Source organism: Helianthus annuus, chromosome 6 (genome assembly GCF_002127325.2).
Source record: "Helianthus annuus cultivar XRQ/B chromosome 6, HanXRQr2.0-SUNRISE, whole genome shotgun sequence".
Taxonomy (NCBI): Eukaryota; Viridiplantae; Streptophyta; class Magnoliopsida; order Asterales; family Asteraceae; genus Helianthus; species Helianthus annuus.
The window spans coordinates 27,791,161-27,852,108 of NC_035438.2; the positions used below are offsets into that span (position 1 = coordinate 27,791,161).

Here is a 60,948-nt window from a genome sequence, read left to right on the forward strand (position 1 = left end):
ATTAATAAACTCAGGCAAACACATTTCAATTTCCTATTAACAATCATAGCAGTTACGTATATCATACGAATAACCCTAATTCCAATCATATGACGGCAAATAAACAAGATTGTTCAATCGATTGTTAAACCACAACAATTATCACCATGATACCTATCAAGCATGCATCTAATCACCATTGCAATCTCAACTATCTAGGATTAAATCACAGAATATTATATGAGAAGCTAGGGTTTTCCATGAACACAAAAGTCAAGAAATCAATAAACAATCAATCATGAACAATGATTAAACAATTACCTTGAATGATTCTAGAGGAGTAGAGTGATCAAACTCGTGATGATTATCTTGGTGATGATGATGGTGATGAGTGCTAGAGCCAAAGAAGTGAGAGTACGTGCTTTGGTTTTGGTGAAAGTGATTAGTGAAAAGGGGATTAGGGTTAAGTATAATCAAGTTTACTAATGGCTCTCTACACCCCTAACTAATATAATTTACAATAGTACACCATCTCATAACTATTTCATAATTCCACCACCAAGTTTACACATTTGACAAGTTTCACAAATACAATCAAACAATCAAAACATAAATCAAACAATCAAAACATAAATAACTTCATGGCAATCAATACATGATCGTGCAATAAATACAAAATAGAAATCTTGGAAATTCGAGTTGTCACATTATCCCCAACTTAAAAGAAATTTCGTCCCGAAATTTGGTACGCACTCACTGAGGAAGCTAGGTAAGTTACATCGTTCACTGGTTTTCCTGGGGTGTCACATCATCCCCCCGTTGATTTGGAATTTCGTCCCGAAATTCAGTAGTAGTAGCTTCAGCCTCAGTAGTGGATATATTGGTTTCGAATAACTGGGGGTACTTTTCTTTCATTTGATCTTCGCGTTCCCAGGTATACTCCGGGCCACGCTGGGAGTTCCAACGAACTCGAACAAGAGGGATTCTCTTGTGTTTGAGGACCTTAACATCCCGGTCCGTGATTTCAACTGGTTCCTCGACGAACTGCAACCGCTCGTCGATAGTGAGTTCCTTAAAAGGAACTATAAGGGTCTCATCTGACAGGCACTTCTTCAGATTCGACACATGAAATACATTGTGAACTGCACCGAGTTCAGGAGGTAGGTTTAATCTGTAGGCTACTTTGCCAATTTTCTCAATGATCTCGAACGGTCCGACGTACCGCGGATTTAATTTGCCTCGTTTGCCAAAACGAACCACACCCTTCCAGGGTGAGACTTTTAGTAAAACCCGGTCCCCGACCTGAAATTCTAATGGTCTCTTACGCTTATCCGCGTAGGCTTTCTGACGGTCGCGTGCTGCCGCCATGCGTTGCCGTATCTGTGCAATCTTTTCTGTGGCGTCCACTACAATCTCTGGACCCGTAATTTGACTATCCCCCACCTCTGCCCAACAGAGAGGTGACCGGCATTTACGTCCGTACAATGCCTCGAATGGAGCGGCTTGAATGCTGGTGTGATAGCTATTATTGTATGAAAACTCCACCAAAGGGAGGTGCTTTTCCCAGCCGTTGCCGAAATCGATAACACACGCTCGAAGCATGTCTTCTAGAGTTTGGATAGTTCGCTCAGACTGCCCATCCGTCTGAGGATGATATGCTGTGCTCATGTCTAATCGTGAGCCGAAGGATTTGTGCATCGCTTGCCAAAGCTCTGACGTAAATCGTGCATCGCGATCTGAAATGATGGAGATGGGCACTCCGTGCCTTGAAACAACTTCTTTCAAGTAAATGTCTGCTAAAGTAGAAAACTTATCCGTTTCTTTAATAGCCAAGAAGTGAGCAGACTTTGTGAGTCGATCAATGATCACCCAGATAGTGTCATTCCCACGCTGGGATCTAGGTAAGCCCGTAACGAAATCCATGGAAATTTCTTCCCATTTCCACTGTGGTATCTTGGGTTGTTGCAGTAGACCTGCTGGTTTCTGATATTCAACCTTGACTCTCGCACAGGTCAAGCACTTGCCAACATAGGTGGCGATGTGGGCTTTCATACTTGGCCACCAGTATGTTGTTTTGATATCGTGGTACATTTTATCCGCACCTGGATGTACCGAGTAGCGAGACTTGTGCGCTTCGTCCATCACAAGTTCCCGTAGACCGCCATAAAGTGGGACCCAAATACGGCCCGTTACATAGTAGGCGTCGTCTTCCCTTTGTTCTAATCGTTGCCGTGATCCGCGTAAGGCTTCAGCCTTGACGTTTTCGGGCTTCAGTGCTTCTGTCTGAGCAGCTTGTATCTGTGCAGGAAGGCTAGACTGAATCGTAAGCTGTAGCGCTCGCACGCGCCGATGTAAAGTGTCCTTTCGACTGAGGGCATCAGCCACAACATTGGCTTTGCCTGGATGGTACTTGATGGCGCATTCGTAGTCGTTAAGTAACTCGACCCATCGTCGTTGACGCATGTTCAAATCCTTCTGCTTAAGGATATGCTCGAGACTCCTGTGATCGGTGTAAATCGTGCACCTGGTACCGTACAGGTAGTGTCGCCATATCTTAAGCGCGAAAACAACAGCTCCCAGCTCTAGATCGTGCGTCGTGTAGTTTCGTTTGTGACCCTTGAGTTGCCGAGAAGCGTAGGCTATCACTTTATCACGTTGCATCAACACACATCCAAGACCCTGGATGGATGCATCACAATAAACCACGAAGTCATCCGTGCCCTCTGGCAATGAGAGAATAGGTGCGCTGCAAAGCCTATCCTTTAAGTACTGAAAAGCGGTCTCTTGCGTATTACCCCATCTGTAAACGACACCTTTCTGTGTTAGCATAGTAAGTGGTTGCGCGATCTTAGAGAAGTCTTTAATAAATCGCCTGTAGTAACCCGCCAAACCCAAGAATTGGCGTATTTCTGTCGGTGTACGCGGTGCCATCCTGAAGGTTCACGGTAATCAATTTCACATCCTGAAGGTGCCATCCTTCTTTTTCACCGATAATTTGTATCCAATAGTTCTTGTAGCTCCCCAAGGCGAAGAGATAGGTCGGATAAATCCCTTATCCATGATTCCTTGTAGCTGCGTCGGTGGTTCTTCCGATTCTGGTGGAGCTAAGCGATACGGTACTCGAGCCATGGGTGCTGCTCCTGGAGCGAGCTCGATTTGAAATACGACTTGACGATGAGGCGGTAGACCAGGTAAATCTGTAGGAAACACCTGAGGAAAGTCGCGTATAACTGGGATATCCTCCAGCTTCCTTTCCTTTGCTGATGCATCAGTAACGAGAGCCAAAATGGCGGTATGTCCCTTACGTAAACATTTCTGCGCCTTCAAGAAAGATATGATGCCAACCACAGCACCACTCTTGTCGCCTTGAACTTCGAGAGGTTCTTGACTGGAGCGAGGAATACGAATAATCTTTTCTTTGCATAGGATTTCTGCTTGCTGTTGTTGCTGGAGATTCTGGTTTGCAGGACGTGGGGTCCTGTATCCTTAGCTTCATGGCCCATCTTGAGACACCTCTGGCAACGTCCCTCGTTGCACTAACCACCGTGGTGTCTGTTGTATTAGTTTCACATTGGGTGAATTCCCCGATATCCACCCTGCCCCTGACCACCAGAGGTTGGCTGACTCGGCTCTGGTGATCACTATTCATGCGCTGCTGCTGTGCTTGAGACCGAACGGTAGCTGAACCCTTGCTGGAATACCCATCCCATTTCCGCTTGTTGTCACTAGGGGTAGCGGGAGTAGCAGAAGAGGTAGCGGTAGTAATAGCGCTGATACAACTAGGCAGCCTGTTCTGTTCCACTGCTTGATCCGTGAGGCGATAAGCAAGACGCTGAATGTCTTGGATATTGTTGTGGTTAGCCGGTGAAGCATGGCTCTGAATCTCTGAGGCTAGACCTTTGAGGTACAATTCGATACGCTTGTTTGGAGGGTCCACCATGGTTGGACACAAGATGGCCAGTTTCGTTCGACCGTTTCGTATGAGCTTCAATTTCTGACCCCGTCATTTTCAAATGGTAGAGCTCCACTTCCAACTTGTGGATGTCATCACGCGTGTAGTATTCCCTTTTAATGCGTTCTTTGAATTCGTTCCAGGGGGTGGCGTTAGCAGCTGCCAACCCTAGTATCTGTACTTGCGCGTTCCACCTGGTTAGCGCGATCCCTACCAAAGTACCAGTGTCGTACTTGACCCTGCGAGCCTCAGGGCGTTCACACATGAAGTTCTTGAATGTGCCACTGAATGTGCTTGGACGACAGTCCATGATGTTCTGGAATGTGCAGAGAGGTTGATGTGCGTTCTGACCCGTTGCGCGAGAAAGATGGGTCAAGATTAAGCGCGAGAGTTGGGTCACGAGAGTAGGATCTAACGTCCTAGGATAGGTTTGGAATAGCAGGTTATACCTCCTGCTGGTGCGACTGCAAGCGCCGCAGCGACTTGTTCGTTAATGAGAGCCGTCAACTGGGCTTGTGTCATGTCAACACGTCCAGACATGATCGAACAGTAAAGGTAGCATAAGTATGAATGGTTCGCGAGTAATACGATGACAGAAAAGTGTAAGCACATAGGTGTTCTTAAGCAATAACAAGTAGTGAGCAAAGTAACGTAAGCATACTACGAGCAAAGTTCTATGCAATTCTAACAGGTAGGCAATAAACATAAACCTTATTACCTAGGATGTTGAGTCTTGCACGTGGAGCGAAGCGTCGTTGTGGATCGTTGAGAGCACTGTTCTGGTTATAGTCTGGTTTTAATAAAAATGTTTTCCCATATCAAAACCAAGTTCTCTATAACCAATGGCTCTGATACCAATCTGTCACACCCCCAAAATCCACCTGCAGAGTATCACCGCTTGGGAGCGTGACTGACCAGGATCAAGCCACCAATCATATTGAACATGTAATTAATATTAAGTGAAATAAATGTAAACCATCCATTCAATACAATAGGTGTTCAAAACATAACCATAGTTCAAAATGTAGCGGAAGCATAGTAAATAATCCAACAATAGTTAATAGTTTTAACTGTCATAATAGTTCAATGTAGAAACCACGATCCTTGTCCACAACGACCCGCTTCTCCAGTGCAAGCTCCAAGTACCTAACGACCTGCAAGGCATGTAACAGAATGATCAACAAACTAGTTGAGCGAGTTCACAGTAAGTAAGTGCGTAACAGTAAGTAACGGGTGGCTCTACTGGGCCAATAGTAAGTTATACAGGTGGGGGCTTCCCATGTTATGTGACCACTAGACTATTCGTATTATCCCTGTTCTTCGTCCGAGAACAGAAGCGCGTATAGGGTAATTGAAAATATGACCACGTAGGTGTTATCCCAACCTACGGAAGAAGTAAGTAATGCGTACACGTAGGTTTTACGTGCGTATCCTTTGTATCGAGGATAGTAATGGCATATGACCACGTAGGTGTTATCCCAACCTACGGAAGAAGTAAGTAATGCGTACACGTAGGTTTTACGTGCGTATCCTTTGTATCGAGGATAGTAATGGCATATGACCACGTAGGTGTTATCCAACCTACGGAACCACGTAGGTGTTATCCCAACCTACGGAACCGTCCTGACATCCGAGGACTATGATAGGTGATAGTCTAGGAAAAGCTTTTGTACGTTATTAGTCAATTGAAACCTTTAACCCATTCCCACGACCCGGGAATCCCATGCCTTAGTAGGAGTGTGAACTCACCTTGGTTTGCTCGGTATGCTAAGTTAAGTGCTCACAAGAATTCAGTCAAGTCCTATAGCGTGCACATATATTCAATCAGTTTAGACTCGCAACGATTAACATATGTCCTAATGTCACACAGTGCGTTTGGAAATCAAATCATCATGTAGTTCAAGCAACTAATTGCATCAATACAGTTAACAGGGTTAACATGTTAGCAAAACTAATATGGTTAACTGAGTTAATAAGCTTAACTCAGTTAATAGGTTAATCACGGATACGTATTAACAGAGCTATATGCATACATAACAAGGCTGACAACCTAACATGTTAGCCACCGAACAGGCTTATTTATAAAAGTTATGACAATGTATGGCACTATTAAGCATAACATTCGAGTATCAACAGTTAAACGAAGTTAAGACAGTGGACATGGCCTTTATAAATTCAGTCACCATAACACTTAACAAGGTCGGACATGATCCCCTCAAGAAAACTCGGACCATGCTTGTGAGGTCAAGAAACTCGGACCTGGATACCCTCCTAAACTCGGACATAAGTGTATGAATTAAACTCGGACTAAACAACACCTTATTAAATTCGGACCTTATGATTCCTTATACTCGGACTTGGCATCATAACAATAAACTCGGACCCAATCACTTTAAACTCGGACCAAATGTCTTACCATTAAACTCGGACATTTAAGTTAAACTCGGGGGGGGGGGGGAAGGGTCTCCTTCATTAAACTCGGACAAGGGAGTTCCTTGTCCACAAACTCGGACCAATTGGGTCTTTAACAAAGTCGGACATCTAAGGGGGTTTTAAACTCGGACCTTTCACGTGAATTAAGATCGGACCAAATGACATTATAATAAACTCGGGTGGCTTCAATACTAAACTCGGTCCAACTAAAGTCATTATACTCGGACTTAACGTTAAACTCAGACAACATCAAGCACATTAATAAACTCAGGCAAACACATTTCAATTTCCTATTAACAATCATAGCAGTTACGTATATCATACGAATAACCCTAATTCCAATCATATGACGGCAAATAAACAAGATTGTTCAATCGATTGTTAAACCACAACAATTATCACCATGATACCTATCAAGCATGCATCTAATCACCATTGCAATCTCAACTATCTAGGATTAAATCACAGAATATTATATGAGAAGCTAGGGTTTTCCATGAACACAAAAGTCAAGAAATCAATAAACAATCAATCATGAACAATGATTAAACAATTACCTTGAATGATTCTAGAGGAGTAGAGTGATCAAACTCGTGATGATTATCTTGGTGATGATGATGGTGATGAGTGCTAGAGCCAAAGAAGTGAGAGTACGTGCTTTGGTTTTGGTGAAAGTGATTAGTGAAAAGGGGATTAGGGTTAAGTATAATCAAGTTTACTAATGGCTCTCTACACCCCTAACTAATATAATTTACAATAGTACACCATCTCATAACTATTTCATAATTCCACCACCAAGTTTACACATTTGACAAGTTTCACAAATACAATCAAACAATCAAAACATAAATCAAACAATCAAAACATAAATAACTTCATGGCAATCAATACATGATCGTGCAATAAATACAAAATAGAAATCTTGGAAATTCGAGTTGTCACAGACAGGGTATCAGTGATTAGGGGTTAAAACACTTAGAACGGGGCAAGGCTTTGGAGTTTTATAGGGGTGAAATACTTAAAGAAAATAAAAGAAATATTAAAGAGACAAAGAGGGAGATGGCGAGAAGGAGCTGGAGAGGAACAATTGAATTGTGTGAAAGACTGCTATTTATATTCTTCTTTTGAGATTGGCTTCCACGGCAAGGTGTACACGTACTCCCCTAACATTAATTTCTATGTTTTGGCTCTGGCTTCCACGTACATACATGACTTTCAAATTTCAAATAGGAATTGTTTTCATGCACACGTATTGTCTCAAAATTTCAATATGTTAGTTTAATTTTTATTATTATTTTATTATTATAATTAATTTAACTGCTTCACTCATTTGGCGCTTATAACTTATAAAATATGGCGTTTTATAAAATGATGAATATGCCATTGGAACGAGAATATTTTTATCTACATTTTGAATCAAGTTTCATTAAAAACGGAGTAGGTTCAAATATAATGTATTTTTATAAATTAATTATTAAACGGTTCCTACGTTCGTCAAAATACCTCATATTTCTTATCGGTCAATTTACCCATGATGCATCCTTTTAATAACATAAGTTTTTTTATATATTTTATATAAATTAAAATTTTGGGAATGTTACCCAACTCAACCCACCAGACCCATTAACCTGTCAGAAGGTAAGACGATGTACTGATTGTTCCGATCATTATACCCTTATAATAATCAAACTCAAAATCAATAACCATAACATGCTTGTATAATTAACAAATTGGTAGTGGTGTAAATCTTACCTGTATATGCAAACAAAAATCTCTGGTAGTTTTTTTAAGATAGAAGCTTTCTTTGGGTAACTTTCTAACCACCCCTACATAAGCATAGTAATTGATGATGAGACACATATTAAATATATTAAATAGTGATTAAAACAAATTGAGAATTAAGAACAACAACTTACATTTTAGAGTAGGTGTAAAAACAACAGAACTTACATTTTAAAGAGCTTGCTGGGAGCACCGCTGGCAACATTGGCAAAACGGAGAAGTGCAAGCAGCTCAACCTTTAAATACTACAATTAGCATGTTTAGTTTAAATTAAATATCTTTAATTGTTTTGGATGTAATTTTTATGTGTTCGTTTGGTTCGTTTACAACCCTAATTGAACCAACCTAAAACCAAGAACCGAATTCCAAACATTTCAAGAACCATAATTGAACCCTTTAATGCAGGCCAGGTTCAGTTATGTAAATGAATTTAGCGGATCGGAGAACTGAAAATAAGGCCCAGAACCAAATCGAGGTCAGCGGCTAATCTCCTTTTATAGATTATATAGATATAGATTTAAAAAGAAACAAATAGTGACAGATCAAGATTAATAAACCTGTCTTTTTAGAAAAGGTGTAGCCTTTGGAACTGATGTAAGTGCAGGGATTTGGAGTCTGATGATTCCTCATATATTCCTTCTTACCCTGGTATATTATCAAAGGCGATTAAAAAAATTACAATACGTTAATGTGTGCTGATATATTGTGACCAAATGCGAAAAAGAAACATACCTTCTCAATCACACAGACATCTACATTGCTACCACTTCCCAGATCATTAAATATGCCAGAGCATATAGCCTTGGTCACCAAGTTCACTCCTTCTTCCCTATGTTAAAAGATAACACCCGTTAATCATCAAAATGTATGACAGTTAGATCTGTAGCTGTGAAAACTGAAAACTCACAGTAAGCCCTTCACGATACTCTGACTCAAAGATAGCCATTGCAGCAAGAGAACCAGAACCCATTATAGCAAATGGGAGTGTGTCTGTTGATCCATGAGGATAGATCTAAAAACAGTGATTGAGAAGCATTAGCACATTGTCTCAAAAGTTGAAATTTTCCAACATGCACAAAGATGAAATAACTCACAGTTTGTAGATGTGGGCCAGTCACATCAACTCCACCAAGTATCAAAGCAGCAGATACATGACCTTGGTAACTACGTGAACAACATCAAAGTAAGATACGAAACCATCGATATCCCAAAAGAAGTTGAAATTAACACTTGAGCTTACCAGAAAAGATGAGACTTTAATAGGGTAAGTGCGGTTACAACCCTTGATTCACATCCGGTATGATATCTGTAACACCCCGTGTTTTCGAATGTCAAAGTCAAAGTCAAAGTCCAAGTCAACTTTGACTTTATTTGACTGTAGATAGTTGATTTTGTGTTTTAGTTGTATTATGTGGAGTAAGTGTTGTAATCAGCAAGAATCAAAGTAAACGAATGTGTTTTAACGCGAACCGATCTACGACTATGAATAATAGGAAGTAACAATGCGATAAAGTTAACTAATCAGTAATCAAACCGATCTAACAATCATCAAACTCGAGACTCGAATTATGCGAATTATGGTATTGTTATACGTGTGTGTGTGCCTTATGTGTTACTTGTGCGTGTTTACTTTATGTTTGGTGTGGTATTCAAGCAAATCCATCGAAAATCGAATCGAAACTCGAAAAGCAATCAAACTCAATCGAAACCGACATCGAAACGTGACGTATAGAAGATTGTATGTTAGATATAGTAGTTGGGACTGAAAGTAATTTGACTAGGAACTCTATCGTATTCGTATCATCGTCCATCAAAATCGAAACGTCGAAAATCGTCGCAAAATACCCAAAGTGTGTCGCGGATCGAACAGGAAGGCAACCTGATCGAACAGGCCAGCCGATCGGCTCGCATCTTGCCAGCCGATCGAGCAGCCCACTCGATCGGAGCTCCTGGCCGATCGGCTGCCACTTTCCTCTTTTGGAGCCTATAAGTAGGGCTGTCATTGTCATACTTTCCATTTTTGGAAAGCTCTGACCGAACCAGCCATCTTCTTCACCTTTTCTCATATTTCTCTCAATCCCGGTAAGTTTTCACTCTAATTCTTGTACGATCTTGATCATTACTTGATTCTACACCTTTCTATCTTTCAAAACTTGGATTCTAACCGTGAAATCATCAAGATCTAAGTGTTCTTGGGTGATGTCACCATGGTGTTCTTGAAGAACATCATGTTTTGGCCTCATTCCACTATGATTAGCTTAGATCTAACCGATTTCCACATAAACAAGTTAAGATCTATCAAAGATCTAAACATCTACAAGTTGTGAAGGATTGAAAGAAGGAATCCCAACTTTCTTTCAACTCTTTTATACTCAACGCCTTCAAATCAATAGAAATGGAGCTTGAACCGGCCAACTAATTATTCAAACAGTTAAAAGGTTCAAGATTCGGGTTCTATGAACAAGGTTCACCGATTTCGGGTTAAACTCCAAACCAACACTCCGAACCATCCACCGGCCGGACTTGGGTGATTCCTGTTCGAGCCAAGGAGACAAGTATTAACGGAGGTTATCATAGTTCAGCACGTTGTCAAGATACCTTGGAAGAATGACAAATAAACAAACAGCCAAGTGATAGACGAAAGGCCGACCAGGTCAGAAATGCTGGCCGAACAGCTAGGCTGTTCGAACAGCCCAGCCGATCGGACATGCCAGCCGATCGACCGGGCCAGCCGATCGGCTAGCACATGGCCCCACACTTCAAAAATTTCATGAGGTGTAGTATTGACGAAGTAGTGTTCAATCGAACATGGCACTCGATTGGTGAACATTACTGTTCGGATCATGAGATACTATGCCTCAACACTTAATCGTTTTCACAACTCGTTCGTAGCAGGGAATGCCAGCCGATCGAACAGACTGTTCGATCGAGTGACATTCAGTTGGGGACTAACCTTGAAGCTCCTAGCCGATCGAGTGAGCTAGCCGATCGAGTGAGCTAGCCGATCGAACGAACCGTTCGATCGATCGACTTGAAAGGTAGGAACACTTCAGTGTTCTCAAATACTGCAACAAAAACTTCAGAAGTTCAAATCCTCTAACACAAATACACCAGAGGAAGAAACAATCCACTCAAATGGTCCAGCCGATCGAGCCTACCGGCCGATCGAACGGGCCGTTCGACCGAACCTGCCGTTCGATCGACCAGCCCATTCGATCCATCCATACTTGTTTACTTTTCCGCGTTACTTATCGTTATGCTATCGAACTATTCAGGCTAACCTTACTCTCAGCGCTCCCTTCAATCCACAATCAATCACTGTGAGTATACTCGACCCCTTTTTGCTTTTAGCACTTTTGGGTGTTACATACGTTACCTATCAAATCACGATCAAACACAAACTATTTGAACGCTAACCGAATGCATGTGCTATTTGACTAAATGAATGCTGCTTATTATGTTTACACGTGGAGTGCTATCTACCTGCCTTAACAACATAGTACTATAGTTTGGACTCAGCACCCGTTCACACGGGGGTTGTTAAGGACAATTACTTGCATGGATTACGGTGGTAATCATGTATTGCGAACCGTCTCGGACGGTCAACCCGCAGTCGTTGGTATCGATGGTCCCATGTCGATAATTAACATGCATCGTTTTCCTCTGTGTACGTGCCTGGTTATGCGTAAACTATTCGAACTCTATATGCTATTATTAAACTTGTGTGCTCACCTTTACATTTCATGTATTGACTTTATTTTAACGTATGTGACAGGTAATTAGGATGCTTATCTGCTAGGGAAGCGAGGCTAGAATAAAGCTCTAGAGGCCAATGAATAGTTGTAGGTAGTGGTCTACCTAGGGGTCTCTAGAAGCAAGTAAATAATTTCCATGGAGACGTTGGAGTTGTCCGATCCGGGGTCTATGGCATTAGCTGTCTGTAGATCTGGTCCGGATAAGTCTTAATGACTTCAAACAATACTTTCATTCATTTGGTTTGTAATAATTAAATCTGAGTTGTCGGAATGGAATTTATTTGCCTAGTTGCCTTCTATGATAACTTGTTTATTTATTTGGGATACGGTATGGGACGTATCATGTAACTGAATTTGTAATAATAGTTGTTATGGAAACTTCTGGACAATCTGTTTCGCTCAGTGCCGCGCCCCGATGATTCCGCCATCGGTCGGGGTGTGACAGATTGGTATCAGAGCCATAACTATAGGGAATTAGGCAGACACGACCTAGTCCGGGTCGCTGTCTTAGAAACCTAGACTATAGTTAGGGACCATCAGACCAAGTTTATGTGCTTATTCTGCAATTCTTCGCTATCACTGCACTCGAATTCTCAACTAAAGTCAGGCAGTTCAGTCAGGAATAGGTGTGAAAACCGCAACTCCTGACCAAATTGACTGACTTATGCTGAATTCATTTATTTATTCATGCTTATCTGATTATTTTCACCAACAAAGAAAGGAGAATTATACCAAATCAGGTGTGAAACCCCCATTTTGATGAAAATTCTTCTCGATTTTACTAAAAACAAGGAAGAAATTGCTAAGCCAAGGGGTGAAACCCTAACCTTAGCAGTTTGTTCTGGATTTTATTCATCTCACCAAGGCTTCGATGGACTCCAACGACCTGAACTCACAAGTATGACCTAGGAAGACGCGTGTGGAATGCCCAAGAATCGAGGCAGAAACACGACCTCTAGAGTCGAAAGCGATGATAAGTCTACTGCGAATAGTCGAGTTGCCTTGGTTAGTCGATGTCTAGTAGCCGCAGGCAATCTATCTCTCGATTTTATGAGATTCGATTCTGAGAACCGCAACCGCGCACTCTGATGACTCGTTGATTTTATATGTTTATGTGAGCTTTCTCTGTTTTGTGTTAAATTTGCTTTCTCCGTTTTATTTTGGGATGATATTCGATTCTGCTATCATTTTAATCGACACACACAACTCGTACTGTTATTCTATCCCTAATCGATCCCCAGTTATCATAATTCTAGACGGTATTATACTATGTTATGCTATACGACTAAGATGTTCAAACGACACGCGAACTTGGAAGGATAGGTTTCTGTTTTCTGACTACCTCAGTAATTAAGTGCCTAGGTATTTACGTGTTTCTGTGTTTTACGCTCTAGGTGCTTATGTGCTTATGTGCTTCTCTGTTTCTGTGATTCTGTGCTCTCTGTACTTCTATATTCTATGATTATGTGTATCTATGATTATGTGCCTGTATGATGCGAAATATGTGATTCGACATGATTCTAAGCTTTAGTAGTCTAGACGTGTGAGGTGAGAATTCGATTTCGTTGTGTTGAGTCTCGTGATGATGTCTAATGCAGACTATGTCGTCGTCTGGATCCCGACACCGTTTGACTCGCCAAGAGAAGAGAGACCGACGCCTCGCTGCGATCATCTCCAAAACCGTGGCGAAAGCTGTGAGTGAGGTGTATGAAAACGCTAGTAAGTCGTCTGAAGAATCCCGAGCCGAAATCCCTAAGGAATCGAGCAAGGCTGCTTTCAGCTTCAAGCAGTTCAAAGCATGCGGACCAAAAGAGTTCACTGGCGAAGATGGTCCAGCAGCCATGTTTCACTGGTTCGACTCAGTCGAAGTCACTCTGCGCCAGAGCGGATGTCCTAAACATCTCCGCACTCTCAATGCTACATGCGTCTTCCAGTCCCGTGCTCTAGACTGGTGGACGGCCGAACGAAACAAGCGCGGAAATGATGCAGCTTACGGGCTATCATGGAAGGAGTTGAAAGCGATTATGATCGAAGAATTCTGCCCTCCTCATGAGCGCCAAAAGCTGGAGGACGAGTTCTGGGGAATCAAGCAGAAGGATGGAGACAACGCCGCTCTCACTGCTCGCTTCAAGCAGCTTAGCATTATCTGTCCTGATCAAGTCAAGACCTCCGATCAAGCCATCAAGAAGTATATCCGAGCCCTACCCGACTGTGTAGCCGACTTTGTTCACGCCGCCAAGCCAGCAACGATCGAAGAAAATCAATGATAAGCGAGTCAAGTATGGTTTCTGGGATAAGCAAACCAAGTCTCTGCATCAAGCCACTGCAACACCCACCGACTCATCTGCTCAATCCTCCAAGTCTTCAAGAAGAAGGAAGAAGAAGAACAACAACAGCTCCAGCAACAAGAGCTGTGCTGCCGCAACCACTGCTACTCCACTCCAATCTGTACCAGCTCAACAGCAGCAGCACCAGCGCCCAGCTCCAGTGATCAATGCACCGCCAGCGAAGCGTGCATACACAGGCCATCACCCACTCTGCCCGACATGTTCGTATCATCATCCAGTGGGTCTAGCTTGTCGTTTTTGCGCTCACTGCAATCTGTACGGTCACTTCACTACGAACTGTCGCTATGGTCCTCGTCAAGCCCCAGCTCAAGCTACTGTCAACCAAGCTCTACTCCCTGCCCCTCAAGGGCAACAAGCAGCTCAAGCACCAGCAGCTAATGCTCGAGTTTGCTTTGCATGTGGTGACCCTAACCACTTTGCAAACAGGTGCCCGAACAGGGTGGTTAAGCAAGAGCCCCAGCAACGACAACCGCAGCAGCAGCAACAACAGCCTCAGCAACAGCAGCAAGCAGCCCATGCCCGAACCTTCAACATCAATGCCCGCCAGGATCAGGCAGATAACAACGTGGTTAATGGTACGTTCCTTATGAATGGTATTTATGCATCATGTTTGTTTGATACTGGAGCCGATAACTGCTTTGTGTCATTTGAATTCGAGAAGCTCCTTAGTCGTAAGTGCTCTTATCTATCCTCGTCAGTCGAAGTCGAAGTTGCTACAGGAAGAACTATTGCCGTTAATTCAGTACTCCGTCATTGTACTCTCGAACTCAACAATCACATCTTCCCAATCGACCTTATTCCGATGCAACTCGGAAGTTTTGATGTCATAATAGGCATGGACTTTCTTCGTGAAAACCATGCTGAAGTTGTGTGCTTTGAAAAGTTGATTCGATTCTCGCTCGCAAATGGCGATCTCCTATGTGTATACGGTGAAACAACGTCGAAGGGTCTCAAGCTTATGTCGTGTGTTCAAGCTAGCAAATATCTCCGCAAGGAATACCGAGCCTTCTTGGCCAACATTGTAGTAGCGGAGAAGGGAAAGAAAAAGAAAGTTGAAGTCAAAGATGTTCCAGTGGTTCGTGAATTTCCTCAGGTGTTCCCTGACGATCTTCCCGAACTACCACCAAGTCGTGATATCGACTTTCGTATCGACCTCATTCCTGGAGCTAACCCCGTTGCCAAAGCCCCTTATCGACTCGCTCCATCCGAAATGAGGGAACTCTCGAACCAACTCCAGGAATTACTCGAAAAAGTCTTTATTCGCCCAAGCACCTCTCCTTGGGGCGCGCCAGTCCTTTTTGTCAAAAAGAAGGATGGATCGTTCCGGATGTGCATCGACTATCGGGAGTTGAATAAGCTAACCATTAAGAACCGATACCCCTTGCCACGAATTGACGATTTGTTTGATCAGCTACAAGGTGCAGCATGCTTCTCTAAGATGGATCTACGTTCAGGATATCACCAGCTACGGATTCAGGAGGAAGACATACCCAAAACTGCTTTTCGAACCCGTTATAGCCACTACGAATTTGTTGTTATGCCCTTTGGTCTAACCAATGCACCCGCGGTTTTTATGGACCTGATGAATCGCGTGTGTAAGCCTTATCTTGACCGTTTCGTCATCGTGTTCATCGACGATGTCCTGATTTATTCCAAATCGAAAGCCGAACACGCGCAACATCTACGTTTGGTTCTCGAGCTACTTCAGGGAAACCAACTCTATGCCAAGTTCTCCAAGTGCGAATTCTGGTTGGAGGAGGTTCAATTTCTGGGTCACATAGTGAATAGTCGGGGTATCCATGTCGATCCTGCGAAGATTGAAGCTGTCAAAAGCTGGATTACGCCTAAGAACCCGTCTGAAGTTCGTTCTTTTCTCGGACTAGCGGGCTATTATCGACGATTCATCGAAGGATTCTCAAAGATCGCTGTGCCGCTCACTGATCTTACGCATAAGGACAAGCCTTTTGTGTGGGGAAATGCACAAGAGACTGCCTTTCAAACCCTCAAGCATATGCTGTGCAATGCACCGATTCTTACGCTGCCCGACGGAAGCGACAACTTCATTGTCTACTGTGATGCTTCTGACCTTGATCTCGGTTGTGTTCTCATGCAGCGAGACAAGGTTATAGCCTACGCATCTCGTCAGCTCAAAATCCACGAGAAGAACTATACAACCCATGACCTCGAGCTAGGCGCGGTTGTCTTTGCATTGAAGATTTGGTGACACTACCTGTATGGCACTAAGTGTACGATCTACACTGATCACAGGAGTTTACAACACATCTTTAATCAGAGAGAGCTTAATATGCGTCAACGCCGATGGGTAGAACTTCTCAATGATTACGATTGCGAGATTCGTTATCACCCAGGCAAGGCGAATGTGGTTGCTGACGCACTCAGCAGGAAGAGTTACGTGCTCAGTACTCGAAACATCCAAGCCCAGCATAATCTCGAAACCCTTATTCGCGAAGCTCAACATGCTTGCTTTAACGAGCGTACATTGAAGAGAGAACGAATCTATCACGACGGAGCTCAGCTAGTGAGCAAATCAGATGGGATATTCTATTATCTGGACCGAATTTGGGTCCCTAAACGGACCGATTTGCGAAAGATTATCATGAACGAAGCCCACAAGTCCCGATATTCTATTCATCCCGGTGCAGACAAGATGTACCAGGACCTGCGTTATAAGTACTGGTGGCCAGGTATGAAACGGGATATCACTCTATACGTTGGAAGCTGTTTAACTTGTGCAAGAGTCAAGGCTGAACATCAAAGACCTTCTAGCTTACTCGAACAACCGCCGATACCTATATGGAAGTGGGAGAGTATAGCTATGGATTTCATAACGAAGCTCCCGCCCACGCTATCAGGTCACGACAGTATTTGGGTCATAGTTGATCGTCTCACGAAGTCAGCCCACTTTTTGCCGATACGAGAAGACTACAAGGTAGAACGACTAGCCCAAATCTACACCGACGAGATCATTCGTAATCATGGTACGCCTCGTGAGATCATTTCAGATCGTGACGCTCGGTTCACTTCGCGATTGTGGGAAACGTTTCAAGCAGCCCTTGGTACGTCGCTTAATCTGAGTACTACACTCCATCCTCAGACCGACGGACAAACTGAAAGAACGATCCGTACTCTTGAAGACATGCTCCGAGCGTGTGTTATAGATTTTGGTGGTAGTTGGAACAAACACCTGCCATTGGTGCAATTCTCGTACAATAACAGCTATCATGCCAGCATCCAAATGGCACCTTTTGAGGTTTTGTACGGTAGAAGATGTCGATCGCCTATTGTGTGGCACGAGATCGGTCACTCGCAACTAACCGGTCCCGAGATTCTACAAGAAACGACTGACAAAATCCACCAGATAAGAGACAACTTGGTAAAAGCTCGGAACAGACAGAAAAGTTACGCCGATAAAAGACGCAAGCCCCTGGAATTCGCCGTTGGTGACTACGTACTCCTAAAGGTATCACCTTGGAAGGGTGTAGTTCGATTCGGCAAGAAAGGGAAACTGGCGCCTCGATATGTTGGACCTTTTAGGATTCTGGAAAGAATCGGAAAAGTCGCCTACAGACTCGAATTACCGGAGGAACTCAGTAACGTCCACCCGACTTTCCACGTCTCTAACCTCCGAAAATGCCTTGCTGATCATGATATAATCGTACCGCTCGACGATCTTCAGGTCAACGAAACATTACACTTCGTGGAAAAGCCTGTTGAAATCATGGATCGCCAAACCAAGCAACTCAGGCGCTCTCGCATCCCGATCGTGAAGGTCCGATGGGAAGGCAAACGAGGCGCGGAGTTCACTTGGGAACTCGAAAGCGACATGAAGGCCAAGTACCCGCAGTTGTTTAAATAAATAGATCTGAAGCATGAAATTGGTAAATCACGGCGTTGTGTAGCCTTCGAGCCTAATTTCGGGACGAAATTCCCTAAACAAGGGGAGGCTGTAACACCCCGTGTTTTCGAATGACAAAGTCAAAGTCAACTTTGACTTTCTTTGACTGTAGATAGTCGATTTTGTGTTTTAGTTGTATTATGTGGAGTAAGTGTTGTAATCAGCAAGAATCGAAGTAATCGAATGTGTTTTAACGCGAACCGATCTACGACTGTGAATAATAGGAAGTAACAATGCGATAAAGTTAACTAATCAGTAATCAAACCGATCTAACAATCATCGAACTCGAGACTCGAATTATGCGAATTATGGTATTGTTATACGTGTGTTTGTGCCTTATGTGTTACTTGTGTGTGTTTACTTTATGTTTGGTGTGGTATTCAAGCAAATCCATCGAAAATCGAATCGAAACTCGAAAAGCAATCAAACTCAATCGAAACCGACATCGAAACGTGACGTATAGAAGATTGTATGTTAGATATAGTAGTTGGGACTGAAAGTAATTTGACTAGGAACTCTATCGTATTCGTATCATCGTCCATCGAAATCGAAACGTCGAAAATCGTCGCAAAATACCCAAAGTGTGTCGCGGATCGAACAGGAAGGCAACCTGATCGAACAGGCCAGCCGATCGGCTCGCATCTTGCCAGCCGATCGAGCAGCCCACTCGATCGGAGCTCCTGGCCGATCGGCTGCCACTTTCCTCTTTTGGAGCCTATAAGTAGGGCTGTCATTGTCATACTTTCCATTTTTGGAAAGCTCTGACCGAACCAGCCATCTTCTTCACCTTTTCTCAGATTTCTCTCAATCCCGGTAAGTTTTCACTCTAATTCTTGTACGATCTTGATCATTACTTGATTCTACACCTTTCTATCTTTCAAAACTTGGATTCTAACCGTGAAATCATCAAGATCTAAGTGTTCTTGGGTGATGTCACCATGGTGTTCTTGAAGAACATCATGTTTTGGCCTCATTCCACTATGATTAGCTTAGATCTAACCGATTTCCACATAAACAAGTTAAGATCTATCAAAGATCTAAACATCTACAAGTTGTGAAGGATTGAAAGAAGGAATCCCAACTTTCTTTCAACTCTTTTACACTCAACGCCTTCAAATCAATAGAAATGGAGCTTGAACCGGCCAACTAATTATTCAAACAGTTAAAAGGTTCAAGATTCGGGTTCTATGAACAAGGTTCACCGATTTCGGGTTAAACTCCAAACCAACACTCCGAACCATCCACCGGCCGGACTTGGGTGATTCCTGTTCGAGCCAAGGAGACAAGTATTAACGGAGGTTATCATAGTTCAGCACGTTGTCAAGATACCTTGAAAGAATGACAAATAAACAAACATCCAAGTGATAGACGAAAGGCCGACTAGGTCAGAAATGCTGGCCGAACGGCTAGGCTGTTCGAACAGCCCAGCCGATCGGACATGCCAGCCGATCGACCGGGCCAGCCGATTGGCTAGCACATGGCCCCACACTTCAAAAATTTCATGAGGTGTAGTATTGACGAAGTAGTGTTCAATCGAACATGGCACTCGATTGGTGAACATTACTGTTCGGATCATGAGATACTATGCCTCAACACTTAATCGTTTTCACAACTCGTTCGTAGTAGGGAATGCCAGCCGATCGAACAGACTGTTTGATCGAGTGACATTCCGTTGGGGACTAACCTTGAAGCTCCTAGCCGATCGAGTGAGCTAGCCGATCGAGTGAGCTAGCCGATCGAACGAACCGTTCGATCGATCGACTTGAAAGGTAGGAACACTTCAGTGTTCTCAAATACTGCAACAAAAACTTCAGAAGTTCAAATCCTCTAACACAAACACACCAGAGGAAGAAACAATCCACTCAAATGGTCCAGCCGATCGAGCCTACCGGCCGATCGAACGGGACTGTCCGATCGGATATACCAGCCGATCGAACGGGCCGTTCGACCGAACCTGCCGTTCGATCGACCAGCCCATTCGATCCATCCATACTTGTTTACTTTTCCGCGTTACTTATCGTTATGCTATCGAACTATTCAGGCTAACCTTACTCTCAGCGCTCCCTTCAATCCACAATCAATCACTGTGAGTATACTCGACCCCTTTTTGCTTTTAGCACTTTTGGGTGTTGCATATGTTACCTATCAAATCACGATCAAACACAAACTATTTGAACGCTAACCGAATGCATGTGCTATTTGACTAAATGAATGCTGTTTATTATGTTTACACGTGGAGTGCTATCTACCTGCCTTAGCAACATAGTACTATAGTTTGGACTCAGCACCCGTTCACACGGGGGTTGTTAAGGACAATTACTTGCATGGATTACGGTGGTAATCATGTATTGCGAACCGTCTCGGACGGTCAACCCGCAGTCGTTGGTATCGATGGTCCCATGTCGATAATTAACATGCATCGTTTTCCTCTGTGTACGTGCCTGGTTATGCGTAAACTATTCGAACTCTATATGCTATTATTAAACTTGTGTGCTCACCTTTACATTTCATGTATTGACTTTATTTTAACGTATGTGACAGGTAACTAGGATGCTTATCTGCTAGGGAAGCGAGGCTAGAATAAAGCTCTAGAGGCCAATGAATAGTTGTAGGTAGTGGTCTACCTAGGGGTCTCTAGAAGCAAGTAAATAATTTCCATGGAGACGTTGGAGTTGTCCGATCCGGGGTCTATGGCATTAGCTGTCTGTAGATCTGGTCCGGATAAGTCTTAATGACTTCAAACAATACTTTCATTCATTTGGTTTGTAATAATTAAATCTGAGTTGTCGGAATGGAATTTATTTGCCTAGTTGCTTTCTATGATAACTTGTTTATTTATTTGGGATACGGTATGGGACGTATCATGTAACTGAATTTGTAATAATAGTTGTTATGGAAACTTCTGGACAATCTGTTTCGCTCAGTGCCGCGCCCCAATGATTCCGCCATCGGTTGGGGTGTGACAATATCTGTGCAATTTCAGTTGGGAGCTGATGTTGTCTACCAAAAAGAGATATCCGATCATTAAGTTATATTGTACAGGATCCTTAAAAAGGAGTGATAACATGGAAAATATTTGACTTGAAAAGTACCTGTGACGGCTTCTGTATCATCGGCAGTTCCAGCTCCACAGCAGTAGATGTGACACCATTCTGAAGATGAAATGAAGATAATCAGAGATTCAGAGTTCATCTCAATTCTCAAGAGAAGCTATTGTGATCATATCAAGTGTTTTTGTAATCAAATATCATGTAATACATATAATAAGCAACTTGTATTCATCAATCAACTTTTCTGAATTTAGAAGAGATCTTATTACTCAATTTTGAGACACTATACCCATGGAACAGAGAAACCAAATAATGTTAAACTGTGTTCATACTCTACTGTCAAGGCTCACCAGTGTAGCCTTCTCACTTTGCTTCTAAAACAAACCATACCGGTTCGTTCTCCACCACTACGATGTTGATGATGAAGGACTGCCTCTCTTTCTCCTTCTCCTCTCTCTTTCTCTCTAACTTTCATTTTTTTTCTCTGGTTCTCTGTCTACAAATGAAAAGAAGAAGGTGTAAATGGGTTTTTAGGGATGAGCAGCGGGAATGTGGTTACCTTGACAAATGAGGGAGCTCCAGGCACAAGAGCCCGATATAAAGTTCCAGCCCTTGGGGATTTAAGAGATGTCTAAGTTGACGTAGCAATTATAAGCAATTAAAAAATCAGAGTAAAAATTTCTTTGCACTCCCTCAAAATTCCTAAACAACAATCAGGTTGTAATCACAACAAATTAACCAAGTATATTACCAGATTTCGAGAAATGAAAGAGGAAATTGAAAGAAACCTGTTTGAAAATGGCAACAGAGATGAGATTCTTTGATTGGTAGTTCACCTTGAATCGTAAGATAAGAATTAGACATTGAAACCCTAGAAATAGTTAAGATCTATGAAAAACTTCAATTCAATCAAAGTTAAGTACCTTTTGAAGCTGATGTATAAAATTACTTCTACAAACTTCAATTCGATTAGTACCTCGGTCACACAGCCACCACAACTTCCGGTCGTTCCCAGCTCTCCTTTCCGTCTCTCTCTTGCGGAATCAAAACTTAATTAGGCATTTCATCAAACACAACACTTGATGAACACAATTCAAAGAACAATTCTGCCTTGTCCTGTATCTGACCATGATGTGCACATTATACAAGATTAACTACTTACATGACAGTTAATTTATAAGCATGTTCGTTTATTTTTTGTTTCAACTTTCATGATACGGTGATAGCATGAGAAATCGTCATGTTTATGTCCTAATGTTTATGAATAGTTTTGTCCTACGCGCTGCCGCTACCTGTCATCTTCCCCGTCTTTTTTTGTTGTGTCGTTTTCTTCGTTTGCCAAGATTAATGAGTAAGCAACTCTATCCTGCATCAAGGTAAGGCATCATCTGTTATCAATAAGTTGTGGTAGATTGCTTTGAAGTACGTTATTCTGTAATAACAGATCTCTGACCTCTTCATCCATATGTGTCATAGTTTCTTGAACGACTTTAAAAGAAACTTCCAACGTCCCTAGTTCCGAGCGCAAGGCCTGATAATTTTAAGAAAAAAAAATTGTGTGAAACAGAGACTAAACAGTAAACAGGCTTTAGTGCATACCTTGTTCTCTAAAATTAAGGTCTCAATGATCCCTTCTTTCATTAGCATAGCTTCCTGAAGGTAAGGTTGGTTAAGACAAACTGACATTGCTGATTAAGTTTTTTGTAAAATATAAAACAAAACATCTAGATATAAGATGATATGGATATCTCCTCTATTTTTTTACCGACGTTGATCGGTTATTTTTGCTATCTCCAGCTGTGTCTGGAGCTCTACAATCACCCTATCTTTTCTGTACAACTCATTCTCGTTACTTTTGAGTTTAGCTTCAAGGTCATTGTTTTTTTCTGCACAAAACAGACTGTCAATCTCTCCTGTTTGGCTAACCCTCCATCAAGTGGTGTCATCAGTTAAAATCCTAGCATCAAAGCTACACAACAAACACTGCAAAATCAATCAATAATTCATGAATCAAACATCTCCAACAACAGTAAACTACAAAACCCTTAGCAGAGTCCTGTGTTTTTTTAATAGACAGTCGCTACCCCTGGTAATTTTCTCCCAAAAACAGAAACGGTAATCAATTCAGGAATTGTTTTCACTAAAAACCCGAGCATCAAAACTACACAAAAAAAAAACAATCCATAATCAAACAACAATCCATAAAACAAACATTTCTAACAACAGCAGTAAACTACAAAACCCTAATTATCTCCCAAAAACAGAAAAACGACACAATAAACACCACATAATCAATCAACAATCCATGAATCAAGTATCTCTAACAACAGTAAACTATAAAACCCTAATTTTCACCAAACACAGAAAAGGTAACCAATTTCATAAGCAACATTTTCATTCGAAACCCTAGCATCAAAACTCCATAATAAACACTATACAATCAATCAACAACTCATAAATCAAGCATCTCCAACAACAACAAACCACTAAACCCTAATTTGATCCCCAGAACAGAAAAATTCAAAATATAACTCTTGCCTTGACGAGCACGGCCACAAACCGAAACAACACCGATCGGCTCCTTAACAAGCTGAAGAACAGAAACAACTTCCGGATCCATCTGAAACTTGCATCTCTCATCACAATAGACGAGGCGAATAGGTCTAGCAGGGCTGGAAGACACGGCAGTTGACGGAGAGAATAGAGGCGGTGACGCAGACGACGTTGATGGAGGTGGTGTGGCTGGTTCTGCTCAGAGGCGTGAGAGAGAGAGCAGAGATTTAGGTTGGAGAGAGAGCAGAGATTTAGGTTTGAATTTTGAAATAAATGACGCGGTTGGAGAGAGAGCAGAGATTTAGGTTTGAATTTTTAAAATTTTATTTTTGTATTATTAATATTAAATAAATTGTTATTTATGATATCAGCAAAACCTACGTGGCATATCTAGATAATTGACACGTAAGCAAAATGAGGTCAGCCTCCAATCCCCTTTAATAGATAGTATAGATTTTTAACCGAACCAGCTTAAAATATCTATATCTATTATACATATAAAAGAAACCATTGGGGGATAACACAAGGTCCTCAGATGGATTTTCTCACCAAAACCAATCTCTAATCCGGATGACCCGATGGATAACCCAGATGACCCGAACTCGTTTGTTAATCACGTTATATTGAAAAAGGCGGAGGACCCGATACAAAATGGTTAACCCGGATTCAATTATTACCATTCTTAAAACAAGCAATCTTCCTCCGCACTTTTCATTCTCATCTAACCCTAAAATTATCATATCCTCTGAGTCTCCCTCACTGAAAATCATCGGCGACGGATTTCAATCCAAGCTTTCAGTCATCAATTAATGTCACAGCCCCCGATCCCTAGTTCCCGGGAACGGACGGCCGCGAGCCAGTTTCGGTGGTATCACGTTTATTTATCCAATTTGGCAGCGGAAATTTTCATCAGGACCGTAGTTAGGAAATATTTAATCAGAGTAAACCACCATGTTTTATAACATTAAACATATGGGTAAAATCCAAGTTTTCAGTACACATATTTTATAGGAATAAATCCTATTTATTTAATAAAAACATCCATTTTATTCTTAGGTAACTTTATTGCCACTTTTCCAAGCCTTCAGTGCTGTCCAGCTGGCTTCTATTTGGCTTTCACATTGTGTTACCTGAAACGCGTTTTAAAAACATTTTGTCAGTGGAAAATACTGGTGAGTGAATCCCATTTTAATCAGGTTTAAATAAAATAATTTCACAGTGAACAGTATTGAGGGCGCATCCCGCAATTACATTTGTTTCCAAGTTATATCAATTATCACCCGTCGGTACTGTCAGACCTGACTTGTGGAAATGTTACTCCTTAACCAGGTTGTAACAAATTTTGTATACAAAACCCCAACATACCCACGATAATTGTATTCTTACAAATACTCAATAACTGTTATTCGCATGGAAAAGTATGTAAGGTTTTGTAAAAACATTTAACAAAAAGAGGATTACTCACAAAAAGATTTACCCAAAAAGAAGGATCACTCACATTGCTGTCTTAAGTTATTCTTTAGGGTTTCCTGGTGAATATCTATAATTTACACAAATGCACGTGTGTTAGTATAATAACCCATTTTAACATTAGTAATACCCTCCCCGAGACGGCATTCCAACGACTACGTCGGGCAGAACCACGACAGCCGTTACGGAACCCTAGATCAATCGGGCAGAGTATCTAATACGTCTCCAGGGGTTATAATACTTACATCGTAGCAGAACCTCGCTAATTAGGGGGTATAATGCCCGGGTATAATAACGCCACTACAGAAATTGAGATTGAAAGAAAGGAAATGAACGAGCAGACTGAAGGCCCGTTGCCTTCTATTTATAGGGTTGTTATCGGACTTTCTCGCGGCCCGCGTGAGATATGGGCAGGGCTTACGCGGCCCGCATGGCCTAGGGGTCTAGGCGTAGCTGGTCCGGGTCATCACTAGGTTCAACACGCGTTATGACACGTGTCATCACCGGGCTGTGCCACAACTTGGGTCACTCGCGGCCCGCATGAACTTAAACGAACTCGTACGCGGCCCGCATGAACTAAGGATTTCAGCGGAGTCCGGTTACACCCTAATGCGGCCCGCGTTAAGTTGAGGTGAGGTCATACGCGGCCCGCCTCAACTTAAGATTTAGGGTTTTTAATTTATTTTATATGTTATATTGTATTTTGGGCTCGGTTTTCACATACGGGGTGCATATAAAAACATATTGAGACATTTTAAATATATTAGAGTGTCGAAAATTTGTGAGGGTGTCGGTTTACATTTGGGTTGTTATATCCTCCCCACCTTGTTTTAGAGCTCGTCCTCGAGATCTACTGGAACAAGTGTGGATATTTCTTTTGCATTTCTGATTCAAGCTCCCATGTGTACTCAGGTCCTCTTTTGGAGTCCCACTTCACTTTGACCAGAACTAATCTCTTATGCTTGAGATTCTTAATTTTCCTATCTTCAATTTGTAGAGGTCTTTCTACAAACTTGAGTTGTTCATTTACTTCTATATCTTTAAGAGGTACTAAAAGTGATTCATCGGCTAAACACTTTTTGAGATTAGATACATGAAATACATCATGTATTCCTGCCATTTCCTCTGGCAGTTGTAGCTGATAGGCTACAGGTCCTACTCTTCTAAGAATCTTGAAAGGTCCAATATACCTGGGACTTAGCTTTCCTCTTTTGATGAATCTTACCATTCCTTTCCAAGGAGAGACTTTTAACAATACTTTATCTCCTACTTGAAATTCTAATGGTTTGCGTCTGTTATCAGCGTAGCTCTTTTGTCGATCACGTGCTGCTTTCAGTCGTTCCTTGACTTGAATGATTTTGTCAGTTGTTTCTTGTACTATTTCAGGTCCAGATAGTTGCTTTTCCCCAATTTCTGCCCAACAGACTGGGGTTCTGCACTTTCGTCCATAAAGTGCTTCGAATGGTGCAGCATTGATACTTGTGTGATAACTGTTATTATAAGAAAATTCTATTAAAGGTAAGTGCTCGTCCCAATTACCTCCGAAATCAATTACACAAGCTCTAAGCATGTCTTCCATCGTCTGGATTGTCCTTTCGCTTTGCCCGTCTATTTGAGGATGATAAGTTGTGCTTAGATTCAATTTGGTTCCCATTGCCTTTTGGAAACTTGACCAAAAATGAGAAGTAAAACGGCTATCTCTATCAGAAACAATTGATAAAGGAACGCCATGTAAAGAAACAATTTCATTTACATATAATTTGGCTAATTGTTCCATACTAAAGGTTTCCTTCATTGGTAGGAAATGAGCTGACTTGGTTAGTCTATCTACAATCACCCAGATTGTATCATTACTTTTTCTTGTTTTGGGTAATTTGGTAACAAAATCCATTGTTATCAATTCCCATTTCCAAACTGGCATTTCTAATTGTTGTAATAAGCCTGAGGGTTTCTGATGTTCAGCTTTAACTTATGAGCAAGTTAAACATTTAGAAACATAAGCTGCTATATCCTTTTTCATTCCTATCCACCAGAAATTTTTCCTTAAATCCTGGTACATTTTATCATTTCCTGGATGCATCGTATATTTAGATTTATGGGCTTCTTCTAATATACGGTGACGTAAATTTCCTAATTTTGGTACCCACATTCTCTTTTTATGGAACCTCCAAATTCCATCTGTTCCTTGTTCTAACTCCTTAATCATTCCTTTTAATTTTTCAGTATCCTCCTTGATTACTGATTCTTGTGCTTTTCTAATCTGATTATTTAAATCTACTTGTAGATTTAATTTAAGAGAATGTACCCTTTTTGGCTTTTCATGATATTTTCGACTTAAAGCATCAGCCACCACATTGGCTTTTCCTGCATGATACTGGATATCACAATCATAATCACTAAGTAATTCCATCCATCGTCTTTGTCTCATATTCAGTTCTTTTTGCCCAAAAACATACCTTAGGCTCTTATGATCTGTGAATATGGTAAACTTACTACCATAAAGATAATGTCTCCAAATTTTAAGGGCAAAAATTATGGCTCCTAATTCCAAATCATGGGTTGAATAATTTTCTTCATGGCTCTTAAGCTGTCTAGAGGCGTAAGCTATAACCTTTTGACGTTGCATTAATACACATCCATAACCTAACTTCGAAGCGTCACAAAAGACTACAAAGTCTTCAGTTCCTTCTGGTAACGCTAATATGGGTGTATGGGTTAATCTTTGCTTAAGGATTCTAAAAGCTTCTTCTTGTTTTGGTCCCCATTCAAACTTAACAGATTTACAGGTTAACTTAGTTAAAGGAATGGCTATTCTAGAAAAATCTCGAATAAATCTTCTATAATAACCCGCAAATCCTAAGAAACTTCTAACCTCGGTTGGTGACTCAGGGGTTTTCGATTTGGTAATTGCCTCGATCTTTGTTGGATCTACATGAATTCCTTCATGGTTAACTAAATGTCCGAGGAATTGTACCCATGGTTGCAAAAGTCGCTAGGCGCTCCCTAGTCGGTCGACCAGGGAGTTGAGAGTACTCGGCATAGGCGGAGAGTACACGGGGAGTACTCGGACATGTTAAATTATAAAGAAATTAGTTTTCGGAAATTAAATATATGTCTAATATCATAAATTTACTAATATTTAAAACAAAATACGTGAAAATGATATTCATTATTTGATATGATAGTCATATAAATTATGTTTTATTATTTTTTAAGTCAAACTCGGCCCACATTGACCTACTAGATCCGATTTTGGCCGAGTTTGACCGCGTTTGATCGATTCCGAGTAATTAGGCGGAGTTAGAGAAAGTCGCCTCGGCAGCCTACCTTGTAGCGACTACTCGGAGAGTACTCGGCCTTGGAAACCTTGTTTTACAACCATGATTGTACCTGTTCTAACCAAAACTCGCATTTTGAAAACAAAGCATAAAGCTTTTCCTTTCTCAATAAACTTAAAAGTAATTGCAAGTGCTTTGCATGCTCTTCTTTACTTTTAGAGTAAATTAAAATATCATCTATGAAGACAATTATGAATTTATCCAAATATGGCTTACATATTCGATTCATCATGTCCATAAATGCAGCTGGGGCATTGGTTAAACCAAATGCATGACAGTAAATTCATAATGGCCATACCTTGTTCTGAATGCGGTTTTAGGAATATCCTCTTCCTGTACCTTTAATTGATGATATCCCGATCTTAAATCAATTTTAGAGAAAAATCGAGCCCCTTGAAGTTGATCAAACAAATCATCGATCATCGGTAATGGATACCGATTCTTAATCGTGACATTGTTTAATTCGCGGTAGTCAATGCACATACGCATTGATCCGTCCTTCTTTTTGACGAACAATACCGGTGCTCCCCATGGCGATGAGCTCGGCTGTATGAATCCTTTCTCCAATAATTTGTCTAGTTGTTTCTTTAGTTCTTGCATTTCCGCGGGTGCCAAACGGTAAGGTGCTTTGGCAATTGGTGCTATTCCTGGTAGCAGGTGAATTCTGAATTCAACTTCCCTGTCTGGTGGTAGTCCTGGCAATTCTTCTGGAAAGACATCTGAAAACTGGGACACTACTGGAATATCTTTTAATTCTTTTCCTTTAGTGTTAGTGATTATAGAAATCAAATACACTATAGATCCTTTCCTTATATAACTTGCAGTTTTCATTACAGAGATGAATTTAGTGGATCTAGATGGTTTATCTCCTTTGATTGTGATCTTTTCACCTCTTGGTGATTTTACCTGAATTGACTTTTGATCACATAAGATATTGGCTTTATTGGCTATTAACCAATCCATTCCTAGCACGACATCAAATCCTACCAGATTCATTGGGTAAAGGTTTGCAATAAATTTTTGATTAAAAATTTCTATTCTTGCTCCTTGCAAGATTTCAGAAATCTTAACGGTTTCTCCATTTGCTGTCTCTACTAGACATTCTTGTGGTAGTTTAGTTAATGATTGATTTAGGAGTTTGCAAAATGAAGTATTAATAAAACTTTGGTTTGCACCAGAGTCAAATAATACTTTAGCAAAAATATCATTAACTAAAAACGTACCAGCAATAACGTCCGGAATCATCCTAGCTTCGTCTGCAGTTAGAACGAATGCTCTAGCATTTTTAGTATTCTTGTTGTTTGCAGCTGGAGCCAATTTCGGACAGTTTGTCTTAATATGACCTTTTTCTCCACAGTTGTAGCACATTCCATTACTGGTTTTTCTCCTGCAATTTTCTTCCTTGTGTCCTGGCGCCTTACAGTAATTGCAGTGAGTGGAGCATTTTCCAGAATGCTTCTTCTTACAGTTTCTGCAGTATGGTGCTGAGGTAGAACCTACATTTCTACGGTTGGAATTCCCAAAACGGAATTCTTGAGTAAGCCTTTGGGTTAGGTTTCTCATGTGGTCTTCTTCTCTAGTTCTCACTAGTTCATCAGTCAAGGTATTGGCTAGTTCTACAGCTTCCTCTATGGTTTGGGGTCTAGCTGCCTTGACTACATGTCTGATCTCTCCAATTAATCCCCAGATGTAACGGGAGATTAGTACCAGTTCAGGTGATGCAAGGGTTGGTACTATCCTAGCATATTCAAAGAATGTGGTAGTGTAACCCTTACTGTCTACCCCGGCCATTCTAAGATTCAGAAACTTATTTGCTATCTGTTCCTTTTCATTGGGAGGGCAGAATTTCCTTTCTACCATAATTTTGAACTCCTCCCATTCCATGTTATAAATTCTATCACTTCCTCTTGACTGGAGGATAGTGTTCCACCATTCTAAGGCTGCATTTTTTAAATAGATTTGAAGCAAACATTATCTTATCTTCTTCAGCACACTTGCTTATTTTCAGAACAGCCTCAGTTTTCTCTATCCAGCGTAGGGCTGTAATGGGTCCTTCATTGCCTGAGAATTCTATTGGTTTACAGGACCAGAATTCCTTGTAAGAACAACCATATGGCATGGTTCTTCTTCTTTTGGGAATGGGCGCTTGAAGTACGAGTCCATTGTTCACGCTGTGTTCCGGTTCACTTGGTCGCTTACTGCTATGCTTACTTTTATTATTTGCTTCTTGAACCGTTTGAATAATAAATGGCATTGCATCTATAATTCCTTGTGCCACTATATGTTGAACGACACTATTATCCATTTGGTTTCCATTGTTATTGTTGTCCGGATTCTCATTAACCACGTTAATGTTACTCTGGTTATCGTTATTCAGATTATTTTGATTTCCCTCGTCGGCCATCTGAATTTTAAACATTTACCAAATATTAATATCACAAATAATATTTGAATATAGCCAATCACATGACATGCACTTTTAACCAAAAGCGTCGGGCATTGCGACTTATACTCTATTTATATAGTATGCATCTTTACACACCAGTACTGAAATTTAAATTACAATACCGACTGAGATGTAAAGCTATAATACTAATAGTAGGCATCCGTAGTGTTTTTTTTTTCTAACACATACACACATATATTATTATATAATATTATATTATATTATTATTATTATTACTACTACCGTTCCTGCCATCACATTCACTGATATGGATTCATCCAAAAATCCATATTACGCTCGTCGTATTTCCATACGAGGCGTTCTCCCACCTGTCGCATTCTCTCACTGCTTTCTAAAATTTCCTCACCGAAAGTCCTAAGTTCTTGGACATTTTCTGCACTCATTGGGGGTGCAGGTTCTAGGACTGGGTTTGGAATCTGTGGTGCGGGTTCCTGATATGGAGGCATAGGGGCCTGGTACGGGTATGGATTCTCTAAAATTTCCCTAACATATGCATCACTAATGTTGTAGGGATCTTGAGGATCTAACCCTAGGTAAGCTCCTAAGTTGGGTATTGGCACATTTTCCTGTATTGGGTTTTGTTGCACGTAGTCCCTAACATCGTCCCACCAGGGGTCGTAGTTGTTTGGGTCTAGAGGATTTGGTGCAGGTACCCTAGGTATCTCTTCCGGGTTGTAATCAGGCATTTCTATTTGATTTTCTACTTCCATGAGTTGGTCAGGATTTTGTGGTTGGGGTGCTAGCATTTGTTCCAGGTTTGGATCAGCAGCAGTGGTTGCTAAAATATGGATATTAGCGATACCCCTATTAAGCATATCCTGATTATAAGCATCAGTCTCTCTTTTTGATGCGGCTAACACTCGCTGTTCCTGCAACTTTTTCATTCGTTTCCTACGTTCGTGTGCTACCCTACTGAACCATCCCCTCTTTTTCTGAGGAAATGGCTCTTCAGATTGAGCCTTAAACACAAAGATTCCTTCTTCCGTGTCAGCAGAATACCCTGAGAGGGCAGGCTGAGAAGAGGAGGTGCCTTCGCTCCTAGGCGAACCAGACAATTGACGATAGGCGTCAGAGGGTCCTTGGTCGCTCATACTATAAACTAACAAATAGTCAGATAACACATAGCAAGAAAATACAATTATGCACGTATTCCCGTAATTTATTTCCTAACACTTTGAATTTTGATGTCAGCGGAACACTTCTGTGGCTGAATCAGTGGCATAGCTCTGATACCACCTTCTGTCACAGCCCCCGATCCCTAGTTCCCGGGAACGGGCGGCCGCGAGCCAGTTTCGGTGGTATCACGTTTATTTATCCAATTTGGCAGCGGAAATTTTCATCAGGACCGTAGTTAGGAAATATTTAATCAGAGTAAACCACCATGTTTTATAACATTAAACATATGGGTAAAACCCAAGTTTTCAGTACACATATTTTATAGGAATAAATCCTATTTATTTAATAAAAACATCCATTTTGTTCTTAGGTAACTTTATTGCCACTTTTCCAAGTCTTCAGTGCTGTCCAGCTGGCTTCTATTTGGCTTTCACATTGTGTTACCTGAAACGCGTTTTAAAAACATTTTGTCAGTGGAAAATACTGGTGAGTGAATCCCATTTTAATCAGGTTTAAATAAAATAATTTCACAGTGAACAGTATTGAGGGCGCATCCCGCAATTACATTTGTTTCCAAGTTATATCAATTATCACCCGTCGGTACTGTCAGACCTGACTTGTGGAAATGTTACTCCTTACCAGGTTGTAACAAATTTTGTATACAAAACCCCAACATACCCACGATAATTGTATTCTTACAAATACTCAATAACTGTTATTCGCATGGAAAAGTATGTAAGGTTTTGTAAAAACATTTAACAAAAAGAGGATTACTCACAAAAAGATTTACACAAAAAGAAGGATCACTCACATTGCTGTCTTAGGTTATTCTTTAGGGTTTCCTGGTGAATATCTATAATTTACACAAATGCACGTGTGTTAGTATAATAACCCATTTTAACATTAGTAATACCCTCCCCGAGACGGCATTCCAACGACTACGTCGGGCAGAACCACGACAGCCGTTAGGGAACCCTAGATCAATCGGGCAGAGTATCTAATACGTCTCCAGGGGTTATAATACTTACATCGTAGCAGAACCTCGCTAATTAGGGGGTATAATGCCCGGGTATAATAACGCCACTTCAGAAATTGAGATTGAAAGAAAGGAAATGAACGAGCAGACTGAAGGCCCGTTGCCTTCTATTTATAGGGCTGTTATCGGACTTTCTCGCGGCCCGCGTGAGATATGGGCAGGGCTTACGCGGCCCGCATGGCCTAGGGGTCTAGGCGTAGCTGGTCCGGGTCATCACTAGGTTCAACACGCGTTATGACACGTGTCATCACCGGGCTGTGCCACAACTTGGGTCACTCGCGGCCCGCATGAACTTAAACGAACTCGTACGCGGCCCGCATGAACTAAGGATTTCAGCGGAGTCCGGTTACACCCTAATGCGGCCCGCGTTAAGTTGAGGTGAGGTCATACGCGGTCTGCCTCAACTTAAGATTTAGGGTTTTTAATTTATTTTATATGTTATATTGTATTTTGGGCTCGGTTTTCACATACGGGGTGCATATAAAAACATATTGAGACATTTTAAATATATTAGAGTGTCGAAAATTTGTGAGGGTGTCGGTTTACATTTGGGTTGTTATAATTAACGTATATCAAGATTCTAAATCGATGGTAATTTCTACTTTTTGGCTGGATTGCTATCAGTTCTTGATTTCTTGATTTTTGTTCTGGTATACTATATAGTATGTCGCTATAGTGTTACTCGCGGATCAACTGACATAAACCCGACCGTCCTTTATTCCTTTGTTGCTTTTCAGAAACCCTATCCTCTGTTTCCTTTGATGGCAGAATCATCTATGCAACATCATCTCTACCCAAATCCATATCTGCAGTTCTTCACAATCCTCCTCTGCCTATTTGGCTCTCTATCTTGATTCTGAAGTCGTAAGTTTTCTTCTCCCTCTTTACGCCGATTTCTCCCTCTGGCGAACTTCCACAGGAGGCGTTTAAGATCAACCGTCCACCATATTTTTGATGCTTTGGAATTGGGAATTATTGTTGAATGGCCATTCAAATTATTTGAACCGAAAAAAAGGAACGTAATCTGTGTGAATGTTTGTTTGGCTTGGTGTTTGCTGGCATTGTCGGGGTGAATTCGGATCCAGAGAGTGAGATGTGTTTGATCTGATGCTTAATGGTTGTTATATGCTCTGTTTTACGAACTTATTTGCCTTTTTTGTTGGAAGCTTTGTTTTACGGATTCAGATCAGCAGGTCTTGGGTTCGATTCCCACAAGAGGGGTTTTTCCTAATTTATCAGGTTTCCTCCTGAATTAGTGTGTAGGCATTATGCCTAGTGGAGATGGATATGATCGGGTGATTCCGCTGGTAGCACGATGATACTCCAATGGTCCGTCAGTGATCTAAATTTGTCGTTCAAAAAAAAAAAACTACAATAGCCGTAATAGTCTTTGTTTTGTTTTTAATCAACTCATATTTGAGTGGCACTTTTTAGGATAATATAAGACAAAATCATCTTCTTTTTTATTTTATATTTTGACCACAAAAGTTTTAGTTTTTACACATCCCCTCAAATTTTGTTAGTTTTATCTTCTTAGTGTTTTGATCACAGAAAAAATTTCTTTTTTACATTTTAGCCACATAAAACCTGTTTTTTTATTTTATATTTGTAAACCAAATAGGAATTAACTAGTCATCAATTTTACACTCAAATAGCTATGAATTTTACACTTAAATACCTTTTTATTAATTTTGTCAAATATATTCAACAATTTGTGTGTTATATATTTCTATACTTTTTTTAGTTTTAAAATAAGTGCACTTTTATCTGTTTCTTTGTACTTTTATCTGTTTCTATTTATTAGCTTTGTTTATTAATTGTAACGAATTTGAATGTGTCACTGTTTTACGCGAGTTTAATTTTCGATGTAACTTTTTGGTTATTTCCGAATATACCGTCACAAGTGTTTTTATCTACATTTCATCACGAGCCCTTTTCATCTAATAGTTTTACTCGAGTTTAATTTATAACATGTCGTACTGCTGCAACGCGCGGGATATTCTACTAGTTATATTATAATGTATGAAGGAAGAACATTTTAATATATCTAAAAGTTAAGAACTTTTTTAATTAATGTATAAAGTACAACCTTAAAATAAGGGTAAATTTCTTTTAAACACTAATTATACTTTAAGAGTTAATTACATAGTTAGTCCATGTGGTTTACACAAGCTAACAATCTAAGGTACTAATAGTTTAAATTCAGGGGTACTAACTTTCCTTTTTTTAACATGTGGAGGTATTAATTACATAGTTAGTCCCTGTGGTTTATACAAACTAACAATCTAAAGTACTAATAGTTAACCAGTGAATTAACGTTAATACCCCCGCATGTTAAAAAATGGAAAGTTAGTCCCCTAAGAAGTAATTTTAAACTGTTAGTACCTTAGATTGTTAGTTTGTGTAAACCACATGAACTAACTATGTAATTAACTCTTGTCTTAGTTACACTTTAGTTCCCTTAACTTTAACCAAATTATAGATAATTAATTGGTAATTACATTTTATCCCCGTTATAAAAAAACTAAATATTTCACGTTTTTTTAAAAGACCATAACTTTTACGTACGTAAATATTTTCCAAAAATGATTACACCATAAAATTGAGCATTTTATTCTCTTTAATTGGAGTATAGTATTGCTATAGGTTTTTTATTAAAAAAATATATCTTACGTGATTGACAGTGTCTAGAAGTGAGCAAAATAACTGAATTGTTAACCCAAAACAAATGAACTAAACCGAAATCAACCAAAAATTGAATTAACAGAAAACCGATTAGTTGAAAACCGAATTAACCAAAAACTGGTTATGAGTTGAAGCCTTGTTTAACAAAAACTAACCGAACCGATTATTTATATTTTAATATATTTTTAGATTTTATACCTCCAGTTCAAGTATTTCATATTCTATACATCCATTTCATGTATTTATATTTCCATTTCATGTATTTACACCTCAATTTCATGTATTTCTAAGCAAAAGTTTTAGTCCAAGTTTGGTTTTGGCTATTAACTAAAATTAAACGAACAAAATAAAGACCGTCAATCTAACCGAATAAACTGAATTGATTAACCGTAAACCGTATGGTTAATAAAATAGACTAACCGATGACTTCGGTTCAGGATAATAACTAACCGGGCAAACCAGGCACACCACAATGAAATGGACTAACCCATGACTTCGCTTATGACCAAGGGTGCAAACGAGCCAAGTTTCTTTAGATTGGCTCGAGAAAAAGCTTGAAACGAGTCGACCCTTATCGAGTCCGAGTCGAGCTTGAGCCTAAAATAAAACTTGTTTATTTATCGAGCCTAGCATTTGAAGCTCGTTAGGCTCGCCGAGCCTTATCGAGTTTTAGTGTAACATTAGTTTTTATTAATATTTAATAACATTTACTCTTTATTTTAAGTTATCTAATAAACAAGTCAAACCAAGCTTATGTAAACTTTTGTATGAACAGAGCACGAATAAAAAAAGCTTGTTTAGTAAATGATCCCGAGCCCTAGCTTCACTTATCGAACTCGTGAGCCTAAACGAGTCTATTATTTATATTATTTTATTTTAATATATATAATAATTAATAAATTACAAACGAGCCGAGCTCGAGCTCGGGCTCGATAAATAAATAACCAACGTGCCGAGCTCGAGCCTAGTCGAGCTCGGGCTCGGCTCGTTTGCACCCCTATTTGTGACTTATATCCACCACAATAATGCTTCAACAAATATTATACGAATATGAAAACTACCAAAAAAAAGTACCGCAATGTAAGGTGTGGTTCCGGTCGCATCACTCGAACTATGCTAGTTATAAAAATCGATGCAATATTATTTGTTAATATCATTTTAATATTGCGAATAACCTATTTTATTTTATGCTCTTTTAGATATACATAGCCATAAGTGTATGATTCCTCCCAACATAATTGCGAATAACCTATTTACTTTATGCTCTTTAAGGAAAATATACATTGTGATAAAGCATATCATTCCTTCTAACACAGTTCTTAGGTTCGATACAACTCTGGTTTTTTATCACCCTCTCGAATACCACATGCTCGATATAAGTTGTGTTTTACTGACGCACGCATTAGTTAATAGAGTATTGATAGAATCACATATATTTCAAAGTAATAGGTTCTTACGTCCGAAAGACAATGCTCATAATAATATATTGTTGCAATCTATTATGATGATTACTAATTCTAATTTAAGGCCTCGTTTTATCATGTAAAAAGTGAAATGTATTTTTAAAACAGTGAGTGCTATAATTATATAACGAACAAGTTGTATTTGTTTTTGGATGCTGTATAAAATTATATGTGCTACTTAAATAATATTTATATTACTTTTGCAATTAGGTGAGTTCTATAGCCCACTTTTGTGTTTTTAATGTTTTGGGAAAATATACGTGCTTAAACGCTTTCAAACGATGTTAGGCTTATGTGTGTGGTCGAAAACAATTTGACGAATGATTCATATGCCTAGATGTAATTTTAATTTGTTTTGAAGCTTCGTGCGTAGCTAGTTCTTGTGGGTACAACATTTTATGGATGGTGATTGCATGTGGGGAGTAACCGAATGACGCATTTGTTTTTGTTTTGTTTTTTTTTTCGGTAACATAACAGACTAAGTAAAAAATCATATAAAAATAAAACAAACACTTATTTTAATGAATATTTTGAAGTCTTCACTTTATTTATTGAGTTAACTGTCATTTTCGTCTCTGTGATTTGGTAAAAAATGACACTTCAGTCCAAAAAAAGTTTACGCTAGTTCCGTCTTTAACATTTTTTAAACGTGTCATTTCAGTCTAAAAAGATAACGCCTTACGCCAGTTTCGCCTTCAACGTTTTAACGGCGCGTTATCTTTTTGGACTGAATTGACACGTTTAAAAAATGTTGATGATGGAACTAGCATATATTTACTTTTAAACTGAAGTTTCAACAAATCCGAAAATTACAATTAACTCTTATTTATTCCATCACCTTTTTTCTTTAAAAAAAAAAAAAGAAAAACGCAAAGTTTCCATGTGATTTGTTTGATGGAGCAAAGAGTTGGGAGACGTAAGCGAGTGCTGTTGCTTTCGCTTTCAGCTGCGGGGGTGACGGAAGCAGGGGTATTACTTTTGCTGGCGTTTCCACGTTAAGGGGTCTAGATGACGTCACCTACCATTATCACTGGGTCCCACCATTTCCATGTGATTCTGACCCTACCCTCCAACATTAACGGTTTTCACGCGCCCTTCCTTTCAACGCTCTCCTTCTAACCATCATTTTATATCATCATCCTATCATGGCCCTCAGAGAGACCTGTGTTTTAAGACTAGAGGGTATGGGGAGACCCATCTCCATAAGGATGGGCCGACACGTAAGCGTCACATCACTGGCTCATGAAGGATGGGTCTCCTTCACTTTTGAGAGAGTGGAGGATGGGGCCCCACTTAATTTATAAAAACAATTAAAATATATAATTTATTTGATTATTTAGAGAGAGAAAGAGAGAGAGGAGAGAGAAAGAGGAGAGAGAGAGAGAGAGATTAAGGCCCGTCGAGTTCGTTTGTGGGCTGTCGGTCAAGCCGGGACGGGGCGAGGGGGGCGGTGTGGGGGACCGGCGCCGGGCCTCGCCGGGCCTAAGTCGGCCCCCATACCGCGTAGTCTAAGTGACTCAGTTTCAATTCATGCTTTCTCTATCAGTATATGCGGCGCCTTGTGATAATGGGAGACTAGGCGGTGACCGATAGTTCAATCTTTGAACTGAGCGAGTTTTACCTCACTGCACTGTCGTGCCTTCAGACGAGTATTCACGTGCTTCGACCCTAGGTTAGGGTTTTCCGCAGTTCAGGGGCGAATGTATCTCGATACGGTGAATTTAGCTAGTAACCTATTTAGACGATTCGTTAGCCGTTCAAAAAAGAAATTTACAACTATTACTAATGATTATTATTATTCTTATCTTTTTGAACGTCATTTTTTTTAACAATTAACAAAAGCTCAATTATATGGGTAAATCTTGCGGTAAAAGACGCCCACGTCCGCAAACATAGACGGCATTTGTGACCTTGTCAGCTACCATTCCAGATAAAACCTATCGTGGAAGGCCCACCGTGGTAAAACCCATAGCTCAACCCGGAGAAATTTTTGATCCAGACAAACTCGAACACAAGACCTCCGGTTTAAAAGGTCATGATGCTATTGATGCACAATACTACCAAAGTGTCATTATTGGTTGAACGACATTTATTTGTTCTTAATAAACATAAACACATAGTATTTCGTTTGGACCAACTGCTTTGTTAATGTAATGATTAAATTTGATTTGACGCTAAAGTCATAAGAGTTAAATGCCATTTTAGTCTCTGTAGATTGGGTCATTTTGACAGTTTAATCCAAATGTTTTATTTTTTGTCTGTGAGTGCAAAAAGGTTTTACCATTGTCATTTTAGCCCACTGTGTTAACTTCATCAATTTTTTCTGTTAACGGGAAAGGCAATTCGGTCATTGTATATGGCCGAATTGCCTTTTTAGTTAACATAATTACACATAAAATGACAGAATTGTTCTTCTCATTAACAGAAAAAATGGATTAAGTTAGCCAAATAGATTAAAATGGCAATAGTGAAATCTTTTTAGACCTACATGAGAAAAATAAAACCTTTGGACTAAACTGTCAAAATGGCCCAAACCATAGGGATTAAAATGGTATTTAATTATAAAGTTAAATTATAATTATAAATTTATTAAATAGAGAATGCTGAGAACGTTAACATTGTCCACATGTTAGACATTTTTTTCCTTTTCTAGCTTATTCATAGTGTTTAGGGTGAAGGGGGTGCTCACCTAATAGGTGAGTCCCCTCTCTTACGTCAAACCAATCCCCGTGTGCCACGTCAAGTCCCCTCTTAAACTCCCCTAACACCCCAATTTGATGGCGCCACTCCCCTCTTAGGTGAATTGGTTTTTTTTAAAAAAAAAAAAAAAAAAAAAAGAAAGAAAATACCTGATTGGTCACTCCCTCTCTCTCTCCTCCCTCTCTCTTCGGTGAGCCGCTACCGCCCTCTTAACCTCTCTCTAACTCACCGACAGGTCGGCGGCACCCCCCAATTCGGCGAAACCCCTCCCCGCTTGCCCTCCCCGAAGACGCCCCTCTCACCCTTATATAGAACTGAATTTGAATTCATGTTATGTTATTATTAGCTTTGGTAAATTGATCAGGTGTCTGACAGTATACGGGTTAGACGTTGATTCGTATTGTTACTTTAAAAGGTAATGGAAGGGAAAAACAAATTTCTGTTTTATTTTCCATCGATATTTTAGTTTCTATCAAATTTTATATTGTCTCTCCATATATATTGTTTAGGCCAGGTTAAGCCTGCCAAACGAACGAAAACAACGTGTGTAGCACCCTCCATCCTTAAAAGAAATAATAATAAAAAAGAATCAAGTGGTGTTACAATAAAAATAAGAGTTTGAGTTGACGTAAAAGGTTAACAGTGGCGCGTGCAAAACACACACCTCAAATAAAAGTAAGAAAATGATAGTCTCTACGTTTACTTTTAGACCACGGTGTGGGCATGGGTTGAGGTGGGGATGCCAAGCAACGCCGACTAAATCAAACTGGGTCAGTGTTGGCCACGGCGTTGCCCAATTGGCATGGGTTTAAAGCCTAGCAGGGGGAGGTAAGTTGGCTGGTGAGATAGAACCGTTGGGCTAGCCGTTTGGCATAGCCATTGACCAACGGCTATTAAAAAATATTTCTTTTACTTATATTCTATAGAAATCAAACAAGTCTTACTAATTTTTTACTATTCAAAAAGTCAAAAACCACTACCAACCTCCAAAAATGTATATATACAATTGATTTTTCAAGTTCAAGCGATTCGTATAATAGATTTGTTTTGTCATCCTCATCTGACGACGGGACGGAAATATTATTAACAGTGACAATGGTCGTGAAAGCTATTGTTGAAGATTCAAATAAAGGGACTTCACAACCACAACCAAAACAGAAAAAGTATATTGTTCGTGAACGCAAAACCGCAAACGATTTGCTGATAAGCGATTGTTCTCACCCGAACCAACGTATGATGAAAGAATGTTTAGGCGTCACTTTCGTATGAGTAAACTTTTATTTTTAAGAATATCAAAAGATTTAGAGGATAATTATGTTTTTTTCGACAAACACAATTGATTTTTTTTTTCTTTTTTTTTTTTTTTTTTGTGGTGAAGCCCACAACTATTATGTGTGTCGGGCAATGCCCAAAACCCAAACCCCACCACCATTATGTTAGGGTGGGCGGGGCGTAATTCGGGGAGTGCCGCGGGGAGGGTTTTCACCGATTAGGTGGGTGGCGCCGTTAAATCGGTGAGGTAGAGAGAGGGTCGAAACCGGTGGGCTGTCACCGATGGAGGAGAGGGGAAAGGTGGTGGGGCCAGCCCACTTTCAACCAATCAAAGCTTTTCTTTGTTTTTTTTTTTTTTTTTGAATAAAAAAATAAGGGGAGTTAAGAGGGGAGTGGCGCCATCAAATGGGGGTGTTAGGGGAGTTTAAGAGGAGAGTTGACGTGGCACACGGGGATTGGTTTGGCGTAAGAGAGGGGACTCACCTATTAGGTGAGCACCCCCTACACCCTTATGATGTAATATGAATCTCGCCACAATCTTCCATTTATAACCAACCCCCATCCCTCTCTCCAACACCACCCCTTCTCTCTCTCTCTAACCCTCACCGGAGATATGCACGGCGCCCACACCCACCGTCTCCGATCCTCCGGCGGCGTCCGCCTCGAACTCACCCCCACAACCACCTCTCCTCTTTCCATCGACACCTCCGAATCCACCGAAATGAGGATCCAGCGACTCATAACTGAAAATCCGGTAATAATATTCAGCCGGTCGTCTTGCTGCATGTGCCACGTCATGAAACGTCTGCTTTCGTCACTCGGTGTCCACCCCACCGTCATCGAGCTGGAGGAGGACGAGATCCACGCGCTCTCCGTGTCGCTCCCCGACGGCGGAGCAGAGGCGGAGACCGTTGCTCCGGCGGTGTTTATTGGTGGTGCGCGTGTTGGTGGCTTGGAAACCCTCGTCGGACTTCACTTGAGTGGCCACCTTGTTCCAATGCTTGTGGAAGTTGGTGTTTTGGTCTTGTAACTCAAAGGGTAGTTTCGTAATTTTATATATAGTTTTCAATTTTTTTTATAATTTCTTTATGCAATGATCTTATTTTTCTAATTGTAAAAATGCAAGATTAAGATCTATGGTACAATTATGTATGCACAATGTACATGTTATGAAAAATGGATGAAATATTGAAATCTCAACCCTCATTGAGTCAATACGCATGTTATTGTAAAAAAGAATTTTTATAGGATCGCGGATCTTACTCTAAATGTAAATGCGTGTATTTTAAGAAGAATGATATTTGTGTTAATTTAAGTATACTTTGATTTTTTTTATTAATCGAATAAAGTTTGGCGCCGTATTATTCTAACATTAAGGAAATTGTAAAGTTTTAGTAATTGTTGTAAGTGGTTGAGCATACGTTTGTAATAAGATGTGAATTTATGAGGTTACACATAATAGCAAGATTCATATCAAGCTGAAAGCAATAAGATGTGAATTTATGATGTAAATTTAGTCAACAAAGTAGTATAAAGATCTTTTTATACTAGAAAAATTAAATAAGAGCTATATTCTTTTTCTATTTTGATTTAAATGAAATGTTAGGGTTATGATGTAAATTTAGACAACAAAGTAGTTAAATATCTTTAATACTAGAAAAAGTTAACAACAACTATATTTTTTAGATTTAAATGAAACGTTAGTATTACAAGTTTATTCCTCTTTCACATTTTCAACCATATTTAAATTCATATATGTAATACAAAATTTTGGCACCACATAAATCCTAACAATTAATTGAAAAGCAACAAATTGTGAGCTTTTCACATTCTTATAAAGAGTTTTTTATGTGCATGTATTTAGAAAACTATAAATACATCTGTTTTGAAGCCAAAAATCTTGTATGTACATGCCCATGTGCAAGCTTCAAAAACTTATATGGTTGCTTTTAATGTATTTTTTACCCATAATACTAACTAATTTTTTAACTAACAATCTTCTATACCTCAATACCATATAACTTTGTACTTGTCAAAATTGTATTTGTCAAAATTTGTTCGTAGTTCACTTTTGTAGAGAACAAACAATATACCACTTAATCATAGAAATTAATAACTTTAATATTATCTAAAAGTTTGTAATAGAAGTTGTATTGTTTCTTTCAATTATCAAACGCTATTCGTTTTGCAATGTGTATATGTAGATTCAAACACATCTTCAATCTTGCGAAACCACCTAATATTTATACGATCAATTGTTTTCGACTAAATATATGTGTCTGCCTTTCATATGATTTTATTTATTCAAATTAGTTAAGCAACCAGTTAATTTATCCATAATTCTTAGTTCCTTACATCATCTCAATTAATGATTTTATTAGAAATAATTCAACTCTATTTTTATATTTCTTTATATTCATTAATTATGAATTTATGCATTGATACATATGTATAACTATTGACATTTTTTTGGGTGACCATCAATATTCACAAAATTAAAATCACTATAAGGTAATTTATTCAACTTCAATTTATTAGGGCATCCGGGGCGTTTACTAGATGGAACAAGGGTTTGGGTTGGGCGGGTTCAATTAGAACACCTCGCACCCTCAGTCCTCACCCCCATCACGTGTGGTGAGATTTAACCCAGGTTGATAAACCCGTTCAAGATGGTGAAAGAAAGTTTGAGGTATTTCTTAGAAAAAAGTGCGAGTTCAAGAGATAAATTAGAACACTGCCCAAGAGCTTTGACCACCCCACCCCCCCCCCCCTTCCGAGGTCAATTAATCATAGAAGTAAAAAGGGGTTCAAATGAAAGTCCATTTAAATATAAGGGTCTAAGTTGTTAAAACTACAAAATATAGGATACTACTACCACATGTCCAGTGTCCACGTTACTATGAATCAATTTGCACGTTTTTTTTCCAAAGTTAATTACATCAACATTGTTTCTTGTAAAGACACTAGTAGCACCATACTTGAAATCATGATCAGAATTACTATTCTGTTTATATCTCTTATAAAACTTTTATCTCTTCTTATATATAGTATTTATACAATTTCTCACTACTTGAATCATATAATACTGTCCACTGTTTTTTTAAATTTACCAATATTTCATTGTCAAGTTAATGCCTTTGACTCTGTAAACCTAAGGTCAAGCTTCTTGAAATTGTGAGGATCAAGTCGAATAAGTGTTGGACATGAAGTATAGTGGAACTGAATAGTTAATAGTGAGCTCCCATATCGTTTAGGTGAAAAGAGGGAAGACTAATGAAACTAAAGAGTAGAAAAGGCTGAAATCCATAACATATTTATACACATATGGTTATGTGTAAATCCATTAATTTTATCGTTTAGGGTGAGAGGGGCACTGTCCCCTCTCTTACGCACGGCCAATCAGCACGCGCCACGTCAACTCCCCTCACACCCTCAATTTGATGGCGGCACTCCTCTCTTAGGGGACTTGCTTTTTTATTCAAAAAGAAAAAAAAAAGAAAATAATTTGATTGGTTGAAAAGCTTGTGGGCCACCCTCTCCCTCTCTCCCTTCACGCGGTAACCTCCCACCGATCCCATTCACCAAATTGGGTCACCGCAGGGATGGCGGCGGTGTTCCCGCTAGGGGAACTGGGTCACCGAAGGCACTCCCCGCTGGTGCCCCGTATACCCTTATAGACTTGTGTAATAGCGTAATAGCATTGGGTAGTCTAGTCATAGTTGTATATGCGTAAGTCCAACATTGTATGACTAGATATGCTTAACTTATGAAAATTGTAGTGTGGCATTGGTGGTGTGGGTGTTTTATCTACGTTTTCATATTCAAAACTGAGTTGACTAAACTTTACATAGTTCTTTTTACGCATTTAATCACTTGAACGTCAATGTCAATGCCACAACGCGAAAGCCCCATCACCTAGTTACGTATATATTAATTTACAATTCTATTCAATTTTACTACAATTCCCACCCTTATACTTTTCTTCTTTTACAACATTGTCACAAACTATTTTGCAAGTTAATCTCCACACTTTTGCACTTTTAACTTTGGTCATTTATATTTTTCATCTTTTATAAATTTTTCGTTTTCTGTTTCGTTCTAAATTTTTCGAGTTAACACGCTGCAACGTGCATGTGTGGTTTAACATTTTTACGTTTCTTTTCGCGGTTTAACGGTTCCATCGCAATGCGCGGGTTCTATTAGTTATTATTTTCTATATTTTACGTTTTGGTCTACGTTTTGCAAGCTACAGACTACAACGTGTGTGCATGGTTCAAAGTTATTACATCTACTTTCTATTCGGTTTAATGGTCCCGCCGTAAAGCACGGGCCCTAAATATTCGTTAGATGTTAAAATGCTTTCTTAACTTACTTATGGCTGCAGTAACAAAGCGTGACTTGTGCAGCAGCATGATTTGCATTTATTTTTCACTCATCTCCATATTGCCTGCTTAAAATGAATTGACTGTGTATCGCGTAATAAACCTTAACATGTGAACCCGACCCGATATGTACAACAGGTAGAATAACTAATAACAACCAATAATGAAAAACAAACATTACATAAACAGATTCTTTTCACAATTTACTGGTTGGTTGAAACAGTCAACTAAAAAGGAATTAATATTGAAATAATCTCATTTCAAGAAAGCATAATCAACAAGTGAGAGGCTATTAAAGCTTCTTGTAAATACCAAAGATGACTAGCAGAAGATACGCCATGGATCCGATGAAAGACAACCCCATCGCCACTGCCGCCTGGTGGCAAAACTTATCAAACACATTACACACCTCTCGCCATTGTACATGTGAGTTGCCGGTGTAGCCAATAAGGCCAACCGCACCACTAGCACCGATGGCTGAGAAGAGGAGCGCCACCATTACTAGATCTAAAACGGTTACCATCACCGATACGTTCTTCTTTCTACCTCTAGTTGCCAAGGTAAACATCAAAGAGATTGTTGTATAAGAACATGCTATTGCATTTATGATCACAAAGTACCTACAATATCAAATAATAGAATCAAACCGGATAAAGAGAATATAGTTGATCAATAATACACAATACTTTAGTGTTTTTTTATTATTCCATTATTACTATATCACAAGTTGGGGGGGGGGGGGGGGGCATACACAAAAGCGGACATTTGAATCCATTTTGCGGTGATTCGCATGTCGACAGGAGGTATGGAAGGGTTGATCTTCACGAGTATGGTCGTTGTTTGCTTATTTACTCCAAGAACGACGGCTGCTGCCAGAGTTAGCGCCAACGCTAAAAACCTCGTGGCTGCATCCATACGCCTCAGCCTTGATCCTCCGTTCGCCACCATCATCTCCTCCTCCTTGTGCTGCATCTCCATATTTGTAAATTTAGTAATTGAAGAATGAAGAGAAAGTGTGTAAATGGAAGTCCACAGATATACATGTATATATAGGGGATCCAAGGCCTCAAAACAAAAGACAGTTCTAATCTTTTTGAATGTAAACAAAACAAAAAATAAAATCTTAATTTTCAGTTTTTAATTCACATAATTATTTCTTTGGTCAATGGGCCATTTAAAATCTGGAACATTTAAAAAAGTGAACCTCTTGGAAAAAATTCTTGGATCCGTCACTGTCAATGGTAGAATCAGATCGTCTTGATCAGGGGCCATTCGTTTCTCTACCGCCATAATTATGAGGTCCAACTCATTTTTTTCTTCGGAAAACACAGATTTTATAATTCCTTTTGGCGAATTCCGGTTATCCAACATTTATCATCACTTTTCTTATATATCTTCCATAAATGATTATAGTTAGAGAAATTAAATGTGACATATAAATAGTTAGAAAATTTAAATCCATCTTATAATATCTACTTATGAACTGATTAGTCCAAATAGTATACAGTATTCACGTATATTTGTAAGATAATAAAGAGAGTATTTTGTTTTCTATACTTCACTTTCATTGTTTTTGGTAATTATAACATGTTTTGATGTACTTATTAATTTAATTGTTATCAACTTATTTGATGCTTAGAGAGATACCAGATTAAAACTTTAGTGAGAAGATATGATTTCTTGTTTTCAGTTTTGTGCTAACCTTTCACCCCCACCTCCCCTTTTTTTAATTGTGTAGAATATTCTGGAAAGGGAGTTTTCATATTCCACATATTTCTTTGTTTGGCATGTTTGAGTAAATTATGATGATTTCAAATAAAGTTGAAAACTAAATTCATATTTTTATCATTTAACATTTTGAGTAAAAATATGTTTTTCTTAAAAAATTATAATACTAAAAAAGATCCCTCTGACTTTGTGTTAAGCCATGGATATTTTAAGAAGTATTTGTTTGGTTCATAATTTTTTTTAACAATTAAAATTTGAAACGATTAGAATTGACATGTGATGAGAATGTATTATTTTTTTGAACGACAAATTTTAGATCATTGGTTTTTTGAACGACAAATTTTAGATCACTAGAGTATTATCGTGTCATCACCTGAATCACCCGAGCATATCCATCTCAACTAGGCATTTCAGGAAGAAACCCAATACATATGGAAAAAAAACCTCTTGTGGGAATCATGGAATCAAATAGTGTATTTTACTCTGATTGATAAGGGCAATCTCAGTCACGTAATAATCTATAAGCATCAAACAGCCCATATGACTCATTTGTCAATAATAATCTATAAGCATCAATTTAACCAGTGACATTTGTAACTTTTATTCCGATTGCTAGGGGCAATCTCAGTCACGTAATCATTATAGATTTACACATGATTCAGAAAGCAATTGATGGCACATGTTTTAATGGTGAAGGTAGAGTGTTAACTTGGTGGCAACCAAGGGTGATCGAGAGTGCTCTTTGAACTTTTGATGTTATGTGGATTAAAAAAAGACTTCAAACACCGCCTATTAGATATAGTCGAAAGAGGATGGTGAAGCAAGCAATGTTGAGGCCGGTGATGGTGAAGGTTGTGAGAATTTGTGACGATCCTCAAAACCATAGACTTGATTTCATAATTTGCATACTATTTCACTAAACTTACACATTAAACCACTTAATCAAATGGTTTTATTTTTTGTGACATTTATTTGTAAAAAGGATCAAGATGATATGTAGAGATGGATAAAAAACAGTTAGAAAATAACCCGGCCTGATTTGCGCTACAAACCCGTTTGAGCTAAATCAGTTTCAAACCGTCAGTTTGTATACCGGTTCCCCCTCTCACCCCTTAAACCAGTTTCAACCCGAGGCAAAAAATTATTATTATTATTTTAAAATACCGGTTTTGGTATCGATTTATGACCTAAACCAATTTCAACCCGATCCAACCTTATTTGAATAGTGTTCTAATATTTTTCACCCAAACAGGTTCTCTCAAATTGGTTTAACCAGAGTTGACCAAACCGATTCGGTTTAAACCTGAACCGGTTTTGAAACTTCCAAACACAAAATGTTAAGAGTTGGGCCTCAATCCTTTTAATTTGAGGCCCAAACAGCCCAAAAGCAAAGCGAGGCCCATAATCAGAAGAAGCGATGAAGCCAGAGCGACCACCATCAACAACCGTGGTTATAGGTTCAGAAACTGAAACGTAAGGTCAAACTCAGGATCGAATCATGGCGTCAGGGTGGGGGATAACAGGGAACAAGGGAAGATGCTACGACTTCTGGATGGATTTCAGCGAGTGTATGTCTCGTTGTAGAGAACCCAAAGACTGCTCTCTTCTCCGTGAAGACTATCTCGAGTGTCTTCACCACTCTAAAGAGGTAAAATCTCCTTAATTTGAATCCAATCGATATATTTTTCAACTTCATTTGCAAATTGAAGATCGGTATATACATATATATGATTGATGTTGTATTTAGCCTTTTAAACCCTAATTTTGATGATTTGCACATTCCGCTGTTTTCTAAACTGTATTATCAGATTATGTTTGTTTATGTTGATGATGTATATGTATCTGATGAATATATGATGTAGATAATTATTTTAGAAAGGGAATGTGCACTTGTACTTTTGGATTTCAAGTTGATTTTGATATACATTCTGTTTGTTGTAGCTGTCATTTGTTAATTTTACTTTTGAAGCTCATTAGTAACAAATCTAGCTATATAGTTTTCCGGATGTGGCACACTAGGCAAAATTTAGCTATACTTTTGGAGACGTGGTGTAATCCTAGGCAAATCTCACATCAGCCATGGACTCAGAGATTTTGAGTTCTTAAGAAATGTCTAGCCTCGAATACCGGTAATGTGTTTTGGACACATTTATAGGTTTCAATAGCCATCGTGGCGATCACTATAGTGCGCTATATAGCGTATAGGTATGGTGTCACACTGTCACTAATAAGGTTGTAGCGATGGATAGCGAGAATAGCGACACGTTATTTTTATTATTATTTTTTTTAATATAAATAGCAATTAAATATAGCTATAAAATAGCTAGATTTTAGTTTTTTGTTAAATATACATGTAAAATAGCATATATACCATTTATATATACCAGGGTATTTTTATATAGTATACATATAATAAATTTTTTTTTTCTAGTATATCACTATTTATAAAATAGTCGTCCGCTATTTGTCGCTATTCGCTATGTAGCATACAGGTACCTTATCGCTATTTGTCGCTATTCGCTATGTAGCATATAGGTACCTTATCGCTATTTGTCGCTATTCGCCATTAACAACTATGGACGCATTGGCTATGAATGAGAGGAGAAATTCCGCATTTAAGCGTGGTTGGCTGTGGATCCAGCCAGGTATTTGTTTTGTTTGTTTGAGTGAAGGATTCACAGGTGGTCTGCCATTCTGGAATTACCCTCAGTCAAGCATACTTAACTGTGGAGTTTCTCATCCACAACCAATGTGCCGAAAATGCATTAGTGATATTTTGAAGTCGGACGTTCTTAATAAACCAATGAGTCAATGACCTCTCGTCATCTCATGTCTATTCCCCAAACAGGAATTGAATTTCTCATTTGCTTCCTTTTTTTTTTGTTTAATGATATGATACTTAAATGAGTGACCAATCATTGAGTGTGGTTGCACCAATGTTTTTGCTTATGGGGTATCACCTAAATGAGTTTTGCCAAATTTGATGGTTTATTCAATATATAAATAGGGTCACAGGTCACTGCGTAATATCATACTGTTGAATTCTGGTGTTTGTTAATTTTTGTAGGAACAGTTGTGGTTCTGTTTGAGATGATCTCAGTTGAAACTCTATACACAATACTTCAAACCAATCAATTTGTTTTCATATTATACATTTCTTTTCTAGTCACTGGTTTTATTCTAACATACTATTTCATTGATGATGTAAAGTTGATCAAACATCAAATAATTTAGAAATACTAAATTACTAATATGATCTATATGTTATACATATTACATATTCTATGTTATGTACAAAAATAACATAAAGGGTGTGGACATGTAGATGTAGTTACAAAGGTGTTTCTAATAGGAACACGTATAGTCAGTTTTTGAGTTTAGATTGAATAAATGCAAAATAACATGTAAAATTATTGGTATAGTTACAATATGGACTTCTTGAAATATGTATATGATGCTTTTTTATCAACTTAGTTTATAACCATTTTGAGAATTAACATATTAAAATTAAATTTTGGTATTCGAAACAGTTTCAAAGGCGAAATCGGATCTACAAAGAGGAGCAACGCCAGATAAGAGCAGCTGCACAGAAGGCAAAAGGCGGAGATAGTGATGGTGATGGAGTTCCTCATCATTAGTGTAAAATTCTCAATATTTCTGGTTTTTAATAATGATTGAAGTGTGCAATCTATATTTTATTTCTGGAAATTTGGTGCACCCCTTTGTTGTTCCAAATGGTTGAGTACCTGTTTCATCAGCAACATGCTCATGATTTGAATGTTTGAGCACATTTTGTTATAATGTTAATCATAGACCCTTTTTGTTGTATTGCGCGCGCGCATGCATTTCTGTGATCATATATGGGTAGAAATGTATAAACAACCTGCAAATTAAAAGATGGTGGTCACCGGTGATGTGCAAGTCATGTTGATGTTGGCGACAAAAGTCACATGGACGCCATGTGTTCATGTGTACCGCACATTACCAACAATAACCATTTCGGTCACAAAAGATTATCAAGTCGCTAAAAGTTGTAAAAAATATGTCATTTGATGGTTTCGTTTACACCAAATATTAGGCATCGAATGTTCGCATTACCAATGTCTTGAGGGTGAAACCCTTGAATAGCATGCTCATAGAAATAAAATAACTCAAGGCTCATATGTATGAACTCTGTTTCTATACTAAAAATTGTATATGAAACTTTTATATGTAACTGAGTAATATTTCATCAAAGACAGTTATGTAAACAAAGTATTTAATTATGTTTTTTTTTTCTGTTGAAATTGTCAAAAGATAAATAGTTTATTATAAAAATTTGTGTGAGAGATGAGACAACCCAATATCCAAGAAAAAGAAAGAACCAGAAATATAAAGTCGTGCTTATACCCGAATGTCGTGAAAAAGCATTCAAGGATGCTTGCACGTTCATTTTTTTAACTAACGAATACAAGTTATTAGAAAAAAATCAAATTAAATAAAAACTAAATGAGTTAAATGCATATATCATTCAAAGAATAATGGTTAAAACACTTTTAAAAAATATATTTTATAATAAAGTTACTATTCATAATCTATTCACGCGCCTCCACCACATCCCACCACTTTTCGTTTTTTTTTTCTCTCCACACATCACCAAATCCCACATGAGACTTAAATTTCTTCCGAGTTTACCGAAAACCTTTGATCTTCATATCAATTGATTGTAATGGTAGAAAAACCTCAACTGGTTCAAGTTTTATATTGTGGTGTTTGTAGATTACCTACCAAGTACTGTTAATTTGGACCTGGTTTCAAAAGATGCAAATTAGACCCGATTTTGAAAATGCAAACCCTGGCTTATATAAAACACGTTTAAAAAAAGTAAAATGCTCCACCATAAATTCGGTTATGACTTCTTCGTTGTTCCCTACCACTACCACGAGACGCCAACTAGTGGTGTTAATGGGGGTCCTTTGAAGGGGTCGACCATGATTAATCACCAAGTCAACGACAACATGGTATTTGCTCATGAGCTTGCAACAATAGTTGATTCGAATTTGGTGAACCTTAGTACATGATAATTGACACACAAGAAACATAATCCCAACTAACTATGATAATTCGTTTTCGAACCTAAAAGACCAACTTTTAAACCACACAAACACGTTTTTAAAAAATTTAAACTAAGGTTTTCAGTTTAAAACATGTTTGTGTTGGATATCTAATCACTAAAACTCAAGTTTTGAACTTTAACTTATTTGTAAATCTAACAGAATTCGGTTTAGGAACATGTGAATCAAATATAAAAGATACTGAAGCCGCAACTACACCTAGTCCAGAAACCAAACCAAACTTGCAAAAAAAATTGTAGATCCAAAATTTGATAGAACAAAAACCAAACTTAAAAGCTGCAACTACATCAAGTGCCTCAACACTTTGCTGGCTGCGATCACTGGCTCGAGATGATATTTCTCAACACTTCACCTCCTTCAACCCCACACCAAAATACAAAAATGTTGGGTCGCTAGCACCATCCATACAAATTAATAACTATAGTACAAAAATGTTGGGTCGCTAATGAACTATGATCGTTTTTTTTAAGTTGTTTTTTCGTGGCCCACGCATCTTCACCAGATGCCATCATTTTTTTTCTCTCTACATTTAGTCCTACATGAGGCTTAAATCTTCTTCCACAGTCTACCAAAAACTTTATAATGTGGTGTTTGTGGAGTACCCATTAAGTACCGTAAATTTGTACCCGGTTTTGAAAAATGCAAATTCTGGTTTATATGTAGATCATGTTTGAAAAAAAAAAAGTAAAACACTCCACTATAAATTTGGTATGTTGGGTTTACGGAAGCTCAATTGGTTATTCAGCCATTTTGGAAGACAAGTGGCAGGCAAAATCAAATTAAAGACAGGCAGACAAAAAAGCGATAATACAATTATCTTGGTTGCAACTCATAGATGTAGCTTAACCGACCTAACCTCATAAATTCCTTGTATTCTTGATTTATATTTTCTTACAATTTAAGACAAATGAACATAAGCGAGCAAATATAAATAAACCGAACGTTCACAAACATAAAAAAACGAACGCAACCTCTGTTGATGTTCGTTTGTTTAACTTATTGAACAAATTTTTTGTTCGTGTTTATTCATTTAATATCGTGTTTATTCATTTATTAAATGAATAAACATAAACGAACTTCTCACCAAACAGTTTACAAACTCGCTGAATGTTCGATTCATTTGCAGTCTAACCATAATCACCACCCACACCTAGTGATGTTAATGGGGGTCCTTACCACTACGACAATCACCACCTAGTAGATGTTAATGGTGTTTTCTGAAGGGGTCCCACGAAAGGAATTAAAAAAAATTGCAGTTTTAAAAAATACCAGGTCAAGGACAACATGGTATTACTGATGAACATGCAAGAATAATTGATTCAAATATAGTAAACCTTAGTTTTTTTTTTTTTTTTTTTTTTTTTTGAAAGGTGTGAATTATTTGCGAATATCGGGAAGTCTAGCATACATTGTTTTAACCGGGTCCACGTTAGAGAGCCCCTCACACCATAGACCCCCAATTTAAACCTCTCAATGAGAAACTCATATAACACAGACTCGAACTTGAGACTTTGAGAAGAAAACTCATTCAGACCCACCGTCTGTGAAACTTAAATCCCCGTGGCCATCTAATTATATCAACAAATAGTCATGAGTATACGCATTAATGTAGAATTAATTTTTTGGTATGACACGAGAAACATGAGTCCTAATGAAACCATGATTATTCAAAATTTGTTTTGCAACCTATAAGACAACAAAAACACGTTTTTAAAATTTTAATTTCATGTTCTCAGATAAAAATCTGTTTGGGTTTTGATATTTAATCCCTAAAATTCAGGTTTCAGCTTTGAAACTATTTGTAATTTTAACAGAATTCACTCTAGGTATAGGTGAGTCAGTCTCAAAGATAAAAGTTACTTATATCAAATACCAGCTGCAGTCCAAAAATAAAACCAAACATCCAAAAAAATGATCCATATCTTAATAGAACAAAAACCAAACTTAAAGCAACAACTACAGCAAGCGCCTCAACTCTTTGCGGGCTTCGGTCACTGGCTCGAGATAATATTTCTCAACATTTAACCTCCTTCAACCCCACACCAAAATACAAAAATGTCGGGTCAGCTGCACCTTCTTTGTAGTAAGCAAACACTATTGTACTGTCATCATGCATGCTCTCACCGACAAAACTGCAAAACAAGAAGCCATTATCACAAACAAGATCGTCGTTTTCAAAACATAAACAAACATACGAACACGAGACTTACAACTGAAGGTCACTGAGCTTTGAGAGGAGAAACTTCGTTGCAGCCTCGATGTTTTTCTTGAAGAATTCTTGCTTCTCTTCATCAAGCTTGGGAGTAAGAGTTTTGATGTACTTCTTGATGTAAGCGACAAACGTCTTCTTGTCAAAAGGGGGTTGCTCCTACATGTGTGCATCGTTTGATAAATATTTATGAATATTTTAAAACTTGTTTAATATCATATATTCATAATCAGATGAAACTATTTACCTGGAGCCTAAAGGTATCGACAATGTCGACCACCTTCACTGCTTGATCATCAACACCTTCATCGTCATCGGCTCCTTCAGCAGAAGGGTTTGCGCCAATGTCAACAGCCACTGCTCCTTGTACCACCCACTGCAAATTCATATAAATGTGTTATGTTAAAATCAGAGATTATTAAACATAAGCGTATATACAAAATAAAGAACGGTGCAAGATATACCTTTCCTTCAACTTCCCATAGGATCCCATTCAAGAGTTCCTTGTAGGGGAAGGAGTCTGAAAGAAGCTCATCACCTAAAATTACACAACACAAATTGAATTAGATATGCAACTCGAGTACAAAAACAATATTCCAATACTCGAAGCATCCCAAAAATAAACATCAAGATTTCAAAGCATTCAATTAATTAAAGTGATAAATAAACATTGATTTAAGCAACTAATTACAAAACAAAATTTCCGAAATTTTTAATTTTAATTTAAAGTAGTATTACTTTTTTTCTCTGTTTGTGTTCATCATAATCAACTCAAAATCTTTTCTTGACGATATAAAAAACAGTAAATAAAACATAAAAACAGCTAAAAAGATATAAAAAAAAATTACAGATTCTAACAAAAGATTAAAGCTTCAAACATTAGTCACATGACAAATAATAATAAGATTAAAAAAAACAAATCAAGAAAACCTAAAAAAGCTGATAAAAACCATAAAACAAAAAAAAAACAAAAAAACCTAACAAACCAATCTTCAGATCTAAAAAACTTCACATCAAACAATAACCTAATGGATTATGTAACACATAGATCTAGACGATTACAGCCAAATTAAACCTAATGAATAACCAAAAACGCTAAGATTCGCAATCAAAGAGCTAAGAACCCTAAATTCATAATAAACTATATATATGTGAGAACGAAAGGAAAAGATTACCAGTAATCAAATCTTGATAGACCAACATGATGATGCTGCTTCTGGAAATCGGTGGAAACAAAGAGAGCAAAAAGAGTAGCAAGTTGCGAATGAAAGAGAGAGGGTTTGGGGAGTAGATATGCAGCGACCATATATAGGGCGATGGGGTTTTGGGGATGATGATGATGATCGAAATTACGAAAATGGGTCTCTACTTTATGAGAATTTCCGAATTTGCCCTATTTGAATTATTTGGTTTTCGGAGCACTTGATTGTTCTGTTGGTTTTTCAAGTCTTGACTTGTCTCTTCAAATACATCCTTCCTTGGCCTATTTAAAAAAGCAAATTCTAAAAGTTTGTAAAAACCAGAATTGTGTGTTAACACGTAAAAAAGTTAGATTGAAATGTAAAACATAAAAAGAACAAATAATTAAGTCTACTTAGGATTCGTGCGTTACGATAAGGCCATTATATGAGAAAATAGATCTAAAAACGTTGAATTACATACGCGCATTAAAACGTGTTAACTCGCAAAATTCGAACCAAAAAGTAAAATAAAAAATTTGTAAAATATAAAAAGTATATGGTACAGGTACGTAGAAAAATGTTAGGGTTAAACATTGAAAAGTGTTTTGTGATGAATTTATAAAAGATGAAAAAGATAGGGGTTAAAAGAAAAATAAATGAATGGTGAAAATTTGAGAGAAATGAAAGATGGTAAATAATATGTGTATGAATTGTCTTTTAAATAAATTTTAGAGTTGTGTATTATTTGGTTTAATACGATACCAAGCTAATATAGTTTACGATGTTGATTATGTAATGAATATTGTTTTTTTTTTTGTTTGAACGGTAAATTTGGATCACTGACAAACCATCAGAGTGAGGGGTGTTCAAAATCGGATACCCGAAAATTCAGATACCTGAAAATTTGGATATCCATTTTCGGATACCTGCTTTTACTATCTGAGTCAGTATTCGAAATTTCGGATATCCGAATATCCAATTTTTTATTTAATTATTATTATTTAATTATTTTTTAATATTCGGAACCGGATATTTCGGGTAGTTTCAGATTTCCGAATATAAATTCTCGGATATTCGGATATCCAAAAACTAAAAATTAAATTTTCGGATATCCAAAATATCTTATTTTTTTAAAATCACTACCCGAATCTGAATTTCCTGATAATTCGGATTCGGATAATTAGAATCGGATTTCCAGATACGGATAATTTTGAACACCCCTAACTGAATTATCATCCAGCGGAATCATCCGTTCATATTCATCTTCATTAGACATAATGTCTATACATCAATTCAGAAGCAAACCCAATAAATCTGGAAAAACTCCCTTGTAAAATCGAACACAAAACCTAATACTCTATAAGTGTTATCTCACCCATAAAATCTCAATTTGCGTATTGAATATTGTTTTGAATTTAGGTTTGTAATTAAAGTAATACTCCATAACAATATAGATGAATTCTATCCTATATGAAATAAGTAAATCTGATTTCATAATTTAGATGAATTCTATCTATGAGATAAGTAAATCTGATTTTATTAATTTTTATTAATGAAATAAATATTATGTATTTAAAGTAATTATTTGATTTTAATTACGCATAGTTATCATCTAATGATAATCATCATCCAACAAAATTTTACTTGCAAGACAAGTAATTCCAAGAGATTTTATGAGATCGAAAAGTAAATAAAATACTTACAAAAAGAGATTTTTATGATATCGAAAAATAAAACATCATACGACAAAATTTTACTTGCAAGACAAGTAATTCCAAGAGATTTTTATGAGATGGAAAAATAAATAAAATACTTACAAGAAGAGATTTCTATGAGATGGAAAAATAAATAATATACTTACAAGAAAGGATTCTAATTATGGGGAGAATTTTATATAAGGGAAAAGATCAAATAGGAAGTTAATTTTCGCTAGAAAGGATAGGAAGCCATAGGATTACGACATGTGGTAAATTTTAAAATAAAGAGAAAGGGTATTTTAGTCAATCCAACTCCTTCTTCTTCCTTTTTCAAAACCCAGTAAATTCAAAAACCCACCATTTTCAAAACCCACCATCTTCAACTATTTCTTCAATTTCTATCTCAATAATCACTACATTATAGTGCGATTTTCATCACCAATCAATGATTCAGAACCCGATCAACGTGTTCTTCAGCTTTTTTTGAAGAAAACCCAGTTTAATTTCATAAAAAAAAATATCGTTTTTCCGGTGATTTTGGAGATAATCACTCGATTCGTTCGATTTGAGCGTTGATAAGTGTTTCTATCATTCAAATTTCGTCAATTGATGAAGAAATCGGCTTCGATCTATGTAAGAAATTCTTTAATTTCATTTTCACGATCTGGGTTTTGATTTATTCATTGCGTTTTACGATCTTTGCAGGGGTCCGGGGGCGGCAGCCCCCGGTAGCGGGGTCCCAGGGGTGGCAGCCCCTGGCGGGGTCCAAGGGGCAGAGCCCCTGGCTGGGGTTGAGCTGTACTAAAAACGCATCAGAAAAATTAATTTTCCATAAATTGGCTCATTTAGGTAAAACACATTTTTTAGGTGTTTTCAGTCCATTGCGTTTTAGAATGAGTCATTTTTAAGTGTTTTCTGGCCATTGCGTTTTAAATATAAGACATTTCTTTGTGTTTTTGGTGCATTGCGTTTTAGGTAAAACACTTTTTTATGTGTTTTCAGTCCATTGCGTTTTAGAAAACAGACATTTTAAGTGTATTCTGGCCATTGCGTTTTACAAATAAGTCATTTCTTTGTGTTTTTGGTGCATTGCGTTTTAGGTAAAACACATTTTTATGTGTTTTCTGGCCATTGCGTTTTACAAATAAGACATTTCTTTGTGTTTTCTGGCCATTGCGTTTTACAAATAAGTCATTTCTTTGTGTTTTTGGTGCATTGCGTTTTAGAAAAATGTCATTTTTTAGGTTTTTTTTTTCATTGCGTTTTACGTAACTGGTGGTTTTTCTATTGCGTCTTACGCAACTGGGTTTAAATTTTTTTTTTAAATATAGCAATAGTATACTCGTTTTAAAGATAAAAAAACGCTTGTTTTTTTTGTGCAATTTTTATAAAAAAATAATGTCGTATGAAAGAGTTATTAACGTTTAAAAAATGGGGTGGAATTGGAGGAGAGAGAAACTATTGGTTTGGATTGACTAGAATGCCCTTGAACAAACTCACGCGCCTCTTTTTTTCTTTTCAATTTCCCTGATTTAATCTTAGCCCTTGATTAACTTAATGGATGGTCAAGATCACTTCCTATCCTTCCTAACCAAATAAACTTTCTATTGTATCTCCACCCTTTATATAATTACATAGTTAGTAATGAGGTTTAACATATTTATGTACTAATAGTTTAAAATCACCTTCTAGTGTATTAACTTTTCATTTTCTAACGTTTGAATGTATTAACTTCTAAGGTATTAACATAGTTAGTCCCTATGATTTGCACAAAATGACATACTTAGGTACTAATAGTTTAACAAACAATTAATGTTAATACCTCCAAACAGTGGCGGAGCTTGATCAAAAGTTGTGGGGGATGGAAAGTCACAGGACCAAAATTTTTTTTCCTATCGCTGTGTTTCGAGTTATATGTTCTGGTCAGATATTCGATTCAGGTCAGGTCAAACAATAATAACTCCAAATAAAACTACATAATTTTTATTCATTAAAATGAGGCGCTCTTACTCATAAAAAATGCTATATGTTGTTTAAAAAAATTGAGACCAAATATTTATATTGATGCGAGATAAATGTTAAATATATGAACGAAGAATTACAACTCATCCTAACGATCTTTAAGATAAATGATAGAGTAAACTGCCAAAATGGTCCCTGATGTTTGGTCACTTTTGCCACTTTAGTCCAAAACTTAAACCTTTTGAATTTGGATCCCTGTGGTTTCAATTTTGTTGCCATTTTCATCCAAAACCAAAATCTGGTCAGATTTTTCTGTTAAGATCCAACTTTTTTGTCTTTTTCCTCCATTTTAATGAAGGGGAAAATGGTCATATTTTTTTAATTTGTTATGATAAAACGTTAAAAGACCATTTTGCCCTACATTAAAAGGGAGAAAAAAGACAAAAAAACTGGAAGTTAACTGAAAAATCTGACTAGATTTTGATTTTGGATGAAAATAGCAACAAAATTGAAACCAGAGGGACCCAGTTTCAAAACATTTGAGTTTTGGACTAAAGTGGCAAAAGTGATCAAACCTCAAGGACCATTTTGGCAGTTTACTCTAAATGATAAGTACATTTAAGACCTTTAAGATTAAAAAAAAAAACCTCAAATTTGATTTATATATAAAGTAGTAACAAATTTTACTTAAAGTTTAGTCCATTCACATTTTTTAATCTCAATACGAAAATATGTATGAATATTTTTGACAATAAACTTGGCAGGGGCAGAGGAATTTTAGGCAAAACAATTGGCAGGGCAGACCTGTATAATTTTAAAGTTTTTGGACGAAAAAAAACAGAAATATTACACTTTTAACCGAAACATTCAGAGGGCGGGTGCACCCCGGGTCCCTTAAAAGCTACGCTACTGCCTCCAAACGTTACAAAATGAAAAGTTAATACCCTAAAGAGTGATTTTAAACTATTAGTACCTAAATATGTTACGTAATAAACTCAATACAAACCTTTAAAATTTCATACATACTCCAAACTTTAAACAATTCCTTTGTTGTTTGTAACCCTTGAGTGATTATATTCTTAGTCTATAAGTATATTTGTTTCTTCTACACACATTTATTTTTTGGTTATATATATAAAACAATACTATATTTTTTAATATATTTAGGTATGAGGTATTGTACATTATGCTTTGAGTGTTTAAAAAAAAACTGATTTTTTACTTTTAACCTAAAACTATTTAATTCTTTACTTTTAAACCAGAACTATTTGATTTTTTTACTTTTAGCCAAAACATTTCATCTTTACTTTTAACCCAAAACTATTTATTTTTTTTTACTTTAAACCCAAAAACTTTTCAT

The 60,948-nt window shown here is 38.1% G+C and overlaps 5 protein-coding genes across 5 annotated transcripts; 2 read left to right on the forward strand and 3 right to left on the reverse strand.

Annotated features, from left to right (window-relative positions):
- Positions 1-8,362: 8,362 nt before the first annotated feature.
- LOC110944574 (proteasome subunit beta type-7-B) lies at positions 8,363-9,450 on the reverse strand. Its single transcript, XM_035974466.1, has 6 exons — positions 9,387-9,450; positions 9,241-9,310; positions 9,054-9,158; positions 8,879-8,977; positions 8,704-8,791; positions 8,363-8,391 (listed from the first exon to the last, which is right to left on the reverse strand). The coding sequence occupies exons 3-6, from the start codon at positions 9,114-9,116 to the stop codon at positions 8,378-8,380; spliced, it is 264 nt and encodes an 87-aa protein (XP_035830359.1). The 5' UTR covers positions 9,117-9,158; positions 9,241-9,310; positions 9,387-9,450; the 3' UTR covers positions 8,363-8,377.
- Positions 9,451-41,865: 32,415 nt separating this feature from the next.
- LOC110865088 (glutaredoxin-C6) lies at positions 41,866-42,530 on the forward strand. Its single transcript, XM_022114290.2, has one exon. It carries the CDS (start codon positions 41,929-41,931, stop codon positions 42,343-42,345), a length of 417 nt encoding a protein of 138 aa, XP_021969982.1. The 5' UTR covers positions 41,866-41,928; the 3' UTR covers positions 42,346-42,530.
- Positions 42,531-45,895: 3,365 nt separating this feature from the next.
- LOC110944575 (CASP-like protein 1E2) lies at positions 45,896-46,628 on the reverse strand. Its single transcript, XM_022186232.2, has 2 exons — positions 46,449-46,628; positions 45,896-46,317 (listed from the first exon to the last, which is right to left on the reverse strand). Exons 1-2 carry the CDS (start codon positions 46,610-46,612, stop codon positions 45,990-45,992), a joined length of 492 nt encoding a protein of 163 aa, XP_022041924.2. The 5' UTR covers positions 46,613-46,628; the 3' UTR covers positions 45,896-45,989.
- A 2,239-nt stretch (positions 46,629-48,867) lies between these two features.
- Positions 48,868-51,253, forward strand: LOC110865089 (NADH dehydrogenase [ubiquinone] iron-sulfur protein 5-B). The gene is made up of 2 exons (XM_022114291.2): positions 48,868-49,073; positions 50,956-51,253. Exons 1-2 carry the CDS (start codon positions 48,924-48,926, stop codon positions 51,061-51,063), a joined length of 258 nt encoding a protein of 85 aa, XP_021969983.1. The 5' UTR covers positions 48,868-48,923; the 3' UTR covers positions 51,064-51,253.
- Positions 51,254-54,376: 3,123 nt separating this feature from the next.
- Positions 54,377-56,075, reverse strand: LOC110865090 (translationally-controlled tumor protein homolog). Its single transcript, XM_022114292.2, has 5 exons — positions 55,924-56,075; positions 55,213-55,286; positions 54,996-55,124; positions 54,750-54,907; positions 54,377-54,671 (listed from the first exon to the last, which is right to left on the reverse strand). The coding sequence occupies exons 1-5, from the start codon at positions 55,949-55,951 to the stop codon at positions 54,554-54,556; spliced, it is 507 nt and encodes a 168-aa protein (XP_021969984.1). The 5' UTR covers positions 55,952-56,075; the 3' UTR covers positions 54,377-54,553.
- Between the last annotated feature and the right edge of the window lie 4,873 nt (positions 56,076-60,948).

Excerpts from the sequence above, each read along its gene's own strand:
- LOC110944574 (XM_035974466.1), bottom strand. The coding sequence starts at position 9,116 with ATGGGTTCTGGTTCTCTTGCTGCAATGGCTATCTTTGAGTCAGAGTAT. Across the intron at positions 8,978-9,053 it reads AGTATCGTGAAGGGCTTACT|AGGGAAGAAGGAGTGAACTT; the intron begins GTGAGTTTTCAG and ends ATCTTTTAACAT. Across the intron at positions 8,792-8,878 it reads ATGTCTGTGTGATTGAGAAG|GGTAAGAAGGAATATATGAG; the intron begins GTATGTTTCTTT and ends ATAATATACCAG.
- LOC110865088 (XM_022114290.2), top strand. The coding sequence starts at position 41,929 with ATGCACGGCGCCCACACCCACCGTCTCCGATCCTCCGGCGGCGTCCGC.
- LOC110944575 (XM_022186232.2), bottom strand. The coding sequence starts at position 46,612 with ATGGATGCAGCCACGAGGTTTTTAGCGTTGGCGCTAACTCTGGCAGCA. Across the intron at positions 46,318-46,448 it reads ATTCAAATGTCCGCTTTTGT|GTACTTTGTGATCATAAATG; the intron begins GTATGCCCCCCC and ends TTGATATTGTAG.
- LOC110865089 (XM_022114291.2), top strand. The coding sequence starts at position 48,924 with ATGGCGTCAGGGTGGGGGATAACAGGGAACAAGGGAAGATGCTACGAC. Across the intron at positions 49,074-50,955 it reads GTCTTCACCACTCTAAAGAG|TTTCAAAGGCGAAATCGGAT; the intron begins GTAAAATCTCCT and ends TATTCGAAACAG.
- LOC110865090 (XM_022114292.2), bottom strand. The coding sequence starts at position 55,951 with ATGTTGGTCTATCAAGATTTGATTACTG. Across the intron at positions 55,287-55,923 it reads CTATCAAGATTTGATTACTG|GTGATGAGCTTCTTTCAGAC; the intron begins GTAATCTTTTCC and ends GTGTAATTTTAG. Across the intron at positions 54,672-54,749 it reads AAGCTCAGTGACCTTCAGTT|TTTTGTCGGTGAGAGCATGC; the intron begins GTAAGTCTCGTG and ends CTTGTTTTGCAG.